This window comes from Erinaceus europaeus, chromosome 8 (genome assembly GCF_950295315.1).
Source record: "Erinaceus europaeus chromosome 8, mEriEur2.1, whole genome shotgun sequence".
In the NCBI taxonomy this organism is placed as follows: Eukaryota; Metazoa; Chordata; class Mammalia; order Eulipotyphla; family Erinaceidae; genus Erinaceus; species Erinaceus europaeus.
Window position 1 is genome coordinate 56952795 of NC_080169.1, and position 63400 is coordinate 57016194.

The 63400-nt window shown below is 39.0% G+C and overlaps 1 protein-coding gene and 1 pseudogene across 4 annotated transcripts; one reads left to right on the top strand and one right to left on the bottom strand.

Moving 5' to 3' along the window:
• Positions 1-372: 372 nt before the first annotated feature.
• Positions 373-43599, bottom strand: STEAP2 (STEAP2 metalloreductase). 4 transcript variants are annotated; one of them, XM_060196264.1, is made up of 6 exons: positions 43469-43570; positions 35383-35498; positions 16185-16709; positions 15035-15562; positions 4499-4663; positions 373-1915 (listed from the first exon to the last, which is right to left on the bottom strand). In XM_060196264.1, exons 3-6 carry the CDS (start codon positions 16674-16676, stop codon positions 1631-1633), a joined length of 1470 nt encoding a protein of 489 aa, XP_060052247.1. In that variant the 5' UTR covers positions 16677-16709; positions 35383-35498; positions 43469-43570; the 3' UTR covers positions 373-1630. The 4 variants fall into 4 exon arrangements, with proteins under 4 accessions (XP_060052247.1, XP_060052248.1, XP_060052246.1 ...); XM_060196265.1 differs by lacking the exon at positions 35383-35498 and adding an exon at positions 43175-43228 and having other exon boundaries at positions 43469-43519; XM_060196263.1 differs by lacking the exon at positions 35383-35498 and having other exon boundaries at positions 43469-43599.
• Positions 30536-30634, top strand: LOC132540025 (U6 spliceosomal RNA; annotated as a pseudogene).
• Positions 43600-63400: the final 19801 nt, after the last annotated feature.

Genomic DNA, 63400 nt, shown 5'->3' on the forward strand with positions numbered 1-63400 from the left:
TGTTGGCTTAGAGATACCTTACAACTGGGGCTGGGTGGTGGCACATCTGGTTGAGTACACGTTATTATGCACAAGGACCCAGGTTCAAGCCCCCAACCCTCACCTACACGGGGAAAGCTTCATAAATGTCCAGCAGGGCTGCAGGTGTCTTTCTGCCTCTCTCCCTTTCTACCTCCCCCTTCCTCTCAATTTCTGGCTGTCTCTATCCAATAAATAAAGATAATAAATATTTTATAAAAGAAATATACTTTTAAAAAGAGATAGCTTATGATTAAAACTAATTTCTGGAATATGACTGTCTAACTTTAATGCTGGCTCTTAAAACTAATGAATTATTGGTCCTGGCAAAATAATTTTTTTAAATACTGAATTGTATTTCTTTTTTTAATATTTATTCCCTTTTGTTACCCCTGTTGTTTTATTGTTGTTGTTGTCGTTGGATAGGACAGCGAGAAATGGAGAAAGGAAGGGAAGACAGAGAGAGAGAGAGAGAGAAAGATAGACACCTGCAGACCTGCTTCATGGCTTGTGAAATGACTCCCCTGCAGGTGGGGAGCCAGAGGCTCAAACTGGGATCCTTATGCCGGTCCTTGCGCTTTGCGCCACTTTGCTTAACCCACTGCGCTACCGCCCGACTCCCAAAATAATTTTTTTATCCTTCAGTTTTCCCATACAGAAGTTAAGGATAACAACTACCTTCTCTGTCACTGGTTGAGATTGAATGAGATAGCATTGAATGAGATAGCCCAAGTAAAGTGCTTAGAACAATGCCTTGGATGTTATAGCATAGACAATGTTGACTAGTTAAAGTACAACAAAAAGATCAACTGACAAATAACTCTTTGGGTATAAAATTAACACTTTCCTCCTACTGGAAACAATAATATCCTCAGGGTTCTATATTAGGAAAACCAGTTTTGGACACCAAATTATTACTGTCTTTTCCCTGATCGGTGTGCCAACTGAACTGCAAGTAGATCACTTTATTAATATCTGCTTGCTCTATAATAAGATAAAAATTAAAAATATGCATTTAAAATATAATTTCATGTTCAAATTGTGTGTTTATCCATATAGTCAATCAAGTAACTTCATATAATTAATTTCATCCTTCAAATCCTATCTATGAAAGAAATATAGGAATATTATCCTATAGACCTACCTACATAGTAATGTGTCACTTCTCAAAAATGATTCATGAACATACATTTCTATATCTTATGCTGAATAACAATTAAAACCTTACTTAAGTTTTAGAGGAAAATCTTATTTATTCAGTAAAATATATTAAAACAAAATGCTGTGGGTTAATAATTCTTTAACATTATATTAACTATAGATCATTTTGTCTAATTATGGAATCCAGTTTGTTAAAATAACAGTAATGTTATGGTTATACAAAACAAAATACTCAATACAACAAAAAGTTAACCACAACAATTCATTTTGACAAAATGTAACATTTGTAAAAATTAATTTGAAAACATGTACCACTCATTTGTTTGAGATGTCACTGAGTAAGTTTCAACCCACAACAATTTGACAGTGCACTTACAATTGAACATAGAAGGCGTCATAAAATAATGGCGTGAATAGAACGTTTTATGGAATCAGTGAGCACCATTTATCATCACATTACTGTAACCCTCTCTGGTGAGAGATGAGGAACTGCTCTCATACCTTCTTCTAGAAATTGGCTTTTTTCCCAACCTTTCTTAATTCTCCTTAGTTTTCGACTTATACATGGAAGGAGCAAAATGATCTTTCCTAGAATCACAACTGAGGGTAAAACAAGAGCAAGAACAAAGTTTGGTGGTGTATAAAACCGGTAGTACTCTTCTTCAAAGGCTCGTTTCCACCCATAAATTAAAACATGAAAAGTACTGATGAGCAGAGCAACATAGCCAAGTGTAGACTTGGGGGAAGGGAAGAAGAAAAAAATGAAAGACACACATTATTCAAACTCATAAATTAACCTATAAATTCATAAAAATGCCATTTTTGTATTTTTATAAAACTATTATAAATTATTTTTAATGGAAATTTTTTCTTTACAGAGAAATTATAAGACTTGGTTACAAAAACTATTTTAAATTATAAACTATTGAACTATTATTTGTTATTTACTCCATTAAACATTTAAATATTCATATATTACATACTTATATATACTTTATACAGATAACATATTGAAAATAGTTCAGTATTCTGATTATATCATTCATAAAGAACAGAATAGTTATTCATGCTATTAAATATGGAGGCATGACAATAATATAGAATACTTTATTGTATGGATATGCTGTAATTCATTTAATCATTCCTTTTCATTGATGATTTACTATGATTCCAACTGTCCTCAACTATAAATATTATCACTTAAAGTCCTTTTCTATATTTTAGTTTATTTCCTCAGAATTATCAACACTAAGGAAAAGCTAAAATTTAGCTTTTCGATTACGATGTTGGTAGAAGCTGATAATTTTCTTTATAAAGGTTATCTGTGTATCACATTGTATTTCAGTCCATACATAAATGCTTATATATATAACATGTTATATATACATGCATACATATATATACACATGCATAAATACACACATATAATTATATTACATATATCAGTTGAAGGTAAGTATGAAAAATCATATAGAATTAATTTATAATATAAATATAATTTTAAAATTTCAAGATTAATATGGCTTTGTTGTCTATATTAAATTAAATTATAAAAAGTAATTTATTTATTACCAGAACACTACTCAGTTCTGGCTTCTAGAGGTACTGAGGATGGAACCTAGGACTTTGGAGCCTTAGGCATGAGAGTTTCTTTGCATAGCCTTTATGCTATCTAGCCTGTTTCTCTAGGCAACTTTGTAAATTAAAATCTTAAAGCGTCAGCATTCTGGGTTCCCTAAATTATATTCAATTGCTCATTTCAAGAAAGTCTGTTACATAAAACATAATAGTATGTTAATATAATGACGTAATGTCTAACTTCACTGGAAAAGGATAAACTCTTTAACAGAAAATTGCTCCATTTACAACTACTCATCTAAATTTATAATGATAGTTTACACCCGTCTAGCACTTTTTATCAGAGGACCTTCTATTTCTTTACAGGTGTGATTAAATGAGAAGTTAAGAAAGTACTAAGTTTTTCTTTCCTTTGAAGAGGAAATATGAATTTAAATAAAGGATATATTCTTAATTTGAAAGGTTTAAATGACTTTTTAAAAAGCTCAAATAGGCAACCCTCCCAATTTAAAATCTCAATAAATAACAATTTAATAACACAACATAACTGTATTATCAATTATTTGGATCTAATGGATTTTGTGATAATATAGCTATGGTCTAAATTTGAGTTATATATTTTAACAATATGCAGATTTATTATTTAGATATTATTGGAGGTGAATATTTAACTTACTAAACAAGTGATTAAAAAAAAAACCTTATAGACAGACAGACAGACACACACATATATATATACATATAATAAAAAATATATTGAAGGCTGGGGGAAATCACTTAATGGTTATGTAAAAATGTTTGTGACTGAGGCTCTGAGCTTCCAGGTTCAATCCCTTGCACCATCAGAGGTCAGAGCTGAGCATTTATCTGGCAAAGAAACACACACACACACACACACACACACACACACACACACATACATTTATATTTCATAGATTGGTTGTCATAACCAGCTTATCTAGTTTGTCAATGCAAGTGTTTGTGTATGTGACCTCTTTGCTTCAACTCAATATGATTATTCTAGACTTAAAATATAAGAGGATGATGTGGAACAGCTGTAAGAACAAATCTTAGAAATCAACATTTCAGGGGCTGAGTGATGTTGCACCAGAATAAGTGCACATAGTAAGAAATAAACATTTCCCCAACAAAGTGATAAAGAACACATATATATTCTTTATTCATCGAAATAATTGACTTTTAGAATTAAACGTGATCTAAATTCACTCATCCACACTACCATTTTATTTTTACTTATTTATTTATTTATTTAAATTTATTTATTTCCTTTTGCTGCCCTTGTTGTTTTATTGTTGTTGTTGGATAGGACAGAGAGAAATGGAGAGAGGAGGGGAAGACAGAAAGGGGGAGAGAAAGATAGACACCTACAGACCTGTTTCACCACCTGTGAAGCGACTTCCCTGCGGGAAGCACTTTGCACCACAGGTGCTTAACTCGTTGTACTACTGCCCGACTCCCTACCATTTTATTTTTTAAAAAGTAACCTTTCTTCTTAAAATAGTGGAGATTGATTGCTATAAAGCTAACTTGCAGAATCTTTAATTTACTAAACCTGAGCAGTCTTACACTGGCTTCAAGTTATATGTTTTCAAAAGCAGATGGATAAATGCAGCCCCTGAGTCTTAGACATTATTTTTTAAGGACAATATTATGAATATAACCATAATTAACAATTAAATTCTGAACCACCCAGTACTTCAACAAACAAAATCCCACATACCTGAATAAAACTAAATTCCCTCCAGTTCAAAGCATTGCTCACAGAAGGGATGGAAGTTACTGCCAGGAGTGAAAGTAAGCCAAGGCTCATTATGCCAAAGGAAATGTACATTTCAATTCTCCAAACTTCTTCCTCATTCCAAGAGTTTTCAATATTTGCATGAACCTAGGAAGAAAGCAAATGTGAATTTCCATTTAAAAAAATTTACTTTAAGGGGCCAGGTGGTGGTGTACCTGGTTGAGTGCACATATTACAGTGCCCAAGGACCCGGGTTCGAGCCCCTGGTCCCCACCTACAGGGGGAAAGCTTTGCGAGTGGTGTAGGTGTCTCTCAGTCTCCCTCCCTCTCTACCTCCCTTCCTGATCTCAATTTCTGGCTGTCTCTATACAATAAATAAAGATTAAAAAAAATCTTTAAAAAAATTTACTGTATTAGTGATTTTATAATGAGCAACAAGATTGTGAGATAAGAGGTGTACAATTCCAAACAATTCCCACCATCAGAGTTCTGTATTCCATCCCCTCGACTGGATGGTTCCCTATTCTTTATCACCCTGGGAGTACAGAGCAAAGATCTTTTATGGGGTGCTGAAGGTGGGAGGTCTGACTTCTGTAATTGTTTCCCCACTGGACATGAATATTGGCAGCTTGATTCATACTCCCAGCCTGTTTCTATGTTTCCCTAATGGGATAGGGGTCTTGGGAGGTGGGGTTCCAGGATACATTGGTGAGATCATCTGCCCAGGGAATTCAGGCTGGTGTCATGGTAGAATCTGCAATCTGGTGGCTGAAAAGCATTAAGATTTAAAGCAGTACAAAAATTTTTAATAATCAGGAACCTAAAAGTAAGAGTGTAGCAAATGAGATTTGGGGTCTTCATGTTGAAAGAAGGCAGTGCTGGGTCAACATACTCTGCCATTCTAGAGAGACTGATTCTGAAATGAGTGCAGCTTGGAATGTTCCTAGCTATGACCACGGAATGTAAGTTCAGACCATCAGGGATGCAGAGGTTACACAGGCTCATGTGCTAAATACGAATAGACACCGATCAATGGGATTTATAGTTAGTGGTATTTATATACTTTTCCTATATTTTGGGAGCTACTCTCTGCTCTGATCTAGCTTTCTGGTCCTATTCCCAACTCTGATACAATCCTCCCAGACAATATTTTTAGCCCACCTGCACATAAGCTGTCCAGCCCAGGCAAAAATGAGTAAAGTCACGGGCCCACTGGAATTCCCCCTCCCCCTTTTTAGTAGAACATTAAGAGATTTTGTACAAAGTTTACTGCTGACATAAAAACACATCATATCAGGACATAACGTAAGTTGTATTAATTAAGTTTAAGAAAATGATATGGAGAATAATAGGATGGAAGTGTTCCAAGAGGAAAGAAAGGGGGAGATAAGCAAAAAGAAGACTAAATTCTGTTCTAGACACGGGCGACAGCATACTGGTTATACAAAAAAACTGTTATGCCTGAGGTACCAAAGGGCCCAGGTTCAATCCCTAGCACCACTATAAACCAGTATGAAGCTGTTCTCTGGTTTCATTCATTCACTCCCCCCCCCCATTATGTGTGAACAGAGAAATTATATATCATAACACATCACTATTACAGGGGTTCTGGAATCCCAAAGCCCTAAAATGCAGGTTGGTTCTAGGGTAAGAGAAAAGTTCTATTTAGTTTTGAGGTAGTTTTACAAATTGGTTTAAACTTGGTTGAATATTTGAGTACATCCTGTCTGCATGTCAATTTAGAATCCAGACAGGGAATTCACTTTTTATTTTTTGGCCATCTTCAGGGATTAACCTGAGCTGACTTTCTCAGATAGTAAGGAGACAGGTAGAGAGAGAAAGAAACCACAGCACTGAAACTTCCTTCAATGTGTTGGGGAGGGAGGTGAGGAAGGGAAGGGCTGGCTGTGAACCTGGGTTACACACACAGCAAAGCAGTGCACTATCCAAGTAGACAGGGAATTTCTTCTTTCTTTGAATATATTTGTCCCTCATCTGAAAAATATTTATGTTGATTTCCATTCATCTTATCTCCTATTCCTATCTGAAGCTGTTAGTTCCCTGAGGATAAAGCTCTAGAGAACTTACTTATTCACTTAAACTGCCTCACAAATATATCTTTCCAATTTCCCAATTATACACTCATGTTTTCCCAAATCTCTTTGCACTGACATTGCAGTTATAATCAAGCCAGGCTTGATTAACTCTGAATGTATTATATTCTACATTGGGACTATTTAGTATTGTCTTTTTACATGAAAATAATATAGTTACAATAAAACTAAAGGACTGAACTTCTTGGGCTGAAGGTTTGATTAAAGTCATGATGTATTTTTCTATTTTTCTATGCCAAAATGCATCATGACTTTTCCAACAATTCAATATTCAAAGCCCAAGGACTTGGTCTCCAACATTGGTCATCAAATAGTGAGGTTTCAGATTTGACCCTTTATATCTGAAGGCCAGAAAGATGCTCTGTTTCTTTCTCTTTCTTCCATTCACATGTTTACACCTATTCATGGAAAAGATTACAGTTTAAAACCATCTTAAGTTTGTCCACTTTCAGATAACCAAACATACTTGAAATAAATTGAAAAAAAGGAAAGAAAAGTTACTTCTTAGTGGTCTGGGAGGTGGCACAGTGGATAAAGCACTGGATTCTCAACCATGAGGGCCCGAGTTTGATCCCTGGCAGCACATGTACCAGAGTGATGGTTGGTTCTTTCTCTCCTCCTACCTTTCTCATGAATAATAAATATATTCTTAAAATTAAAAAAAAAAAGCTACTTCTTAGTCATTGCTCCTCTAGAAAAAAACATGCCAACATCCTGAAAAATATTTCAGCGCATATCTGAAGAAAAAATATTTCGAGGACCTACTGGGAGTTGAGTTGTTATGTGGAAAACTGAGAAACGTTACACAATGTACAAACTACTGCATTTTACTGTCCATTGTAAAACATTAATATCCCAATGAAGAAAAAAAAAAGATTGCTCAACAATTTGTTTGGCTTCATATGTTAACTCTCTTTTCAGTCACCAGGTTTCAGATGCCATCAGGATGCTGGCCAGGCTTCCCTGGATTGAAGACCCCACCAATGTGTCCTGGAGCTCAGCTTCCCCAGAGACACACCCTACTAGGGAAAGAGAGAGGCAGACTGGGAGTATGGACCGACCAGTCAACGCCCATGTTCAGCGGGGAAGCAATTACAGAAGCCAGACTTTCTACCTTCTGCAACCCACAGTGACCCTGGGTCCATGTTCCCAGAGGGATGGAGAATGGGAAAGCTATCAGGGGAGGGTGTGGGATATGGAGATTGGGTGGTGGGAATTGTGTGGAGTTGTACCCTTCCTACCCTATGGTTTTGTTAATTAATCCTTATTTAAATAAAAAAAAAGGAAAAATATATTACCTGAATCTCACCAGACCTCACTTCATTCAATCATTCTACAAACCTGCTGTCTTTTCAAAGAAAAGCAGTTTTATTCTTTTGATCTGATTTAATTTGTGATTTGATGATTGTTTACAATTGTATACAATTTCAGATCATAGTTTCACAGCACACCTACTACCAAATTTCTATGCCCTACCTTCCCTTATTCAACATAGTTCTCACAAAGCCTGAGAAACAGTTTGGTTACCTTATTTTTCTTCCCTATTTTGCCAGCTCATATGCTTTAATAATCTATAGTGTCTGAGGTCCCAGGTCCATTCAGTCCCTGGCACCACCATAAGCCAAAGCTGAGCAGTGCTTTGCTGTCTCATTAAAAGAAATAATTAAAATAAATGAATTCAATTCTGTTACACTGTTGGTAAGAACGCAAACTAGTGCAACCCCTGTGGAAAAGCACATAGTCATTTGTTGTTAAAATTCGGTGGCTCCAGCTAGCCGGGCTAGCTTCACGGGCGGGTAACAGAGACTCGAGGACACACAGCTGGGCAGGGAAGCTGTATTTCTTTATTCAGGAACAACGATTTATAAACTAAGACAAACTAATCACCAAACAGACTCTCCTGCCTCCTTCCCCCGCAGCGGCGCCAAGCACTCTCAAACTCTCGGACTCTGGAACTTTGTCGGGGTACCTTGGGGTGGGGACAAGCGGGCCCGTGAAAACTAGCAGCACTGAACCAATTTTCTTGGCAGGGGGAGAGCTAGAACAACCCAATGTAAAGCATACAACAGTCATTAAGTAAAGAAAAATGGAAATGCCTTATGATCCAGTAATACTACTCCTCGGCTTATGTCCAAAGAACACAAAAATATTAATTTAAAAGGATATATGCACCTTTTTTCTCATAGCTTCATTATTCACAATAGATAAGGCATGGGAGTAACTGAAATGTCCACTGACAAACAACTGGATACAGAAGTTATGGGAGTGATCTGGGACATGGCATAGTGAATGGTGTTGGATTCTCAAGCATGAATTTATTCCTTGGTATTGCGCATGTCAGAGTAATACTCTGGTTGTCTCTTACTCTCTCTCTTCTCAGTCATAAATCAATAAATATTTTTTTAAAAGTTATGAAATATGCATTCAGTGGAACACAAATGTGCTTTTGCTTCTACTTCATGCCAGGCACAGTTTTAGGCACTAGGTATAACACATGTGCATAACGTACAAATATCCTTCCTCTCATGAACATATGTTCTATGAAGGCAAATGATAGGAAATACAATAAAAAAGGAAAACAAAGTGTGTTAGAAGGTGATTAATGCTATTAAAAAAAAGAGTGGAGTTAAGTAAGAAGAGCTGAATATTCAGGTACTGAATAGGAAAAGAGTAGCAGAATTTAAAATAGAATCCAAGAGGGCTAGGAATATGGCATAATGTTTATGAAGACTTTCATGCCCAAGGTTCTGAAGTCCTAAGCACAATCATAAGCCAGAGCTGAGCTCTGTATCTCTGTCATTGAAATAAAATATTAAAAAAAAAAAAAAAAGGCATTCAAGGACCAAGCAGGCTGCTTGGTGGCTAGAGCATAAGTCTAGCATGTGTGAGAACAGAGCAGTGCTCTGTTCTCTCTTTCTCTCTCTCTCCTCCCACTCTGTAAAAATATAAATAAAGCTGGCAAAATAGCTCACTTGGATAATGTGCTTGCTTTGCCATGTCTATAACCCAGGTTTGAGGCTGGCCCCAACCTCACTGAAGGAAGACTCAGTGCTGTGATCTCTTTCTCACTCTCTTCCTCTATCTGAAAAATATTAAATAAATAAAATAAAAATGTAAAAATAAGGAAAATGGTATCCAATTGATATGTCATTGAAAAAGTAAGGTTTCTACCCTACTAAAGAAAGATAGAAACAGGCTGGGATGTGGATCAAATTGCCAAAGCCCATGTCCAGTGGAAAAGCAATTACAGAAGCCATAACTCCAACCTTATGCACTCCCCCCCACACACACACACACACAAATGAAGGTCCACAACCCCAGAGGGGAAGCAATGTTAGAGGATAATGACCGTAGTGCTCTGAACTCCAATTCCATCAGACACCAAGACCCACAAAGAGAAGAGGAAAAAAGGAAGGACATTCAAAAGTAGCAATAGGTGTAGGTGTGAGTTTGAAAAGGAGAGAAGGCAGGACCATAGACAAAGTGGGAAAATATATAAAAATATAGATCGTTACAGAAATAATCAATGCATGTCTGTGACCTTGGGAGAACTACTGCAGTTTCCAATGGAGGGAATGGGGACACAGAACTCTGATGGTGGGAATGGTGTGGAATTATACCCGTTATCTCATAATTATGTATTGTAAATCAATATTAAATCACTAATAAAAAAAAGAAAAAAAGAAAAGGTGAGGCTTAAGCAAACCTCTTGAAGGAAGTGAAGATAATGACTTAGTAGCTATCAAAACCTTAGATCTAGTTAGGGAAAATGATAGATACTTTTAGAGCAAAGATGGTTTAAAGAACAAAATATAGTATTTTTTTTCTCTCTCAGGGTTTTTCTGGGGCTTCTATTCCACGTGATTTTACCAATTTTAGCAAACTCTTTTTGTTGTTGTTGTTTTTGTTTGTTTTTAAGATAGAGTGAGAAGCAGAGAAGGAGAAAGTGGAGGTGACCAGGAGAGATACCATAGCACTGCCCCACCATTAATGATTCTTTCCCTTTGCATAGTGCTTATCTGTAGTGGTCAGGGACTTAAACCCAGGTCCTTGTACATGATAATGTGTGTGTTCTACTGGCTGAACTATATCTTGCCCTGCCTAGAGATTTCTGATTTCAAATTTTAACTGTGGAAAGAAACTTAAGTATTGGATAGTACACAGAGATCCTGATGTCTTGGTTCCTTATAAAATACAAATGCTTTACAGATTTGTTTTGGTGCAATGCTCTTGTCTCCCAATGAAATTTCACAAGAAAGAATTTTAGTGGAACTCCTTTATACATGTTGGAGAATTAGTGAGGAAATTCATAGTCTACTCTATTGTCAATTCCTCTCTATGAAAGTCTCCCTGAATTTTTTGTGTTTGTTTGTTTTGGTATCAGAGCACTGTTCAGCTCTTACTTATGGTGGTGCAGGGGATTGAACCTAGGACCTCGCAGTTTCTGGCAGGAGTGTCTGTTTGCATAAACACTATGAAATCTCCCCAGCCCTCCTTAAAATTCTCATGAATGCTAAGAACTAGAACAATGTCACCTGCAAAACGAGTCTCGTTCCTACTTTTTTAAAGTAAAATTCCTGCAAATTTTATAATTTTTACTAGTTTTTAGTTTACTATATATGTTCACTGACACTAATTTTCATGACAATAATAATATTTATGAAAGAAGAAAATAAACAATCCTTTGCTGTTCTTTCATTCTGGAAATAAAGGGACGGCAGCAAATTTTGCCCTACAAGATATAAAATTACCACTTGCAGAAATATATTTACAGAATAATTAGTGAAGAAGTGAGGCCAAAATGGCATAATGGGAGGACCAGTGTTTATCTCTTCTCACAATGACATCAAAGCCACAATACATTAAAAAAATATAGATAGAAAAGAACCTGAAGACAAGATGAACGAGCTTCTACAGCAGAGGACTAAAGATCACTATCAGGTGATGAGGACAAAAATGGATGACCCCTCTCAAGAAAGAAATCCTTCTGCATGGCAGTAGCTGTAAATGGGAAGAGACCCATAGGGTACAGATTATTAATCCAGGAAGAAGGGGGACAGATTGTGCTGAGTACCCCATACCAATTCTATTATGATTTTAGAGTTAAAACATGACAACAGGGTCAAGAAACTGTATGCTGTAAACTGGGTTGGAGTTGTAGCAGTTATTTTGATGATCTCTGTAATCTGGCTGAAAGCAGGGCTGATGGAAACCATACTGGAATTCGGTCTCAACAGTAACACATGTTAGGGACAGACTGCAGGAGGAGAGCTCCATCCCTAGATAGATTTCACAAGTGACAGGCATTTTAATAAAGATTTGCTTATTTTTATCTACTTACTGATTTATTTGAAGGAGAGAGGGAAAGAGCCCGAACACCACTGTGGCTTATATAATGCTGGCAATAAAACTTGGGACTTCATGTGAGAGAGTCCCACTGTGCCATCTCTTGGGTCATGAGAGCAGTTATTAAGAGGGCTAAATCCTGGCAGAAACAAACAAACATAAACAACCTAAAGCTAGTAAACAAAAATCACCTTTATAGCCAACAAACATCTTGCTGATGTCTCCAAACACAGTTAGTAGGACTCTTTGCTTCCTGCCTGGTTCTCTTGCCAGTCCACGGCCTGCCGGATACTATTTCCTACCATCCTGAAGCCAGCATGCTTTTATAATCAAGACTGAGGCACCAGTCTCCTTTCAGACCTAAATCCCTGCCCAGAACAACCTAATGGCTGTGGCACATATGCAATCTTGAAGCCTTGGTTACTACTCAGCTTAGCTAGATTTCAGTAATATCATCATGGTAGTGTATTTGTGATCATAAATCCCTGGTCATTCATTGCCTAAGTCCACTCAAGCACAGACCCCTGACTTTGTTCCTCACAGAACATCAAACATAGTGAGAACAGAGGAAATTACCCTCACTTACGGATCAAGATAAAAACTTGAAACATCCAGGGGCCGAGTGGTAGTGCAGTGAGTTAAACGCACATGGGGGGAAACGCAGGGACGGATGTAAGGATCCTGGTTCCAGCCCCTGGAACCCCACCTGCATCGGTTGTTGCTTCAGGGGTGGTGAAGTAGGTCTGCAGGTGTCTTTCTCTCCCCCTCTCTGTCTTCCCCTCCTCTCTCCATTTCTCTCTGTCCTATCCAGCAACAATGACAATACCAGCAACAAAGGGCAACAAAATGGAAAAAAGATGGCCTCCAGGAGCAGTGGATTTGTAGTGTAGGCACCAAGCTCCAACAATAACCCTACAGGCAAACAAACAAACAAACACACATACACCTTGAAACATCCTAAAGAAGATTTCAAACTAATGGCCCCAATGATGTTCACTGAAAAGAGCAAATAGAAAAAACAAAAGAAAATAACAAAGTCAAAAAAGAAGTCATAACAGAAATCACAGAGATAAAAAAGATATATATATGGTAGTGGGGTTGGGTGGTGGAGAACCTGGGCACATGTTATATATCACATGCAAGGAACCTGGGTGAAGCTTCATGAGCAATGAAGCAGTACTGCAAGTGTCTGTCTCTCTCACTCTCTGTCTCTACCTTCTCAATTTCTCTGTTGCTATCCAAAATAAATAAAAATAAATTTTATAAAAGAAGAATATAGTAGCTAAGATAAAATAAAACATGCAGAACAGAGACCACAAGGAGAAAAAACAAAGCCACGTGCGGAAGTGATGAACTGGAAGACAGGGCAGAGGAACACATTAAAAAAAGAACTAAAAGAAATGAAGATAATGGTGGTCCGAGAGGTGGCACAATGGATAAAGCACTGGACTCTCAAGCATGAGGTCCTAAGTTTGATCCCCGGCAGCACATGTACCAGAGAGATGTCTGGTTCTTTCTCATTCCTCCTATCTTTCTCATTAATAAATAAATAAAATCTAAAAAAAAAATTAAAAAAAGAAATGAAGATAATGTAAGAGAGTGTGGAACAACATTAAGAGAGACAACAGTTGCATTACAGAGGTGCCAGAAGGAGAAAAGAGAAAAAAAAAAAAAAAAGAACTATTATTTGAAGAAATAATAGCCAAGAAGTTCCCCAAATTGAGGAAGGAAATCAGATACAGGAACCTTTGAGAAACCCAAAGTAAACACCCCAAGACAAATAATATTATTAAAATGACAAAGATAAAAGATAATAAGAGACTATTAAAAACTAAAAGTAGAAAGCAGAGTCACGTATGAAGGAACATGAATATGATCTGATTTCTCAACAGAAACTCTAAAGTCCTGAAAGTACTTCTATGAGATTTTCAAAGTGCTGAATAAAAAGGCATTCCAAGGAAGAATACAGAATACTCTATCCATCTATAAAGGTCATCATTTAGATTTGAAGGAGTAACAAAGAGTTTCGGAAATAACAGTTAAAGGAATTCATTATCACTCAATTGACTACACAAGAAATGCTAAAGATAATTATATAAAATGAAAATACAGAATGATCTCACTCATTGGGGGTAAATATAGAAATAAAGAAAAAGAAAACAGAGGAGCCAGGTGGTGGTGCACCTGGTTGAGCACACGTGTTACAATGCACAAGGACCTGGGTTCAAGCCCTCAGTGTCCACACGCCGGGGGAAAGCTTCACAAGTGATGAAGCAGTACTGCAGGTATATTTATATCTATATATCTATGCCTATATCTATATATTTCTCCCCCTTCCTCTCAATTTATGACTGTCTCTATCATATAAAGATAATTTTTAAAAAAAGAAGAAAAGAAAAAGAAAAACAAGGTAATTCAAAGAAAGACAAACTTTTGGACTTGGACTTCAGAACTGACACTACCAAAGAGGGTAAAGCTGTGCGTCTCTATTGGGGGGAGATGGGGAGACTAGATTGCAAGAGTAAATTTGTATTACCTCTGGTAGAGGGATATTGGTACTTTGATGACAGGTTTGCTATTGTGACATTTTTGAAGCAGTGTGAAGTTGTACTAAAATATTTGAAAACATATGTAGTCTTACAAACCAATGTTACCTCAAAAACAAATAGGATGCTTTAAAAAAATGTTTTATTTATTTATTGGATAGAGACAGCCAGAAATCAAGAGGGAAGGAGATGACAGAGGAGAGAGACAGACACCTGCAACACTGCTTCACCACTCGCAAAGCGTTACCCCTGCAGGAGGGGACTGGGGGTTCGAACCTGGATCCTTGTGCACTGTAACATGTGAGCTCAGCCAGGTGCACCACTACCCAGCTCCCAAATAGAATACTTTAAAAAAAGAAACAATTCTTTCCTTCCCTAGACATGACAACATTTCTAATAGGTATACATAATTCGAATTTATATCTTACATTCTAAAAGCTGTACTTAGAAAGCATTTCATACTAATACAGCATAACACTAGCAACAGAAAAAATAGCAAGCATATTACATACCTGCTGATAAGCCATGTTTAGAAACAAGTATCTCTCTGACCTTCTCATTGGTAAACAGAGGCTATAGGCAACATGGACCGAAGCAAAGAAAAAACTTAGTAATCCGAGCTGTTTTCTACACTGTAACCAAGTCTCCAGCCAAGGTGGAAATCTCCTATATTTGGTGCCATAATAAAGCTGATAAGCAGCTGCTAGTAGACCAGCGAGATACACGAGGGATAGCAAAGTAATGGCCACTACGGGCAACGTTTTATTCACAATCTCAATTGGAATCTTGTAAAAGTCACTCTGCTGGTTTCTAGCATATGGATATATCACATCTCTGATGAAGGAATAAAGAAAGAAAAATGTGGCCAGGCTTATGGCTACCACCACTGGGCCTCTCCACAGAGTAAATAGTCGTAAGGGTAAATTTTCAATCTCTCTGGCTGATGATAATGATCCCAAGTCAACAGGAGTGAAATTCAACTGACGGGCAAGTTCAATAACTTGTTGTCGAGCTTGAATATTGTTGCTGCATATATAAACCTGCAGAGAAATACAAAAACTTCATTAGTACTACTGCTTTTAAATAAAATAGTAATTATCACATGCTCCATTTAGTCACTATATTTTTGACAGTCATACCAAACAGTATTTCATAGAAAGATACCTGCAAGGATAAAAGAAGGAGGAGGACAAAGAGGAGGAAAGAAGGAAAAATAAGAGGGAAAGAAAAGACATGTTAATTCTTGCTTTTAATTTTAAGGAAACAAGGAGCAACTCAACACAGTATGACCTGTTACTCATTAATCAATTGTACCTTTTAAGATTTGTTTTTTCCTTAAGAGAGAGACAGGGACTGCCAGAGCATCACTCTGGCACATTCGATGCTGGGGAATAAACATGGTATGTCATTCTTGAGAATTGAATGTTTTATTCACTGTACTACCTTTTCAGTTGCCCTAACCTTTTTTTGAGTTGGTTACATCAGGAAAACTCAAGTTCGCAGCTTTCTATACTATTTTGGGTCTATAAATGTGTCCTTACAAGGTCAGAACGTGAATTTTCAGATATATATCAGAGTGATAATTATTGGAGGGCATCAGAATTTTAGTTTACATTTATGTACAAAATACCAGATAAATAATAAAATTTAAAAAATGTATACCTGCCGACTGGCATCCTTAGGTCCTAACTGAAGTGCCCACGCTGAAACAACATTAAATCCTTTGACAATCAAGGAATCCGGAAATAATGAGGCCAAATATTCAGCATTGGATTCTGGGTATTGGTTTATCTTCATATTATTGCTCACATCAATCAGGATTTTACCCACAAGTAAATGTCTAAGGTCCCACAGGGAAGTATAATGTTCTCTGTGTATAGCAACAAATATTATATTTGTTTTTGTTAGAGCATCTTCATGGTGTGTGACATCCACTACATGAGGAAAAAACTCAGAAGCAAACTTTGGATTTCTACTTCCTATGACAACATGATATCCGCATCTGATAAGTCGAATGGTGAGGGATTTAGCAAAATCCCCACTTCCAATTACACCTACAGTGACTTTCCTTGCATCCTTGATGCCATTTATGCCATTAGGCAAAAAGTTTTCACTGAGGCTCTTGGGGCTTCCCATAATAGAGATTGATTCCATGATCTGGACTCTTCTAGGCTCACCAGAAATGTCCTAGAGGAGAGAGGAGAAAGCACCAATTGTGTATTTATTACCAAATGTGAATACGTTTATTAAATATTATTAAAATAATATTCTGTTTCTAGAAGTAGAGTATCTGTGCAAGCTACATATCATAGAATATATCAAGTCGCAATTTATGTTAAGGATTTTGGAATAAAAAAATTAACTGTCACAAAATTGATGTGTTAAAAGTGAGACTTCTCAAATTCTAATGTGTACATGAGTTACCTGAGAATCTTATAAAAACACAGATACTAAATCAGCAAGTCTGGAATCAGGCCCAAGATTCATATCTTCTAAACAGCTAACAATTCTGCTGGCCCACAGATCCTTCCTTAAGCAGGAAAGTGCTACTGGATACAAAGAGTAGCAGTTTCCCCTAGAACATTTTAAACATAGTTCGAACATGTTCCAGCAATTCTTTTTCTTTATCTTCTTCTGTTTACCAGAGCACTACTCAACTCTGATTTATGGCAGTGTGGAGGATTGAACCTGGACCTCAAGGCCTCAGACAAGAGAATCTATTTGCATAACCATTACGGTATCTCCCTTGCCCTCCAACAATTCTTACCACCTAGCTTCCACCAGATTAGACAGCAATCTGAAACTACACTAGAGGTAGAAAAGGTCTGTGATGTGGAGATGGAGAAAGCTCTCAAGGGAACAGAAGACAGGGGGGAAAAAAAAAAAAGTAAAAAGAACTACTTGAAGCAAAGTTGTCTAGTTACTTGGGATGGAGTCCAGAAACTACTATACACCACATTAATTACTGAGATTATTAAGAGAATAAGATAAACCAACTAGTACAGTGTAAAGTATATCATCTAAGTAATATTTTAGGAAACTACACATCAAAATATAGTAGAGGGCTAATTAAATACTATAGGCTTCCATACCTTACAGTTAGACATTGATAAAATAATGTGCTTACGGTTTTTAAATTATAGGACATACAATGTTTTCTTTTTTGACTGTACAATACTCACCCTGAAAAATCTGTAAAACTCTTTTTACTTGACATTAAGATGAATATAAAAGTCATGCTTGCATTAACTTGTTAAAAATACAAATTGTGTTGCTATGACTCAGTGTTGCTACTGTTGAGCCTGAATGAAAAAAATACTCTTTTGGTTTATCCCTATTGCACAATTCCTTTTATGCTAACAGCAGATGTGGATCAATTCAGAAGATTTAATGAACTTTGCAGGAACAGATGGAATGTTTCAAAAAAGACTCAGTATTTACTGAAGGAAATTTGAAAATAGTGGGGCCAGAAAAACTTTTTTTTTTTTTTTACCTTGGACACAGATTATATTTGATGCCTCCAAATGCAGCTGTATCCAAGGAACTGACTCAGCAGGTAAAGCACAGAACCCACTGGGGCCCTGAGCTCCACCCCCAGTAACATATATGTCAGAGCCATGCTCATTGTCTTCCTCTCTCCCTCTAATTAAATAAGCACATAAATTCTTACAAAAAGAAAGACAGCAATATTGCCTAATCTTCATATAGTACATACTATAATCCATTCAGTTTGAATTTCATGTATTAACTGATTAAAATTCCCACAACCACCCTAAGGAAATAGATGCTATTATCTGTTCTAATGTGCTAATGTTCATTTTGCACGAGGAAACTGAGACATTCAGAAGATAGTTAATTTGCCCAAGGTCAAAAAGAAGTGGCAAAACAAGTACTAAGAGCCAGACAATCAGTCTAAAGCATCTCAGATTTGGATGCATATAAAGAACTTAAGGAACAGCTATTATTTTGGATGTGGGTGGTACAAAGTAAAAGAACTATAAACTTGGTCAGACCATTATTCATCAGTACTACCTAGTAATCTTAATGTCTAATTTAGATCCTAGGAAACTAGAAAATTCACTATTTTAAAATTTATCATACATATTTCATTGCACACCTCTTTTGACAGTATGGGTAGTGTGTCTGTTCCCTTAAAATATTCTCATTCAAAAGGCAGACAGGGGTCAGAGAGCTCAGAGTAGTACAGATCCATCAGTGTCCCCTTAGAGATACTGTTGGCAATCATGGGAATCAGGAATAAAGGAACCAAAAGTATCATGCACAAGGACCTGGGTTCAAGTCCCTACTCCCCACCTACAGGGAGGGACGATTCTTCAGAAGCAGTGAAGCAGGTTTGCAGGTGTCTATCTTTCTCGCTCCCTGTCTCCTCCTCTTTTCTCAATTTCTCTCTGTCCTATCTAATAAAAATAGGAAAGAAGCGGGGACCAGGCAGTAGAGCAGTGGGCTAAGAGCACGTGGTGCGAAGCGGAAGGATGGGCATAAGGATACTGGTTCAGGCCCCCAACTCCTCACCTGTAGGAGGGGAGATGCTTAAGAAGAGGTGAAACAGATCTGCAGCTGTCTTTCTCTCCCCCTCCTCTCTTGATTTTTCTCTGTCCTATCTAACAACAACAACAACACAATAACAATAACAATAACAACAAGACAAGGGCAACAAAGTTGAAAAAATGGCCTCCAGGAGTAATAGATTCATAGTGCAGGTACCAAGCTCCACCGATAACCCTGTAGGCAAAAAAAAAAATAGGAAGAGAGGAAGGAAGGAAGGAAAAAATGGCCACTGGAGAGGTGGATTTGTTGTGCTGGTACCTAGCCCCTGGCAATTAAAAATAATAATAGTAACAAGGAACCAAAGGTAATTAAATCACTACTCGTTTCATTTGACAATTGGGGTGAACTAATCAACTTACTTATTCTGAACTATATATGCTAAGATTGAAAAGGTTACTAAAGTTTATATATCCTCATCTTGAGTTCCACTGAGGATAAATTTCAGAATCTCCCAAAATTTAAGAGTTATAAAGTCTTTACATTTAGGAATCATGACTGTACAATGATTTTTTTTTAAAAGCAATAATAATCAAGGGCTTTTAGATTAAAACTGAAAAGAACAAAGCAGTATTATCTACCTATTTATTTATTCCCTTTTTTAATTTTATTTATTTATTTATTTTAAAGATTTTATTTATTTATGAGAAAGACAGGAGGAGAGAGAAAAAACCAGACATCACTCTGGCACATGTGCTGCCTGGGATCGAACTCATACTTGAGAGTCCAAAGCTTTATCACTGCGCCACCTCCCGGACCACATGCCCTTGTTGTTTTATTGTTGTCGTCGTTGTTGGATAGGACAGAGAGAAATGGAAGAGAAAGGGGGAGAGAAAAACAGACACCTGCAGACCTGCTTCTGTGAAGTGACTCCCCTGCAGGTGGGGAGAACCAGGATCCTTACGCCAGTCCTTGTGCTTTGCGCCAGGTGCGCTTAATCCGCTGCAATACCGCCTAACTCCCAATTATCTATATATTTTTGCCCAACTCCCAATTATCTACCTATTTTATAAAGCAAGCTCAAAACCCATCCAAGGGGGCCAGGTGGTGGCAGCAGGTTAAGCGCACCTGGAGCAAGGGCCAGCGTAGGGATCCCGATTCTAGCCCCTGGTTCCCCACCGGGGGTAGGGGGGGGTCAATTCACAAGTGGTGAAGCAGGTCTGGAGGTGTCTATCTTTCTCTCCCCCTCTCTGTCTCCATTTCCCTCTGTCCTATCCAACAATGACAATAACAATAACAACAACAATAATAATCACAACAACGATAAGGCAACAAAAGGGAAACAATGGCCTCCAGGTGCAGTGTATTCGTAGTGCAGGTACCAAGCCCCAGCAATAACCCTGGAGGTGCAAAAAAAAAAAAAATTCAGTAAGTAAGAATGTAAACAGGTAAAAATACACAGGTAATGGGAAACTAGGGATTCCTTTGGATTCCCCCTGCCCCCCCCCCCCATAGGTACTACGTATGGGCCTAGACCTCTAATAGATCCCTCTTTTCTGGTCACTTCCATCAGGAATGTCATCAGAAGCCCTCTTGTGAGCTTCTTCAGGACCATATCCTCACTATAAACTAGCAATGATAAAGACTGCCCCACTCTCTAAAGAAATGCTGGCTGGGTTATCCTACTCTGCCACTCCAGAAAAACTGGTCCTGAAATGAGTGTAGTGTGTGCACTTAACCAGGTGCACTGCTACCTGTCCCCTTGAAATGAGTGTAGACTAGGATGTTCCCAGCTGTGACCATGGGCTGTGAGTTCAGACTGACAGGAATTCAGGTTATACAGGCCCCTGTGCTAAATATCAGTAATATATGGGCCCGAGGTCAGATGGATAGGATAAAAAGTTCATTGTACTTATGTATTTTCTTTAAGTTTGGGAACCACTCTCTGCCCTAATACCTAGTGATCTTAATGTCTAACTTAGATCCTAGGAAACTAGAAAACTCACTATTTTAAAATTTATCATACATACTTCACTGCGCACCTCTTATGACAGTATGGGCAGTAAGTGTGTCTGTTCCCTTAATATATTCTCATTTTCTAGCCCTATTCTCAACTCTGACACTATATTCCCAGACAATATTTTTAGTCCATTTCCATGTGAGCTATCAAGCTCAAGTAAAATTATTAAATTCGTGTACCCCTACAAACATACCGAAAATAGACTTCCTAATTTCTTTCCATCCAAAAATCCTTTTTAAAAAACATTTTTATTGGCAGTCGGATGGTAGTGCAGTGGGTTAAGCACAGGTGGCACAAAGCTCAAGGACCGGCGTAAGGATCCTGGCTCGAGCCCCCAGCTCCCCACCTGCAGGGGAGTCGCTTCACAGGCGGTGAAGCAGGTCTACAGGTATCTTTCTTTCTCCCTCTCTCTCTTCCCCTCCTTTCTCCAGTTTTCTCTGTCCTATCCAACAATAATGACAATAATTACTGTAACAATAAAACAAGGACAACAAAAGGGAATAAATAAATATTTACAAAAATTTATTATCTTTATTTATTTTTAAATATTTATTCCCTTTTATTGCCCTTGTTTTACTGTAGTTACTATTGTTGTTGTCATTGCTGTTGGATAGGACAGAGAGAAATGGAGAGAGGAGGGGAAGGTAGAGAGGGGGAGAGAAAGAAAGACACCTGCAGACCTGCTTTACCACTTATGAAACAACTCCCTGCAGTGGGGAGCCAGGGGCTCGAACCTGGATCCCTAGTCCGGTCCAGCTGCTAAGCTACCGCCCTACTCCCTATATTTATTTATTTGTTTGTTTGTTTGTTTATTGAGTAGTGCTGGGAGTACTGTGAGAAACAGGTTAAATGTGAGGCTTTTCCCATCGAAAAATGGGAAACTGAGGAAACAAACCTTCCTGTAAGACTCCCTCTTTCGAGGCTGAGCTTGGAAGAGGCACGGACTCAGTTTTTTGCTTCCCTGCCAGTCCCTCCCTGTCTCCAGAAAACCTGCATTTTTCTGCCTCCAGGATCCCAGCATTCCTTAAAACATTAAGCCTGTTGCCCTTGCTCCACCCTGCATTCCTTGATACTATGGCCCATTCTTTTATTATCTACATATCAATCTTCTGTTTTGTCTAACAAATAACTTAAGGCCTCCTCCCTATTCCCCCACCCATTCTGCTCATTTAATATATTCTTTTCCTACCCTCAAGACTGTAGGGTATTATTAATCCTACCAGTTAAACCCCTAGCAACAGTTGCTAAGGAAGTCTCTACCTTTCCCAGCCCCCTTTTTACCTTTCTCTGCCCCCCCTTTCCTAACCATGTATGGTATTGTCAAGCCACTTCCATTTGCAACTGGTGGGCTTCCGGTTTCTGGCCTGGAGGAGCACATGCTTGGACTGGGAGGCTGATGCCAACCAATGTGGTTTGCGCCATGTGGATTAACCAGGTGTGCTACTGCCCAACTCTGGGGCACTTGGATGAATAAAGATTTGAATGGCCTTGTCACAACGAGCTTGGTTCCTGGGTCATCTCTCTTGCACGAGCTAGCCAACAGGATAGAGATACCCAGAGATTGAGAGGAAGGGGGAGACAGATAGGAAGAGAAACAGACACCTGCAGCACTGCTTCACCATTTGTGAAGCTTTCTCCCTGCAAGTGGGTATGGGGGCTTAAACCTGGGTCCTTGTGCATTGTAACATGTACACTCAACCAAGTGCACCACCACCCAGCCCCTCCTAAAATCCTTATTCTCAACTGCTCTGTTCCTACTTTTTGATTCCTACATTTTGTTCTGCTTTATTTCTTATTGACTTTCAGCCACCAAGTTGCAGATGCTACTATGATTCCATCCTGACTTCCCTGGGCAAGTGACCTCACCAAAGTATACTAGAACTCCACCTCCCCAGAGCCCTACCCCACTAGGGAAAGACAGAAACAAGCTGGTGGTATGGATCAACCAGCCAATGCCCATGTCCAGTAGAGATGCAATTACAGAAGCAAGACCTCCCACCTTCTGCACCCCACAAAGAATTTTGGTTCATGCTCCCAGTGGGGAATTTTAGGGGGAAATGACTAGAGGGCTCCGAACTCCAACTCCATCAGGACCCAGAGAGAGAAAAGGAAAAAAGGAAGGATACTCAGAAGTAGCAACAGGTATAGATGTGACTTAGAAAGGAACAAAAGGTAGGACCCTAGAAAAAAATAGAAAAAAAAAATATATATATAAATGTAGATACTTATAGAAATAATAGTCAACCCATGTGTGTGACCTTGGGAAAACTACTGTTTCCAATGGAGAAAATGGGGGCACAGAACTCTGGTGGTGGGAATGATATGGAATTAAATCCTTGTCATCTTATAATTTAGTAAATCAATATTAAATCACTAGTAAAAATACATAGGTGATAAGAATGCCATCTATAGGCCCATCGTTGTATCATGTGATTTTACACATAGCAAGGGTGATTCTGCCTCTTCATGTTTGGGCATTATTTATATTATATTTCCAGTGGCAAGTTCTAACAGAAGTTCATAATAGTATAATCATGGTTACAAAATACAAGTTGCCCTAATAAATAAGACTCTTCTCATTACAGTTTTAAGGAATGTAAAATAACTCATGAGAGAGGAGATACCCTTTGATGGATCTGAGAAATGAATTGTGTGTTGCTGAAATTATTTAATAATAGCATGTGTCTGCATGCTCCTTTACAGTTTATGATGTTTTAAAATATTCATTTATTTGATTCACTTTTAAAAGGTTTTTTTCCACTTTATTGGGGATGGGAGTTACTTGTTTATAATACAGTTGTTGAAACAGATACAGTCTCTCACCTCCCACAATTTATTTCCAATATAGATAGAAAGACCAGAGTCTTGTTCAGTTTTGGCATATGATGGTGCCAAAGATTGAATCTGGGACCTCTGGGAACTTAAGCATGCACATCTGGTATACCACTACTAGTGTACAATGAGATACCTCCTCAGCCTAAACTTTGATTCTCATTTTCTTTGAGATATGTATCATGCCAGGCAGCAATAGATAGCATAATGGTTATGCAAAGAGACTCTCATGCCTGAGACTCCAAAGTCCCAGGTTCAATCCCCTGCACCACCATAAGCCAGACCTGAGCCGTGCTCTGGGTTAAAAAATGTGTGTGTGTGTGTGTGTGTGTGTGTGTGTGTGTGTGTGTGTGTGTACCATGTCCATTTTTAAAAATGTATTAGTTTATTAACACAAGAGAAAGAAGAGAGAGGGAATCAGAGCATCACTCTGGCACATGTGATACCAGGGATTGAGTTCCAGACCTTTTGCTTTTAGGTCCAAAGCTTTAGCTACTGCAACACCTCCTGGGATGGTCATACCCAATTTTTCCCCCCCAATTCCCCCCTTTTTAAAAAATTTGTGATTAATAGTGGTTTACCAGATTATAAGACTGCATGGTTTAGTTCCACACTACACCTACCACCAAGTTCTATGACCCCATCCTCCCATGATTAACTACCATAGTTCTCACAGACTTAGAGACAGTTTGCTTACTTCTGTTCTGGTTTTTGTTTTTGTTTTTGGCAGTTTTCCGTTTCAGTTTCTGTTGGTATGCATGAGACCCCTTCTGTTTCATTTGGTTTAAATCCCTCCTGCTTAACACTATTCTATTTACATAACCACTGCATTCTATTTACATAACCACTGTTAACAAGCACCACCCTCCCTCCAGGGCATTGGTGGTTCAGTGATAGGATTCTCGCCTGCTCCGCCCCCTCCTTGTCACACTCTGATTTTCACCATTCACTTTCCTCTCCACCCTCTCTATGTCACATCCTGTTTCCACCCTACTTGGCAAGTATATATAAAGACAGCATTGTGAGTTTTAGGGTACCTTGAGTTTAGCTTAGCTCGGTTTAGATTGTGCTGCGTCCTGCATGAATAAAGAGATACTGCCTACAGCTCAACCATGAGTCCCTGGTCGTCTGTTACCTGCCCGTGAAGCCAGCCCGGCGAAAACAACAAGTTTCCATGATTCACATATGATTGAAAGCATTTGTACCTCTTTACTTATTTAGCTATATATAATCACTTCTAGTTCCAACCATTTTGTCTCACAGGACACAATATCATCTTTTTTATTGCAGAGTAGTAGTCCATGGAGTATATATCTCAAGCCAGGACAGCTGGGTGACAGCATCAGGTAACAGTGAAAGAGGCCCTGTTGTTGTTCATAACAGCCTTACCCATGCCACCTATGTAGACTAATTGTCTCAGCAGCTGCCCACTCAGCCCACCACACCTCTATAATAATTCTTCTAAACTTTAAACCAGAAAGGAATAAAAGAAAAGTGGAAACTTTAAGTAGTTTTTTAGAACTTAGTCCCCCATAACAGTGGGTCCCAGAGGATGAAGCCACAGAGGAATGCATCATGGGTACAAACTGCCAGAGTCCTTCCTGTTTGTGATACATCTACAACTTCCAACAGCTGTTTTGGCAGTACTCTGTTTTGGCAATATAGCTTTGGCTAAGCACTTGTGATTTAGACTCCATGGTCACTACCCAGATACAGACTGATGGCTCTGGTCTTCATGGACCAGATAGACTGGGAAGATAAAGGAAAGCACCTACAAGGATGGACCAAGATGGCAGGTTGATGAAAACCTCAAATTCAACAGAATTATTTAGACCTCCTGATGAGGACTTCAAAGCTCTGATTCTAAGTATGCTCAGCAAATTGAGAAGCTCTATGGAAAGGACTGAAACAAATTCAGAGAAAAGATTAAGGGGATTATAGAAAAGTTAGTAATAGTCATCAGAGAAATGAAGAGTGCAGTGACTGAGTTCAGAAGGATACACCTGCAGGAAGATAGACCTCAAAGGTCAAACAAAAGAAGAAAGAGAAAGCCACCTTCTATCCACCCCCTCCCCCCCCAAAAAAAAACCAGCAAAAGAAAAAAACACTAAAACAAGGCTGGCAAAATAGTTCATTTGGATAGTGTGCTTCTTTTGTTATGTATAGGATCCAGATTTCAGCCCAGCTCCCACTGCATTGAAGGAAGCTTTGGTGCTGTGGCCAATTTCACATTCTCTCTCTCTCTCTCTCTCACTCTTACACACACACACACACACTTTCTCTCTACCTTTAAAAATACACTAAAATACAATAAAACAAGGGCAACAAAAGGGAATAAATAAATATTTTAAAAAAACTACATGTGCAGTGGTATTCTTGGCAATAAGAGGGGGCAGAAAAAATACACTAAAATAAATGAATAACTCCAGAATTATGGGACAACATTCTCATCATAGGAATGTAGGAAGGAGAATAGAGAGGAAAAGGCCAGGTGATGGTGCACCACATGTTATAATGTGCAAGGGCCCAGTTTTGGGCCCAGGTTTGAGTACCCAGTCTCCAAATGCGGTGGGGGAGGGGGGAGCTTTACAAGTGGTGAAGCAGTGTTGCAGGTGTCTCTCCCTCTTCTTCTCTCTCTCTCTCTCTCTCTCTCTCTCTCTTGCCTCCAATGTTATCACTGGGACTCACTGCATACACTAAGAATCAACTGTTACTAGCAGCTATCTTTTTTCCATTGTTGCTGATGTTGCTGCTGTCATTCTTGTTGGACAGCACAGAGAGAAATTGAGAGAGGAGGGGAAGACAGAGAGGGAGAGAAAAAGATAGATATCTTCAGACTTGTTTCATCATTTGAAAAGTGACCCCTCTGCAGGTAGGAAGCTGGGGCTCGAACCGGGATCCTTGGGCGGGTCCTTGCGCCTGGCACTATGTGCACTTAACTCTCTGTATTACTACCTGGATCCCCCTCTCTCCCTATCATCCCCTTCCCTCTCAATTTCTGGCAGTCTCTATCCAGTGAATAAAGATTAAAAAATTAAAAAGTGAGAATTGAGGAAGGCACAGAAGTCAAAGTTGAAGAAATATTATCTGAGAACTTATTCCAAATTACAGGAGATGCATCCTCCCCACACCACCACCACTACCACCATTATTCAAGATGCTCAAATGGCTCCAAAGACTGAATCCAAACTTAAGTTCTCCGGGGTACATAATAATTAAATGGTGAAGATCAAAGACAAAGAGAGGATTCTGAAGGCTATTAGAAAAAAAAGAAAAAGTCACCTATAAGAGAAATCTCATACTATCTGCTGATTGCTCTACTGAATTCTAAAGAATGGAAGGAAATGGCAGGATACATTCAAAGTTTTGAATGGAAAAGACCTGCATCCAAGAGTACTTTATCCAGTTAGGAGTTGCTAGAGAGATGAAGAGATTTTTTTCAGACAAGCAATAGCTAAAGGAATTCACTGCCACTAAATTAGCCCTGTAAGAAATACTAAAAGGACTTTTATAAAATGAAAGCATGGAATGACTTTTCTCATTGACATTTAACAAAGTCCAGTGAAGACCATGGGCTCAGGAAGAAGAAGTGAGGTTAACAAAGGTGATAGGGAAAGGAAGCTGAAGGAAGGCAGGTGGTCCAATGGACTTAGGAAGAGGGATACTGGCAATTTGGCAGATTGCTGTGGAGTAATGCATTTTGAGGGTGTGAGAAATTCTACTTCTAAAACATTTGTAGGCTTTTTAACCAAGGTTGCCTCAAATAAAATAATATTAATAAACAAATTAAATATAAAAACCATATAGACACATAATTATCAAGCAATACTAACTTTGTATAGTTAAAATATGAATAACAACACTTAGTTTTAGGTAAATCCAAAGAGATAAGCTTATCAGATAAACTTTTAAATACTTCTGATTTTTTAAAAATTAAAGTGAGCAGAGACCTAAGTTCATTAATATTAGAAAATAAAACATGATTACTATGCAATTCTTCAAGAACCCATTTGTCTTCCATGGAATCTGCAGAAACAGTCTGCTTTAAGCCATCAGGGAACTGAGCTAGGTGGTGGTGTACCCTATATAGAATATAGGGTCCAGATTCAAGCAGCAGGTTTCCACCTACATGGGGGGGGGGGGAGCTTCACAAACATGGAGCAGTGCTTCAGGCAGCTCTCTCTTTCTTCCTACTTCTCTGTAAAAACAAAAGTAAACAAGCAAAAAAGAAAAAATGGCTGCCAGAAGTGGTGGAGTTGTGCATGCAACAAGCACCAGTGAAAACCCTGGTGGCAAAAACAAACAGATACCTGAAATGGAATTGGCGTATCGCACCAAAGTCAAAGACTCTGGGGTGGGTGGGTGGGGAGAATACAGGTCCAAGAAGGATTCAGAGGACCTAGTGGGGGTTGTATTGTTATATGGGAAACTGGGGAATGTTATGCTTGTACAAACTATTGTATTTACTGTTGAACGTAAAACATTAATTCCCCAATTAAAAAAAACAGATAAACAGATTAATAAGTAAATAAATTGACATAAGGGAAGAAGGGACAACAATGTATTCATATCTTATAGATTACACACAAACATAATTAAGAGCAAATTATCTCTATGAGCTCTGAGAAACTATCTGGTACAGAGATAATGGGCAAGATCTCACCAATTTATAGTTCGCTGAATCACTTGATTAAGCTTAGCAGAGCTAAAGCTGACACTTGTGATATCCATAAAAATGGGGCTAAATAAACTTCGAAGCAACTCAGATGCCCAATGACAGATGAATGACTAAGATGAATGACTAAGAAAGAATAACTAAGAATACTACTTAGCTGTTAAAAATGAAGCCATCTCCTTTGCCTCATCTTGAATGGAACTTGAAGCATTCATGTTAAGTAAGATAAGCCAACAAGAGAAGAGCAAATACCAGATGGTATCACTTACAGATGGAATATTAGGAACAAGGAAAGAAAAGGAAAACAAGTGAAACTGGGACTAGGTATGGTGTATTACACCAAAGCAAAAGACTGAGAAAGAACCTCAGTTGGGGGTGAGTGTTTTACAGACATTTCTCATGGGGAGAAGAAAAAATTGTACCCATGGAGGAGGACCCAGTGGGGGTTGAATGGAAATATGGAAAACTGAGAAGTGCTACACATGTACTAAATATTACATTTCACTGTTGATTATAAACCATTAATCTCCTAATAAAGAAAAGAAAAATTATACCCATGTGCTAAAAATCATACTGTAAACCATTATCCACACCCCCCCATAAAATGATTTTAAAAACAGGATTAGATGAAGTGAATTATGTCAGTATCTGAAGGTTTATTTAGTTTCTTTTTAAGAATTTCTTAAAAGTACTTTTATTTATTTACTATTAGAGAGAGATAGAGAGGGGAGGGAGAGAGAGAAAGGCACGTATAACCAGCTTCACCACCTGTGAAACTTTCCCCCCTGCATGTGGGGACCACGGGCTTGAATTTGAGTCCTTGTGTAACTTGTGCTCAATCAGGTGTACCACCACCTGGCCCCTGATATATATGTATAATGAAGAGATGAGTCTTGGCATATTAAGTTACCAGGAATCAAACCTGGGGCCTCAGGCAACTTCCCAGCCGTGAAGGTTTATCTACTTACAAGAAAAAATATGGTAAACTAAATATTTTCCATTGCATATTTCTTTTTTTTTCTTTCTTTTCTTCATTTTTTTAAAATTTATTTCTTTATTGGGGAATTAATGTTTTACATTCAACAGTAAATACAATAGTTTGTACATGCATAACATTCCCAGTTTCCCATTTAACAATACAACCCCCACTATGTCATTTAACATCCTTCATGGACCTGTATTCTCCCCACCCACCCACCCCAGAGTCTTTTACTTTGGTGCAATATGCCAATGCCATTGCGTATTTCTACTGACAAGAAATTATACAATTATAATTATAAAGGCAGTTCTACAATGCTATGACCCAGTATGAATTTATCCAGGCTATTGTGTACTTTGTACATAGAAGAGATCGTGATGACATAATACTTAAGAATTCATAATCAGAGTCAGAATGTACTGACAATAAAAAAGCAGAAAGAAAAAAAAGCCCTCACATCAGCATATAAGCAAGAACTAAAATGTGTAATCAAGGGTACAGTTTCTTCATAAAATTAGGAAGTCATACTTTCTAAAACTATATAAATAAAACAGTACTTACAGCAGACTGGGGAAGTGGATAAAATACTGGATTTGTAAGCTTGAAGTTCTGAGTTTGAGCCCCAGCATTTGATGTACTGGAGTGATGTCTCCTCCTCTCATATATTAAAAGAAAACTTTTAAAAAATAGTAAGTACTGGGAGTCGGGCTGTAGCGCAGCGGGTTAAGCGCAGGTGGCGCAAAGCACAAGGACCGGCATAAGGATCCCGGTTCGACCACTGGCTCCCCACCAGCAGGGGAGTCGCTTCACAGGCGGTGAAGCAGGTCTGCAGGTGTCTGTCTTTCTCTCCTCCTCTCTGTCTTCCCCTCCTCTCTCCATTTCTCTCTGTCCTATCCAACAACGACAACAATAATAACTACAACAATAAAACAACAAGGGCAACAAAAGGGAATAAATAAATAAAATAAATATTAAAAAAAATAGTAAGTGCTACAGTGCTCGCTGCAGCAGCACATACTCAAATTGGAACAATACAGAGAAGATTAGCATTGCCCCCACTCAAGGATGACATGCAAATTCATGAAATATGCCATATTAAAAAAAAAAAGTACTACAAAATAAACCCTAATATATGGGACTTCTTCAAACCAGATTACAGTTTCATTCTAGCTTAAAACTATAGGGACCCCAAATTAAGTTTAGTAAATGGTGACCTTATCTTAAAAGTGCTTCATAAGCAGTGAAACAATTCTGAAGGTAACTTTCTCTTTCCTCTCTGTCTCCCCCCAACCTCAATTTCTCTCTGCCCTATCCAATAAAAAAATGGGAAGAAGAAAAAAAAAGGAAAAAAAATAGCTGCCAGGAACAGTGGATTTGTCATGCTGGCACCGAGCTCCAACAATAACCCCTTTCCACTGAAGGTATGTCTTTCCTTCTTTAAGGGATCAAAATGTACTTTAAAACAAAAGAATAGTAATCATAACATTTCAGTTGATAGTCCTCTTACTGATCCCATTCCGCTTTTACTGACATAAAATATATTTTAATATTTATCTTTTTTTAAAAAAATATCTTTATTTATTGATACAGTCAGAAATTGAGAGGAAAGGGGAGGATAGAGAGAGAGACACACACCTGCAGCACTGTTTGACCACTTGCTAAAGCTTACCCCCTGCAGGTGGGGCTGGAGGCTCAAATTCAGGTCCTTGTCCATTGTAACAAGTTCACTCAACAAGCTGTGCCACCACCTGCCCCTCCTCTTCTCTTGTTTTACATATTAAACTACTTTTTTTTTGCCTCCAGGGTTATTGTTGGGGCTCAGTGCCTGCAACCTTTTGTTGCCCTTGTTGTTTATTACTTTTTAATTTTATGTATTTACTACTACTGTTATTATTATTATTAAATGTATGTATGTATGTATGTATTTTTACCAGAGCACTGCTCAGCTCTGGCTTATGGTGGTGCAGAGGGTTGAACCTGGGACTTTGGAGCCTCAGGCATGAAAGTCTCTTTGCATAACTATTATGCTATCTACCCCTGCCCTCACCTCTTCTTTTTAAATTTAACCAGAGCACTGCTAAGGTCTAGCTTACAGTGGGGCAGGAGATTGAACCTGAGACCTCACTGCCTCAAGCATGACAATCTTTCTGTCATCCATTATGCTATCTCCCATACTCGAAAGCCTTTTGTTTCTGAGAACTACTAATTAAGTACACACTAAGAACTTTTTATATCAAAGTGTTCCTTTAGTCTGTCAGAAGAACCTTTCTAGAAAAGAAGAGAATGCACCCTAGAACAAGTTATCTGCAACTGAAATGTTTAATACTCAGATGAAATATCAAATATCCAGACCTAAGTTTTTACAACTGAATGGTGAAATTTAGTGTTTTGACTTTGGGGGTTCATAAAAACAACTCTGTTGGTGATTTAAAAAACAGGTGAAACCCAATTTTTTATTTATATCTAGGGCAGTAAATAATTTGAGGGCAGAATTTACTTTTATTGGATAAAGCCAGCCAGAAATTGAGAGGGGATGGGGGAAACAAAGAGGGAGGGAGACAGAGAGACACCTGCAGCACTGATTCACCAGTCACAAAGCTTTCCCCTTGAAGGTGGGGACTAGGGGCTTGAACTAGAGTCCTTCCACACTGTAACATGTGTGCTCAACCAGGTGCACCACCACTTGGTCCCAAGGCAGAATTTTTTTTTTTAAGATTTTATTCTTTAGATGAAGTGTAGAATACTATTAGAAGCAGTGGCATCTCTCCCTCTTTGTCTCTTTATCTGAAAAAGTTAGCCCTGAGCAATGAGATTGCACATGCATGAACACCCTTAATAGGTTATGAATGAATAAAGGATAGAAAACTCCAGGAAAAAAAAATCTGATATTGGAAGAAAAGTAAGAATGTGATTTCCTAGTGTAACAACAGCATAACTATCAGTGGGGGAACTTGTTAGGAATACAAATTTGGAGGCTTTACCTCATATCTCCTAAATCAGAAATCCTAGGGGTGGAGCCCTACAATTTTTTTTTTGCTGTTAGAACATAAATGTAATTAGCATAAGGCTGATGTCAGCCTGATGAGCATACAACAGACTTAGTACAAACCCACAAGGGATTGTGGGTGTATAGGAAGTTATTTAAACAAGTGTCTGGTGGTGGAAATCGCTCTCTCTGTTCCTGCTGCCCTTCTCCCTGGGACCTGCCTTTCCACTTCCTTCCACCTGAACAACCACCTAGCTTAAGGACTTATTGCTCTCTGCCATCATGAATAGCCAACTTGCCTCTTTGTCTATTGTGCTGTCAGGGTTCTTATGTACCTAAAAAACCTGAAGTGTAATAAACTTCCCGTACCCAGTCAAAGCTGGCAGAATTTTTTTTTAATTACTATATTTTGCTTTTTTCCCCCTTTCTTTTATTTTGATAGGACAAATAGAAATTGAGACAAGGGAGAGAAAGAGACTTGTAACACTGTTTCACTGCTTGTGAAATTTTTCACTGCAGGCGGAGACTGGGGCTTGAACCCTGGTCTTTGTACATAGTCAGATGTGTGTTCAACCAGGTACACAACTGCCTAGCCCTACAATCAGTATTTTAAAGAGTATTGAGGTGATGTAAAGGTGACGTAAAACAACCCTCTTAAAAATAATACAGTCCATCTACTAGTTAACTGTTTGAAAATTAAAATCCACTTAAGGAATATTACTACGTTCTTTCACTATGCTGAAACTCCTGTGTAATCAGTGTGTGTCCTCATTTGAAAATCACTTTCAAAATTTGTGACACAGTAATTTTATTAAAGCTATGTAGATTTATTCTCTGAAATTCTACTTATAAAGAGACTCACAGGTAGAGGAGATAGCACAATGGTTATGCAAGCAGACTCTCATGCCTAAGGCTCTAAAGTCCCAGGTTCAATCCCTCATGCAACCATAAGCCAGAGCTGAGTAGTGCTCTAGTAAAATAAACAAAGAAACAATAAAGGGACTCTGCCACACTGCTAGTGTGAATGCAAACCAGTGCAGCCCCCTTGGAAGACTATCTGGAGAATCCTTAACAAATAAAAATAGAATTACCTTAAGATCTAGCAATACCACTCTTAGATATGTTACCCAACGGACACTCAAACACTGGAAGGGACATATGCACCACTCTGTTCCTAGCTGCCTTATTTACAATAGCCAAAGAGTGGAAGCAGCCTAAATGTCCATCAGCAAATGACTGGCTCAAAAGTTATCAGCTATATACTCCATGAAATACTATTCTGTAATTAAAAAGATGTTTTTTTTATGGAACAAAGTAGATGGAACTAGAGATGATTATGCTTACTGAAATAAGTAAAGAAATGAAAGACAACTACTGGTAGTTTCACTCCTAGGTGAAATTTAGAGACTTGATACACATGGACATGTAAAAACCAAAACAAACAAAACCAGAAGCAAACAAACTATTGCTAATACCTTGCAAGAACTATGATGGTTACTTTTGGGAGGTGCAATAGTGGGGATATAGTACTTTGGTGGTGGGTGCAGTGTGGAACTATACCCCTGTCATCTTACAGTCTTGTAATTCATTATCAGTCACAAATAAACAAAAGAAATTCTATTCATAAACTACAGTAGTTACAAATGATTTAACAAATTACAATCAGATCTGGCTCTCTTATTTGTGCTTAGATGTAATGGGACCAGCCAAATAGTTTGCAGACAAGAAATATAATGCCCCTATAACTAAAGCCATCCCAAACTGCAAGCTATCCAGATTCTTCAAGTACAAAATTTTATGGGCTGGATGGTGGCGCACCTGTTTGAGTGCACATGTTACAATGTGCAAGGACCCAGCTTTGTTCCTCAGTCCCCACCTGCAAGGGGAAAGCAAAAAAAAAAAAAAAAGCTTTCCAGTTAAAATTAGGTTGGTCTAAAAATTCCACTAAAATTTACTTCCCAAGAATTTCAGTTCACAAAATTTTAGAATTACCTTCAATAACAACACTGCCCCCAAATGTCCTTGAGTTATTTCTTCTATGACAAGGAACGAGAAGAATGTTATAGCTATCCTCTCATTCACTCCACACATGGCAACTGCTGCTGTATCAGGGAGAGTCATGTGCCTTGTGCATATTTAGGTTTTCTACATGAGATGGGACTTTTGAGATAAGGATACCTATCTTTAACAGCTAGCAAATGTAAGTTTTTTTTTTTTCTGTGTTGTAGTAACACAATACCATATGTAAAATAAATAATCTCTGAATTCTCTTATTATTTTTGCCTTTACACAAACCCATTTCCCTAAATTAAATGCCACAGCACATAAAAGGTAATAAATGACATCAGCCACTTGGTGGGTGCTATGAATTTTAGGGACTGCAGATGACTTACACCATTTAGAAATCAGTCCATATCCAAAGATGGCAAATGATATTCATTCACCTGTCCCTAGCCATTTACCAATCCAGTACCTTTAATTTTGCTTTTTTTCCCCCCTTTTGTTGCCCTTGTTTTATTGTTGTTGTTACTGATGTCATCGTTGTTGGATAGGGCAAAGAGAAATGGAGAGAGGAGGGGAAGAGAGAGGGGGAGAGAAAAACAGACACCTGCAGACCTGCTTCACTGCCAGTGAAGCAACTCCCCCAGCAGGTGGGGAGCTGGGGGCTTGAACACACCAATCGGTATTTTTTTGAGCCTTAGCTAACAAGAACTGGGAGACTGCTGAGACTCCAAAGACGCAAAGCAAGCACTGGGTTTCCTGGATAACTAATCAACACAATTCAGTCACCAATGCTGACATATACATAGCAACTAAAAACAGAAAAATGTTATAGGGGTTTAGTTTAGATATAAAATTTACCTTATTTATTTATTTATGTTTGCAATGTCTCACAAATGCACAATTACGCTGGGTTTTTTTTCTTCATTTGTAGGGAGAGACCACCGCACTAGTTTCCTCTGGTTCCATAGGACCTCCTATGTGATGCAGGGATTAGAACCAGAGTCACACACATGACAAGGCATGCACCCTACCTGGAGGGCTAGCTAAATAGCCCTAAAATTTACCGATTTTATGTGAAAAAAAAATTAAAGATTTTCAATAAATTTACAGTTAAATAACCATCAGCACAATCCACTGTTAGAAAATTTCCATCAGCAGTAATTATTATTACTCAAATTTTAACAAAATTGACTGAAAGCAAACACTTCTTTGAAAAAAAATAATAATTCGACTTTGCTCAGTGTTCTGAAAGTCACACACCAGCTGACTTTCATGCATAGAACAGAATGTGACCAGAGTTTTGCTGATTCTGCTGGTGCTATGAGAACAAGAGAGAATTCCACTACTTGGGATGGGAAGGCAGAATTTCAATACAGTGGATTCTTCCTATAAGGATCTGGAACCTACTGAGGCAATGGTTTTCATGTCTAAATTGTACAGTGTTATGAGCTAAGGAACTTTTTGATAAAACAGTAATGCCTGCCACCTCTGTAATATATACATATATATATGATATATCATTAGGTGTTTCATTTTATAGGGAAAATTAAAAATAACTAGAAGATTCAGGAGGAGCAAGAAGATAGCTCACAGATAGAGTATACTTTACCACATGAGGGCTCAGGTTCTAGCCCCAATAACTACATAAGAGCACCATGCATGACACCAAAGAAAGTCCCAGTAATGAAGGATTTTCCTGGAAACATACATAATGTTAGAATGTAATTTAGTTGGATTAAATGAAAAAAAAAAAAAAGGATTCAGGATACAACTTGACATTTGTTTAGGAGATAGCAGATGTGGCATGGTTATTCTCAAATATGTTCATTTTTATAATCTTTGTAATAATTAAAAATAATATTAGTAAGAGATTAATAGCTGCCCTTGAATGCAGGAGGCTGAAAAATAAGCAAGACGTGTTTTCCCTTTTTTTCAGGAAGGCAGGAGCAGTGTAAGAAGGCCTACTCCCTCTTTCGCAATTTCCTCTCTTCAATTTCTGGATAGGACAGTGACTTTCCTTAAAACATGTCATCCTACTACACAGCTTACTGTGTTCTGGCTGTTTCATAATTTTCAAAATTCAGAATTTTCTGATGATTGTATCTTTTGGTCACTGGAGCTTCACTGTTCTGAGCTCACTTCCCCCCTCTCCCAGCCCCTCCCCACCCCCCAGATGAGTAACCACAGACTTTCTTCAGTGCAGTCAGTAGGGGCCTGTGGTCAGACCTGAGTCATGCCCCTAACAAAGCAGGGACCATATCCACGTTAGCTATGTTGTTGATCTATGATTGCTGTCTTACAAGGGATTTCTTCCCCCAGTTCTACAGGAATCATAGGTTCTATTGATCTGAGTAAGAGTTTGCAGGTAGACTGGCTTGCTTTAGAACAATAGCAGCTAGCAAAGTATGAATATGGTTGAACAAGTACAGATCTTGTTAAAATGTACATTCTGACTCTAAATCTTGAATGAGACTCTGATTTCTCCCTACACTCCCAGGAGATGGCCGAGGTCCTGGGTCATTGGCACCCTAGGAAGGCCCTAATATCTCTCTACCTTTTCATTCAATGTCCTTCATAGATACTACAATTGAAATGACTCTGGCATTTCTGCAAAATATCGTTAATATGATAACAAGGGGAAAGGACAGACCTAGGCTTCGGAGGTCCACTTACTTTCTGAGTTTCAAGGTTCTCGGTTAAGTGAAAAATAGAAAAGTTGTACCTGACTCCTAAGATTCTGTCCAACATAAAAATTCTTTTGTCTTCAAGTTTACAACTAAGAAATAATGGCAATAGTGGTAAATATAATACCACTCTTAAACTTTATGAGTTTTATCTAAAAGTATAATTTAAGTAGCATCTGGCTCCTTGAACTTTCAAGGTTATAGAGTTTTCTTGAGTGGACATTTGACTGATGCATGTATTTAATATGTGAAGTAATATGTGTGGGGAAAGGCCTACCGTCTGGGAAATCCAGACGATCAGCTCCATGAGAGTCTGAGAGGGTCAACCCTAAGCCCCCTCCTCACAGGAGGGGCTGTAGGTAGGTCCCCACTCGACCCCATGATCTTAAGATGGATGGAGTTTTCCGGACCGGGAACCTTCCTGTATATATTTCCTCGTTCCTTTTGAACAAAGGCCATAAATTACCATATATGGCCAACTGAAACCCATTGCAAATATCCTGGTTTTGCTTAACTGCTTCCTTACCCCCTGTCCTGAGGTGCTCATAATTCACCTTTAGAGAGAAGCCTGCCTATGCATGGTGAGCTCATGACCAGACCTTATACAGTATCTTCCCAGTAAGGAACAAACACCTGATAGGTCAAGTATTGTGTGTGTATTGTGTGTGTATTGTGTGTGGCTTAATGATCACCTTAACCTTTTCCTAACCCTTGAGTAGATCTACCTGCTTATGTCCCCCAAATAAATGAGGTGTCTCCCTAAAGCTTCTCCTGGAGTGGTAATTTATTCCATGCACTCGCCCTCATCAGCAGTGTCCCCAGGACCCCCAGCGTGGCCCATATCCCCCCTCCTTCACAGTTGCTGGCTGATGCGCAGAGGAGAACTGGCCTGCACAATCATGGTTAAAGAATTTATTTACAGAGGCCTGCTAGTTGCACACCTGGCTGAGTGCATATGTTACAATGCTCAAGGACCGAGGTTCAAGGCCTCAGTCCCCACCTGTAGGGCGGAAGCTTCATGAGTGGTGAAGCAGGACTGAGGTGTCTCTGTCGCTCTCCTTCTCTATCTCACCCTTCCGCTCAATTTCTATCAAATAAAGATAATAAAAAAATTAAAAAGACCTATGGTCTTGTCAATATTTCCATTTTATAAATAAAAAATTTAAAAAATAAAATTTTAAAAGAGAGAAAGAATTTAGCTACAGTCAGGTATATAAAGTTGCCTAAGATTTTCAGTTTAGAAAGATTTCCTTGACATTCTCCTGGCTGAATGGCAGCTATCATGCTATATTAGTTGGAAAAAAGAATCTCATTTGTTTCACATACAAACATCTAGGGCATTAATTATTCACTGACAGCAATTCTGAAAATGCTGTCTTCAGAGATCTTGTTGACATTGACAACCTACTGATTTGGATATGTTATAAGGAAAACGCAATTGCAATCTCCTAGGGCCATGAGTTGAAGTAGCTATATTTTTGACTTTGCAAGGCCATATTCAAAACTCTTTCCTTCTCCTCCATCCAGTTTCTTTAAAGCTCAGGACACCTCTAAATACCCATTTCTTTACATGGATAGCTAGCATCCACTGAATTCTAGCTTCTTCTTCTAGCATTTGCCCTTCTTCCGTAGCCAGTCAACAGCGTCAGGTTGAGCCTGATGTAAAGTTTCGAGACCTCCTTTGAATCTGGAGAGGTGGCAGTTGTTGACTATGTGGGTCATAGTCTGTCTGTAGCCGCAGGGGCAGTTCGGGTCGTCTCTGGCTCCCCAGCGATGGAACATAGCGGCGCACCGGCCATGGCCTGTTCGATAGCGATTGAGGAGGGCCCAATCATAACGTGCTAGGTCAAAGCCGGGTTGACGTTTACAGGGGTCTGTGATGAGGTGTTTGTTCTTCTCTGTGACTACAGATTTTGGTCCTCAATACTTATACAAGTCTGCCTCTCTACCCTAACAGCTGCCATCCTTCTCCAATATTCAGTCAAGTGGAAAAACAAACCAGTCAACACACAGCCTCTTGTTTGTTTCTTTCATCTGTTTCTCAAAAAAAATGTTTCCATTCCTTCTCAATCTTTCACTTCTAGCTATCTCCAAGAACCACTTCCTAGCTTTCCAATAATCTCAGTTAAATATTCATACTGATAATTCTAGACAGCAAAAGAAATTAATGACCCCATTAATTTCTCACTCTTCACCGACCTTTTTCTTTACCCATCCTAGAATTCATAGTGAGTAAAATCATTATATACACAGAGCTACAATTCCTGTTAGGGACTTAATGTTTCTGCATCCTGATATGCCCCTCACATCCCCACCACCACCACAGTGGAATCATATTAGTAGATCAAGTCTTTGGTAGATCTGGTCACAATCTTTCATAAATGGGATTAGTGCCTTTATCAAATGATTCCAGAAAATCAGGGAGATGACCCAGCAGTAAACTGCATGCCTTGCATGCATGAGACTCAGAGTTCAAAACCCATCACAGCATAAAAATAAGACAAAACCAGAGGAGGAACTAGGGAGAGGGGTAGAGTATTACATGGAAAATTGAGAAATGTTACACATGTACCAACTACTGTATTGTTACCATGAATCTCCCAATAAAGAAAAAAGAAAAACAAAAACAAAGAGAACACCATAAAATCATAAATGGTGGTGCAAAAACCTGGTTTCTCTCACACACATACTGACCCCAGAGAGAATTCTGTCTCCATCTGCCATGTGATGCCACAGAAAACAAATAGTCTAGGTATAGGAAGTGGGCCCAAACCAGATATTGAATCTGTTGCTACCTTTATTTTGGACTTCCCAGCCACTAGAACTGTGAGAAATAAATGTTGTTTAAACTACCCATATTATAGTGGTACTACAGAAACCTGAACAGACTGGGACAACCCTCTTCTTGTTCTCTGCCACATCCACCAGGCCAAACTCGAGTCTTGGAAGAACATGACTATTCATTTCCACAGTATCTGTATCTCAGTTGGTACAATTTGATGAAGAAAAATCAGACAGAAAAACTCATAAGCTTTACCTTAAATTCATGGTCACCAAGTTCACCAATCCAAGGACAGTTCCCACTTCTGACCTAGAGACAACCAATTTTCTCTTTCCAAGAAGCTGTGCTTATGATCTCCTCAGCAACATTTAAAACAACAGGTTCAAAAATGACTCCCCCTTTTTTTCTATCCATAGCTGTTTCCATGTCAGTAAACTGCACCATTACTGAATAGTTGCTCAGTCAGAAGTCTCCACCCTTCACCCTCAACATAAAATCCAACACTAATTCCAATATTCCTAAATCCCTCTTCTTTGACACCAATTTAATCTATGCCTTCTATCTCTCACCTGAACTCTGAAAACACTTTCTAACACTTTTCAAATCATTCCCCACTCAGTAGCTAAGATCATCTTAAAATATAGATTACACACTGACAAAGGAGTTCAATGGCAGCACTTAGGAACTGCATGTTTGAAACCCTGGGTTCAGTTGAAGACACTACATATGCCTAAGTGGTTCTCTAGTCTGCCCTCCCTCCCCCCAAAGAAATGAATAAATCTATAAAACAATAAGTCATATGGGGCTAGTCAAATAGTCTACTTGGATAGTGTGCTATTTTGCCACATGTGCAACCCAGCTTAGAGCTGAATCCAGCCATTGCCATAACACTGAAGGATGCTTTGGTACTGTTTTTACTCCTTCCTTCATTTCTTCCCCCTCCCCTTCCCCCTCTTCTCCATTTCCTTCTCCTTCTTCTCTTTTACCAGAGCACTGCTCAACTCTAGCTTATGTTGGTGTGGGGGATTGATACTTTTTTTTTTTTTAAGATTTATTTATTTAGGAGCTATAAAAGGACGGAAGGATACAAAAAATCAGAGCACCACTGTGACATATGTGATGCTGGGGATCAAACTCAGGACCTCAGGCTTGAGTGTCCAACATTTTGTCCATCATACTACCACCCAGGCAACCTGTGCTATGGTTACTTTTCCCTTCTCTCTGCCTCTCTGTCTTTCTTTTTCTGCCAAAAAAAAAAAAAAAAAAAAAAGCCAACCTAGAGAGATGAAGTCCCAGTGATGACAATACATATATATGTATGTGTTTGTATATATACACATATATGTCAGATGATGTCTCCTTCCTCCTTAAACTCAATGACTTCCTGTTGCACTTAATACTATAGCCACTTCCTTGGTTTCTAAGCCCCTGAATGAGTTAGGCTTTGCTCATTTCTCTACTGTCATTCTGTATGACTGCTAACCCTATGGTCCAGCCACAGCACCCTTTTCTAGAAGCAGGAAAAACCCAATCACTTTCCCAACTTGGGAAATTTGCAGATGTTGTGTCTCTTCAGTGATTCATTCCACTTTTGTTTTCCTTTCAGTGCTTGTCCAGTTTCCTTTGCAATTGTTTTATGCAATTATTTCTTTACTCATGCTATTTCCCCCCAAACAATAACTTTGTTGAGGGCAGAACCTTGCTGTCTTTGTCCAACACGGCTTCCATAATATTGGCACATAATAAATAATAATGCAGTAAGTAGTCTTTGTTATTGAATGCATAAAAAAAAAATCAGGGACAAATAGATGTAATAGATCTCTAGGTAAGTTCCCCTCTCCCCCAATTTTGTTAGTCAAGATCTGGGCCCAAAGGGGATAAAGGATATGTCAACATTATGGCTATATCAATGTCATGGTTACTGGCTGAGCACAGAATAAATACATCTGATGTCCTATGTCCTTTATTGAAGCTGTGGTCTTTCAAACTTTTGCTGTGTCTTTTGGTTTACCTTTATGCTACTTTTTCAGTACTAAAATATAATTAAGTTCATTCAATACAAGTAGAGCTTCCATGTCATCAGTACAATAAAATTTTGATGAATAAAGCTTATTTCCTTTCTGCACAATTAGCTCAGTTTAACATTTCTGATCCTGCCCTGCCCCCTAACAAATGACTAAGAGAAAGAAACTGCAGCCATTCTATATTAATAGGTTTCTAAATACCCTAGATGGGTACTTTTCTTCTGTAAATAGCTTTTAAACTTTGAAACAACAGAGGGGAAAAGAGCAAAGAAAATAGTCTTAGAGGAAGATAAAGGGAAGAAAAAAAAACCAGAGGAGTCAATACAAAGAAGAGATGTGCCTTTGGGGGAGGGGTGACAATAGCAAATCAAACTTACATGCCTGAGGCACTAGAGGTCCCAGGTTTAATCCCCTGCACCACCAAATAGCCAGCTCTGCGCAGTGCTCTGATTGATTCCTCAACCTCTCATGGAAATAAATTATTTTTGAAAAGAACAAACAAAGGTAGAAAAAGCATGTGAGGGGGGAGGGCACTGTAGAGAGAGGAAAGGTTTTGTAGAGACCTAAAAAACAACGGGCTGGGGTGAGGGTGGGGTGGGGGAGTGTCAACAGGACTCTGATCTCTTCATCAGGGTGGGATGGGGCAAGAGTAGGATTTCTTTCTCCTCATTTCACCTATAGTGGTGAGTGATAATTAACAGTGGCCTGGAATAAGTTTTTCCAGAAAACACTGCCTGAGGAGTAAAAACTGACACCAATTCTTCTCCAAGGGGTGGAAAAAATAATAAAGTGGAAATCTCTCGACGAAAAAAAAAAAAATCTTGATCGCCCTATTCTATTTTAAGAGTGAGATTTTTTAGGGCATAATTTTCAACAAGTTTTGGCAGAACACTGGGTTCAAAGATAATGTAGGGCACTCAAAAAAAAAAAAAAAAGAGGCAAATTACTTCCCAACACATAGAACACATAGTGGCCTGAACACACTTCGGTCACATAACCGGGTAATGAACAAAATTAACTGGTCGAAATACTTAGCTGCTCGCAAAGAAGCAATGCAGGATCTTCTGTGAAATTTGCTGCATGAATCCAGCCTGGTAAGTTAGCTATCTGGGAGGCAAAGGTAACATACTCGTCCTTTCCCCCCTGGGGCACAAACCTACCTGGGATAAGGTGATTCCTGGCCTCCTTTCTGCTGGGCCCAACCTCAGGACTTCCTAGGAGCTCGGGAAAGACCAAGAGGAGTTGGGAGGGGGGCGGACTTGGTGGTTTGCACACGCTTCCCACTCCCCCACCTTAAGGCGCCAAGCGAGCCGCAGCCCCGCCAGCACCGGACAGACGCCCGCAGAGGGCGCGGTAGCCCCGGAGGAAGAAAGCCGCGCTCAGCGCCCGATGCATCCTGACCCTCAACTCCGCCGCCGCCATCTGGTCTACCCGCTAGTCCCCGACCTGCTCACCTCCGCGCCCTCCGCACCCCGCAGCGGCGAGTCCCGCAGCTCTCCAGAAGCCGCGTCTCTCCCAGAGTGCCGGTCCGGGCTCCCGGGCCTAGGGACTGCGCCTCGGACCGGCGGCTGCAGGATGGTTGGCGCGGCGGTCGCGCTCCGGCAGCGTCCCCGCCTCCCCCGGCTGGATCGTAGCCAGCTGGAGGAGGAGGAAGAGGAGGAGGAGGAGGGAAGGAGGCGCTGGGAGGCCGGCCTGGTGGTGACGCGTCGCTGGGGGCTGAGCTCAGAGAGGGCGCCCTTCCCGGAGGAAGCCGGGGGCTAGTTGGGGCACCGCGAGCAGGGGGAAGGCGAAGGGAGAGCTGCAGAGAACGAAGAGCGCCCAGGGGAGCAGAGCTTTGCAGCCCAGAGCCCTCTCTGCCCGACTTGACAGTTCTGAGCCCTTCCTCCACGGCAAACTCGGAGCAGCTGAGTAGCCTCACCTGCGCCCTCTCCGCAGTGCTCCCCTAAGATTCCATTTGAAATAGTCCTAGAAGAATTTAAGCCCATTTTTAAACTTCAATGCTTTTTTTTTTTTTTTTGCAGTAAGGTTACCTTTTTACTCTTAGACTAGTCTCCACCACCCTATTCCCAACCGCCTTAGCCTTCCCCAATCTCAGTTCTGACAAGTCTCCAAGAAATTGTGCCCTTTTTTCCCTGTAAGTGTTCTTTCCCTCATCTCTCATCCATCCAGACCATCTTTTAGCTGGATTTTTGTGCTTGGAGTAAAATGTTTAGAAGTGCCCTTTATGAACTATATTTTAAAACTTGTTCGGGTAGGAGGACCCCCATAGCTAGAGAACTGCAAAATCAGTCTGTTAACTTTGACCTTCACTCTAGCTGGTGCTGTGCAAGCTTTGGTGTTGGGGGAAGAAGGGTTAGATAATTAGCTAGGTAGAATAGTGTTCTAGGGATAGCTGCTTAATTCCAGAGGCCTCAATGACCTCAATGACCTCAATGACCTCAATGAGGATTCAGGGGTATCTCACAGCTTTAAGGAAACCTTTAATCCTGAGACTCTGTAAATGTTCTCCCTGCAGATTAATAAGTAGTCAGATACTCTTTATCTTTTGCATTGAAAAAACAAGAGATCCTTGTTCTCAGATGTAAAATCAACTTACTGAAAACTCTCAAATTTGAGGATTTTTTTTCATATTATTAAACTTACCATTTCAACACATTCAGCTTTAAAAGTATCTCCCAGTGGCTTGTTGGGGTCGGGTCAGGGGGAGTTTGAGAAGGGAGTCTTGAATTGATCACTGAACACTGCCTTTCCCCCTGTGCAGTTAAGACACAGATTAACCTTTGCAAATGCTGTTTTGGAAATACGACCTTTGTTTGTCTTGACACAGACTCCTCCCCACCGCCAAATATTTTTAAGTTGGTTTAGGCACCAACTAAGCTTTTAGTGATGTGTCATGGTGTGGGAGCACACAGTCAGAAAACAATATTTACATTTCAGTAATCGGAATACTTAAGTTCATGTTAGTTTTTATTATTTAACTTCACACTACACTTTCAAATAATGGCTCCACCACCTCCACTCCAATCTGCCTAACCGTAGGTAATGAATGCCCCCTATTAGTAATGTGATGTCATTTACCATAAGAAATCAGTGAGTCTGAATAGCTGTTTTTCATATTAGAACCACCAGATTAAGCAAGTGGTCTTGATTTAAAGCCTTGTTTATCCAAAATTGTCTGAAAAAAAAAATAGTGTTAATGTACCGACACATAATTCCTTTCAGCTTATTTCATGGAAACTCTTATTTTTCTTTTATTTTTCAGTCTGGGACTGTCAGAGTATTTCACAAGATTTTCCAGGTCATGTCATACTCTCTGAGAAGTCACTTTAATTCCCTGCAGTAATAATTGATTCTACTGAAGCACAGAAATAATTCATTAAATGGATCTCTAGTGGCCTTGGGGTGTTAACACAATTTTTTCTTTGATGTTGTTATACAATTCAATAGTTGTATAGTGGTAGTTCCCAAAGTGTATAACATCAAGCACTAGTCCTACCAGATGCTCCCCCAGTAACTCATTCACTACAGAAGTGTTTATTAAGCTCCTGCTTTATTCCCTAACTGGGACAGTAGGAATAATGATATCACCAGGGCCCCAGTCAGGGAACCCTTGGATTCCCCCATATATTCAATGGTCCTAGACCTCTAAAAGATCCCTCTCCTTGTGAATTCATCAGGAATGTCATCACAAGCCCTCTTGTGGGCTTCTTCAGAACCATACCCTAACTATGAACTAGCAGTGGTAAGGACTGCTCCTCTCCTCAAAGGGATGCTGGGTCAGCCTACTCTGCCACTCAGGGAAAACTAGTCCAGAAATGACTGCAGCCTAGAATGCTTCCACCTGTGACCATGGACAGCAAACACAGACTGACAGTGAATCAGAGGTTATACAGACTCCTGTGCTAAATATGAATAGATACAGGCCCTGGGTCAGATGGATGTGGTAAATATATATATGTGGTAAATATATATTTTCTTCAAGTTTGGGAGCTACTCTCTGCCTTGATCCAGCTTTTTAGTCTTATTCTCAAATCTGACACCCATCTTCCCAGACAATATTCTTATTCCACCTGCAGCAAAAATTATGATAGTTCTGGGCCCATAGGAACATAATTAAAATAGACAGCCTAGCTTCTATCCACTCTAAAATCCCTATTCTCGTCTGCTCTATTCCTACTCTGTGATTCCTGTTTTTTAAACATTTTTGTCCTGCTTTGTATCTTATTGCATTTCAGCCACCAAATTGCAGATGCTACTACAATTTCATCCCAAACTCCTTGAGTAGATGACCTCACCAATGTGCCCTGGAACCTCACCTCTCCAAAGCCCTACTCCACTAGAGAAAGAAACAGGCTGGGCGTATGGATCAACCTGCTAATGCTCATGTCCAGCAGAGAAGCAGTTACAAAAGCCAGAACTCCCCCCCTTCTGCATCCCATAAAGAATTTTGGTCCATACGCCCATAGGGGAAAGTGTTAGGGGAAGATGACCAGAAGATGGCTCTGAAGTCCAGTTCCATCAGAACCCAGAGAGAGAAGAGGAAAAAAGGAAGGACATTCAGAAGTAGTAGTAGATGTTGGTATGACTTAGAAAGGAAGAGAAGGCAGGACCATAGAAAAAAAGTGGGCAAATACATGTAAATATAGACAGATAGTTATAGAAATAATAGTCAACCCATATCTGTGGTCTTGGGAGAACTACTGCAGTTTCCAGTGGAGGGAATGAGGACACAGAACTCTGGTGGTGGGAAAGGTGTGCAATTATACCCCTGTTATCTTGTAATTTTGTAAATCAATATTAAATCACCAATAAAAAAAGTTTTAAAAGTTGCTGTGAGTAGTGAAGTTTCACCAATGACAAAAAATATATATTCAAGAAAGAAAAGAAAGAAAGGAAGGAAGAAAACAGAAGATATATTTACCTATCATAGTAGAATTTATTATTTGGTATGGAAGTACAAGTAAAGTTTTCACAAATTTGCTTACACAAGTAAAATAAGTGTAAATCATAGTGTCTGTAACATATTTGAATAAAGTTAAATCTCATTACTTTAGAGATTTACAGTGCATATTCATGAATTAGAAATTCTGAGGGGTGAGGAGGTAGCTTAATGGTTATGCAAAAGACTTTAATGCTTGAGGCATTGAGTTCCCAGATTAAATCCCCAGCACCTCCATAAACCAGATCTGAGTTCTCATTAAAGTAAATAAATGTTAAAAGAAAAAGAAAGAAAGAAAGAAAGAAAGAAAGAAAGAAAGAAAGAAAGAAAGGGGGTGGGGCAGCTGGTACTGCACCTGATTAAGCTCACATTGCCATGAGTAAGAGCCAGGGTTCAAGCCCCCACTCCTCACCTGCAGGTAGGAAGCTTCACTAGAAGCTTCAATTTCTCACTGCCACATCAAATTAAAAAAAAGGGGGGTAGGAATCGGGATGGACATCAGGAGCAGTGGATTCCATGTGCATGAAGCAAACCCCATAGATAACCCTCCTAGCAACAGAAAGAAAGAAAAAAGGGATGAAAGAAATGAAGAAAGGAGAAAGAGAAAGGGTGATTCTGAGAATTCCTACACATTCTCAAATTTATTGTGAACACTAAATCATTGTGAAAAGACGAATGAAATGAATTAGCTAGAAACATTTATGATTTATGAACTGCTGTGTTTGTGAAACTAAAGAACATTATCTTTATTGAAGTACATATAATTTAATAATACATATATTTGTGACAAAGGCAGAGAGAGGGAGGGAGGGAGGGAAAGAAAAGACCACAGCACTGAATCTTCCTTTATTGTGGTGGGTGCCAAATGTTTCTCCAGTGGAATTTTTTTCTTTCTTTCTTTCTTTCTTTTTTTTTCCCTTCTTTTTTTTTAATTTCTTTATTGGGGAATTAATGTTTTACATTCGACAGTAAATACAATAGTTTCTACATGCATAACATTTCCCAGTTTTCCATATAACAAAGCAAGACATTGTTATATGGAAAACTGGGAAATGTTATGCATGTCTTTCTTTCACAGGAGAAAAAGAGATAGCTCACCTGGGAGGGTGCCTGCTTTGACAGGCATGCAACCCAGGTTCCAGCTCCCCAGTACACAATCTGGGAATATTATGTGGGAAGCTTCTGTGCTGGGGTATATGCTTCCTATCTGTTTCCTTTCATCTCTATCTGAAAAACTTGTCCCAGAACAGTAGAGCCCAGAGGATGACAATGAAAAAAAAAAAAAGTCCTTATAAATCTATTAGCAGGGAGTAGTGCTGTAGTGCTGGGTTAAGTGCAGGCCACGTGGCACAAAGCGCAAGGACCACAAGGAAGGGGTAAGGATCCTGGTTGGAGCACTGGGCTCCTCACTTGCAGGGGAGTTACTTCACAGGCAGTGAAGCAGGTCTGCAGGTGTCTATCTTTCTCTCCCCCTTTCTGTCTTCCCCTCCTCTCTCCATTTCTCTCTGTTCTATCCAACAACGACAACAACAATAATAACTGCAACAATAAAATAACAAGGGCAACAAAAAGGAATAAATAAAATAAATATTTAAAAAAGACAAATTTAAAAAACAAATAAATAAATCTATTAGCAGACCAGGGAGATGGCTTAGCTGGGTCAAGTACAAAGACTCTGGGTTGAATACCCAACACTGCATATGCCAGAGCAGTGTTCTGATTCATTCTTTTTTTTTTTTTAAGTAGCTTTTGCTTTATTATTATTATTTAATATTTTATTTATTTAATTTTGAGAGAGACGTGGGGGGGAAACACCAGAACACTGCCCAGCTCTGGTTTATGGTGGCGTAGGGATTGAACCTGGGACTTCGGAGCCTCAGGCATGAGAGTCTCTTTGCATAACCATTATGCTATCTACCCTCTGCCCCTGGTTCATTCTTTAGTATCTGTTTGAAAACAGTTAATTTACCCAATGCAGTGGAATGAAATATAATCAAATATTGAGAACACAAATAAAAATTAAAGAACAAAAAATAGATATTGAGAACGCAGGGGCTATTAAAGATTGAAGAAGTGGGACAAGTCACAAGTTACCGTGTGCAAGGATCCTGGTAAACCCCTGGTCCCCACCTTCAGAGAAGAAACCTCACAAGTGGTAAAGAAATACTGCAGGTTTCTCTCTTTCTCTCTTTATCTCTCCTTTCCCTCTCAATTTCTCTCTGTCCTTTCAAGTAAAAAAATAAAATAAAATAAATTTAAAAGAACAAAGGTTGAAAAATAACTAGAAAATTTATACTTAACTACTCAATATAAAGATTCATTCTTGCATCACATGCTTTGACTCATTATAATTATGTTCCTCTCTTCATTCTGCCTCCCCACTCTTCTTTCTCCTCTTCATCCTCTTTTTCTTCCTTCTTTTCTTTTATTTCCTTTTCTTCTCCTTCACCAGACTGCTGCTCAATTTTGACTAATGCTGGTGCTAGAAACTAAGTTTCAGGCATAAAAGTTTTTTTTTTTTTATGTAAACAGTCATGTTAGCTCCCCAATCACCCATTAAATTCTTTTCATGACATTTCAGACTTCATATTTGCAAGCCTTTAAATGCAATTTTGTAGAAGACAGTTGTGGAAGTTTTTCTCTATGGATGGTCTCCAACAAATGATACTTTATAGTATGCACACACTTACATAGTCTATTTTTACATTAAATATAGGTCGACACCACATAATAGGGTATAATGTCAAAGTGCAATGCTTGTTCTGGGGGGGAAAATAGCTATCAAAAATTTACCTTGAGGGCGCCAGGTGATGACACAGCGGGTTAAGCACACATGGCATGATGCTCAAGGACCAGCCTAAGGATCCCGGTTCGAGGCCCCAGCTCCTCACCTGAAGGGGCGTCGCTTCACAGATGGTGAAGCAAGTCTGCAGGTGTCTATCTTTCCCCCTCTCTGTTTTCCCCTTCTCTTTCCATTTCTCTCTGTCCTATCCAACAACAATAACAATACTACTAACAACAATAATGATTATAGCAATGATAAACAAGGGCAACAAGAGGAAAAAAAGTGGCCTTCAGGAGCAGTAGATTCATGGTGCAGGCACTGAGCCCCAGAGATAAAAAAAAAAAAATTACTTTGAGAACATCATGCTGTGAGGAATCCCAGCCTAGCCACAAAGAGAGACTATATGAAGACAGATTCCTATCTAACCCACCCACTTAAGATATAAATCTTGTGAGTGGAATATATATATATATATATGTTATACCAGAACACTGTTCAGTTCTGGCTGTTAGTTGTGCAGGGGACTGAACCTGCAACCTTGGAGCTTCAAGCATGAGAGTCTCTTTGCATAACCACTTACGCTATCTACTTCCACCTGAAAAATTAATTTTAAATACACAACTCAAGACTTCAGGTTACCATCTGATGGCAAAATCATGAAAGACTCCTAAAAAATCATCAAGCTGACTGGTCCTGAAATGAGTACGGCCTAGAATGTTTCCAGCTATGACCATGGACTGCATGGTCAGACTGACAGAGATGCAGAGGTTATACAGGGTCCTGTGCTAAATACGAATAGACATGGGCCCTGAATCAGATCAATAGGGTTTACAGTTAACTATATTTATATACTTCCCCATATTTGGGATCTGCTCTCTGCCCTGATCCAGCTTTCTAATTCTATTCTTAATTCTGACACCATCTTTCCAGACAATACTCTTAGCCCACCTGCATGTTAGCTATCAAACTCTAGCAAAATTACTAATGTTGTGGTCTGGGAGATGGAGCATTGGTTAAGGCATTGCACTCTCAAGCATGAGGTCCGAAGTTCAGACCCCAGTAGCACATGTACCATAGTGATGTCTGGTTCCTTCTCGCCTTTCTCATTCATAAATAATTTTTAAAAATTTAAAAAATATTAAAAGTCATGAGCCCTTTGGAATATACCTAAAATAGACTTCCCAGCTTTTCCCCATATGAAGACCCTTAGTTCCATCTGCTCTATGCTTACCTTTAGGTTCCTGATTATTAAACAATTTGTCTTGCTTTAAAATATCTTACTACTTTTCAGCCATCAATTTGCAGATGTTACCTTGATGCCATCCTGACTTCCCTGGGCAGAAGACCTCACCAATATGTCCTGGAACCTTACCTGCCTAGAGCCCTCACTAGGAAAAGATAGAAACAGGCTGGACTTGCCAATGCCAGCCTGTCCAGAGGAGAAGCAATTGCAGAAACCAAACCTTCCACCTTCTGCACCCCATAAAGAATTTTGGTCCATACTTCCAGAGGGCTAAAGAATAGGGAACCTTCCGATGGAGAAAATAGGATACAAAACCCTGGTGGTGAGACTTGTATGGAATTGTACCTCTCATCCTACAATATTGTTTATCATTATTAATTCACTGTTTTAAAAAAAAAAAAAAAAGAAAGAAAATCACCAAGATAAGGCCGGTAAACCCATAGAAATATAAAAGATAGTAAATTGACCATGGTCACAACTGGGATCATCCTAGGTTGCACTCATTTCAAGACCAGTTTTCCTCAAATATCAGAGTAGGATGACACACCCTCCTCCCTTCAGAGAGTAGGGCAGTCCCTACCATCACTACTTTATAGTGAGGGCAAGCTCTTGGAGAGGCCCACAAGAAGGCATATGATGACGTTTCTGATGGAAGTGACCAGTGATAGTGGAGAGAGGGATCTATTTATTAGAGGTCTAGGCCTATCATATCTGTGTGGGAATCCAAGAATTCCCTAACTAGGGTCCCAGATGATGTGGGGGGGGAACTGGTTTGACTAAAAATACTATTATTAAGTGAGATCGCCTCTTGCCCTTATTCAGCTTTGTAGTTTTTTCTTTATCTGGTGAGTTTAGATTCTCCCAGTTTTTAAAGACTTGAGTGTCATTTATTGTATCCAAACTGGTATTAGGTTTATGGATAGATAAAAAGGAAATATACAAGATAGAGAGGAAATACACATAGGATGTTGTGGGGTCCAGGTTAACCTTTAATTTACTGCATTGTTTGATAATTTTAATACAGGTTGTCATAGAGACAATAATTGTCCTTTAGTATATCTTTTGGACAATTGTATACCATGTTTCTTTTAAAGATTATCAAGGGGTGACAGTAATGCTGATGCTATTAAAAACATTAAAAGATATATCTTACTTTTGTGTGTTGTTAGTTGAGTAGATAGAACAATTAAGGGAAGTGAAATAGGAGGTATGAGAGGAGGGTGTCTAGGTCTAAGTAGTAAATATTTGATTAGACAAGTTATGGTGCCTTCTTTAGGCTATTTATTTATTTACTTACCAGAGCACTGCTTAGCTCTGTCTTCCGGTGGTGTGGGAGATTGAACCTGGGACTTTGGAGCCTCAGGTATGAGAGTCTGTTTGCATAACCATTATGCTATCTACCCATGCCTTCTTTAGGTCTTTAGGTCTTTCTACATGATTGCCGAGCATATTAGGTCAAAGTCTAATCAGTGCAATTTTACTTTAAGGTATGCAATTACCCCTGACTTAAAGATATGTGTATGTATGTACCCAGCCCCCTTGGTCCGACCAGCATATGTTTAGGGTCTGTAATTTTGGTAAAGGGTATGCGATTTGAAATGGATCTAGGTCCTATGTGTTAGAAAAGATATCACCATATTATTGGAGTTGGAAGGCTGCCATCTCAGACTTGGTGTCTCTGGATACAATCTGAAGCAAAAAGGCAGTGGTAGCATAATGTGGCATGGTGGCACTGGTTGCACTGACTCAGTTGATAGCAGAAGCAGTAAAGGATCAAGAAGAGAGAGTTAAAGAAATACAAACAAAATCTCAGAGATTCTGGGATTGAGAGAAATACAGATTTTCAAAGAGAGTTGAGGTTCATTGTCATGTTAGAACTGAAGAAGGCAATAGATAATTCTTAGTATAACCAAGTTACTTGGGACCTTGATTTTCTTTGAAAATTGCAACAGTTAGGATTTACCTTTCTACACTTGACTTCACCATGAATTCTGTCATTTTATGCTATTTACTAGTAACTATATCTTAGATACTGAGAGTACTGGGTGTTTCTGGTCTATCTGCTCTACGATTGTAGGTATGGGGAAATACTAAGTATTAAAAATAAAAATAGTATTTTATTTTTAGAAATGCTATAAAAATTTAAGCCCAGTGTCATAAGTCAATCAGTTTACAAATTTGAAATATTAAATGCTTAGACTAAAGGAATATATACTCAGAACTGAAATCTACGCAGTTCAAGAATTTGAAACAGGGGGCTGGGTGGTAGCACAGTGGGTTAAGTGTAAGTGGCACAAAGCTGAGGACCTGAATAAGAATCCCTGTTCAAGCCCTGGGCTCCCCACCTGCAGGAGGGTTGCTTCACAAGCGGTGAAGGAGGTCTGCAGGTATCTATTTGTCTCTTCTTCATCTCTGTCCTATCCAACAACATCAGCAACAAAATGGGGGAAATGGCCTCCAGGAGCAGTGGATTTATAGTGCTGAGCCCCAGCAATAACCCTGGAGGAAAAAGAAAAAGAATCTGAAGCATTCAATCTTTATTCCCCTGACATAGTGACTAAATAGTGATTTATAAGACTCTAAGTTAGTAGAAGTATAGTTCAGCATTGTTCTTACCTACAAAAATTAAACTGTTCTTTTAAGCTGTCAATTTTGGACAAATTTTTACATGTTATGGATTACCAATACAAGGACAAAAATGCCCCCACCCCTTTCTTCTTTTGACAATATCTGTTCTATCTCTCATATGAACTGCTAAAAAATAAAAAGGCACAGGCATAAACTTTTTAAAAATATTTTATTTATTTTATTAATGAGAAAGAAAGGAGGAGAAAGAGAAAGAGCCAGAGATCACTCCTGGTACATGTGCTGCCGGGGATTGAACTCAAGACCTCATGCTTGAGAGTTGAGTTCCTTAACCACTGCACCACCTCCTGGATCACAGGCATAAAATTTTTTTTTCTGGTAGACTTATTCTTTGTCTCACTTTTTAAAAGAGATTATAAAGACACATATTTCATATCATTTCATCATCTATTTGATATTTAACTTGAGGTATAGCTTCCAGGAACAACTGACTCAATCATACCTATCATTTCAAATCAAGCTTTTAATGCCTGGAAAAAGAAATCAGCTTTGAGAAATAAAACCCAACTATTGTTTATACAAACATGAATTTTTGGCCCTCATAACTGGTAAGGGATCAGAAGGATTAAAAATGGAAGAGATATTAAACAGGAGTCTATTTTAATCTGTGTTTTACCACTTTATTTTATTTATTTATTATTTTTTTTATTAAAGAAAGGATTAATTAACAAAACCATAGGGTAGGAGGGGTACAACTCCACAGAATTCCCGCCACCCAATCTCCATGTTTTACCACTTTAATATATATATATATATATATATATATATATATATATATATATATATATTTACTTATTTAACTCACTTTTTAGACACAATGAATTAAAATGGAAAGGTCCTTTAAAATGTACTTTTTTAAAAAGCCATTTTTCTGTGGGTTTATAAATGGAACAGATTTACTAGGTTCTTAAAAGCCTTAGTAGTAAGGACCAGGTGGTGGTGTACCTGGTTAAGCACACACATTACAGTGTACAAGGACCTAGATTCAAGCCCCTGGTCCCCAACTGAAGGGGGAAAACTTTATGAGTGGTGAAACAGGGCTGCAGGTGTTATTCTGTCTTTTCCTTTCTCTATCTCCCCCTCCACTCTCAATTTCTCTCTGTCTCTAATAAATAAAATACTTAAAAAAAAAAGACTCAAAAAAAAGTCTCAGTAACAAAATAAGCAAAGAAGGAAAAGACTAGCCAGACATTCAGCATGAACCATGAGTCATTAAATGTTTACCAACATTCAGCTTCCATGAGGCAGGAGGTAAGGAAGAAGCAAGACCAAACGACAAGCAACAATCAAAAGGCACCTATTTCTGACAGACTGTTCCTTAAATAACTTCCAGTACTCACAACTCCTTGAGAGTTTACATCCTATACTTTAAGTCGTCATATCCTGATGAAGTCAGCTTTATGCTCATTATGTATACATAGCACAGCCTTCCTTTTGTTTACTTTCAAGAAAATCCAACTATCTGAAAAGACACTGTCATTTATAAACAAACAAGCAAGCAAGCAAACAATAACAACAAAACCCAGACAAACTGGAGCCTCAGGCATGTGACTTGTTCCTTTAACTTAAGACTGAGCTTTGTCCCTGGCTCCTGAATGAACATTTTAATAAAGAGGGGAAATATAATGATTAAAAAAAAACCCTGCATAATAATAAAAAGTGTTTTTCCCAGAAGTATTGAGAAACATGCTGTATAGGCTTTTCTTAATCTCTCTACTCTTTTTCTGTTTATTAAATTTGAGTGATCAAGTAGTTTTTTCCTGCAATTTGTGAAATGTCACAGTGGCTAGAATGTTGGACTTAAAAACATGAGGTCCTAAGTTTGATTCCAGATATTTCATTTCATGTGGCAGAGTGATACTCTGGTTCTAGTCCTCTCTCTCTCTCCCTTTCCCTTTCCCTCTCCCTCTCCCTCTCCCTCTCTCTCTCTCTCTGCCGTTAATAAATCTTTTAGAAAAGTATTTTTCCAGGTGGTGGTAGATAGCATAATGGTTGTGCAAAGAGACTCTCATGCCTGAGACTCCAAAGTCTGAAGTTCAATCCCCCCACACCACCATAAATCAAAGTTGAGCAGTGCTCTGGTAAGAAACAAACAAATAAATAAAGAAGAAAGTATTTTTGCACTCGACAACTAACCAATAATTTTATCATTTAAAGAATCCACTTAAGGGACTGGGTGATAGTGTATTTGGTTGAGAGAAGACATTACTGTGCTCAAGGAGCTAGGTTCAAGCCCCAGGTGCAAGCCCCCGTTCTACACCTGTAGGGTGGGAAGCTTCATGAGTGGTGAAGTAGGTCTGTAGGTGTCTCTGTTTCTCTCCATCTCTTCCCTCTCAACTTCTCTGTCTCTAATCAAAATAAAGTTAAAAATATTTTTAAAAATAATAAAAATGGCCACTTAAAAAATAACTCATTTAAGTGGTCCGGGAGGTGGTGCAGTGGATAAAGTACTGGACTCTCAAGCGTGAGGTCGTGAGTTCAAGCCCTGGCAGCACATGTACCAGAGTGATGTCTGGTTCTTTCTCATCAATAAATAAATAAAATCTTTAAAAAAAATAATAAAAATAACTCATTTAAAATTTGAGTATTTGCAGTGCATCTTTGTCCAGGACAAAGATAAGAGAGATAGACCATTGGTTTATAAATGCTAAGAGCAGGGCAGAGGGTAAATAGCATAATGATTATGCAAAGAGATTCTCATACCTGAGGCTCCAAAGTTCCATATTCAATCCCTGAATCACCATAAACCAGAGCTGAGCAGTGCTCTGTTTAAAAAAAAAAAAATTGCTGAGAGCAGAAGAAAGTTGAATAGGGCAGGCCTGTATTTAGCTTCCTCAACAATAACAGTAAACTTATCACCAAAATGTAGACTAGTCCGCACACAGATAAGCCTGTAAGCCACACAGACAATTTTTCAAAATGAGAAGGTTGACATCCAGAAGGTATGTCAAAAAATAATAATAATAAGCAGCAAACAAAAGAGACCTCTAAAGTATAAAACTTTAAATCTGGGGAGTCGGATGGTAGTGCAGCGGGTTAAGCGCAGGTGGTGCAAAGCGCAAGGACCAGCGTCAGGATCCTGGTTCAAGCCCCAGGCTCCCCACCTGCAAGTCACTTCACAGGTGGTGAAGCAGGTCTGCAGATGCCTATCTTTCTCTCCCCCTCTCTGTCTTCCCCTCCTCTCTCTATTTCTCTCTGTCCTATCCAACAATGATGACAACAATAATAACTACAACAACAATAAAAAAAAAAAAACTTTAATCTGGGGGTAAGGCTGCAGGTTGTGCTTAATTCTTGGCATACCAATCCTATTACAATTCTGTATTTACTACACTATAATGAAAAGCAAGGAAGTCTGGGCTGTTAATCAGGAGGGATTACTCCTGCAAACTTGTTGAGAGCAGCAATTTTTAAATTTTATCCTTCAACTAAGAATTCTGTCCCTTACTCTTTTTGCCTTTGGGCACCCCAGTGATGTAAATAATGTTCCTATTGATATTATCCCACAGGTATCTTATACAATCTTCCTTGTGTCTCTTCTTTTTTACTTTGCAGAGCTTCTTTGCTATCAATGATGATGATATTTTCCTTTACACTGTTTTTACTTTATTTATTTACTTAAAATTTTATTAGTGATTTAATTACTTAAATTTTATTAGTGATTTAATATTGATTTACAAAATTATAAGATAACAGGAGTACAACTCCACACCATTCCCAGAGTTCTGTATCTCCATTTCTTCCATTGTAAATCATAGATATTAGTTAACTATTATTTCTACAACCATCTGCTTAGATGTGTTTATATTTCCTCATTTTTTCCCCCATGGTCCCATTTTGTACGTTTTTTCAAGTCACGCCTACACCTATTACTACACTCAAATGTCTTCTTTTTCCTCTCTCCGGGTTCTGATGAAACTGGACATCTGAGCCCTCTGGTCATTTTCCCCTATTATTTCCCCCTCAGTGGGAGTTTGGACAAAAAATTTTTAGAGGGTATAGATGGTGGGAGTTCTGGCTTCTGTAATTGCTTCTCCACTGAGCATGGGCATTAGCAGGTCGATCCATACCCCCAACCTGTTTCTAAATTTCAACAGTGGGCTAGGGCTCTGGAGAGGTGAAGTTCCAGGACACATTGGTGAGGCCTTCTGCCCAGGGAAGTCAGGATGGAATCATGATAACAACTGAAACTTGGTAGCCGAAAGTAAGATATAAAGTGGGGAAAAAATGATTAATGAACAGGATCAAAAAGTAGGAGTAGAGAAGATGAGATTATGGATCTGAGAGTGGAGTAAAGTGTGGAAATCTGTTTTAGGTGTGTTTCTAGGGAGCTATCATAGTTTTTGCTTGAGTTTGATAACTAACATGGAATTGGACAAAATTATTGTCTGAGAAGATGATGTCAGAGCTGAGACTAGGGCTAAAAATTGGATTAGGGCAGAGTAGCTCCCAAACTTGAAGAAAACCTATAAATAAAATTAACTGTTTACCCCATCCACCTGACCCAAGATATATATATATATATATATATATATATATTCATATTTAGCACAGGAGCCTGTGTAACCTCAGAGTCCCTGATGGTCTGAGCTTGCAGTTCATGGTCACAGCTGGGAACAATCTAGGTTGCTCTCATTTCAGGATCAGTCTTCCTCGAGTGGCAGAGTAGCATCTATACTGTTCCTATCAATGATTTTTCCACTGCTGTTTTCCTGTTGGTGAATCCCTCTGAATTTGAACAAGAGTTCTTTGCCCAATATCAAAGAAAGTCACACTCTGCTACAAGAATTTTCTTTAACAATATTGTTATTATATATATATTTATCATTTGGAATCGAGGTGGGGGGAGAGGGACAGGCAGGCACCTGCAGCACTGGTTCACTGCATATGAAACTTCCCCTCTACAGATGGGGACCAGAGGCTTGAACCAAGGTCCTTGCCACTGTAATGTGTGCACTCAAAACCAAGTGCTCCACCACCTAGCACCACAAGAGTTTTCACATGAAGGGAAAAAGTTTTATTACTGTTTGAACCTGTAATTTAATTTTTTTTGCCTCCAGGGTTATTGCTAAGGCTCAGTGCCTGCACCATGAATCCACTGCTCCTGGAGGCCCCCCCCCCCGCCTTTTGTTGCCCTTGTTGTTGTAGCCTTGTTGTGGTTATTATTGTTGTTGATGCCGTTTGCTGTTGGATAGTACAGAGAGAAATAGAAAGAGGAGGGGAAGACAGAGAGGGGGAGAGAAAGATAGACACCTGCAGACCTGCTTCACCACCTGTGAAGCGACTTCCCTGCAAGTGAGGAGCTGCGGTCTCCAGCCCAGATCATTACGGCGGTCCTTGAGCTTTGCCCAATATCAAAGAAAGTCATACTTTCTTTGCGCTTAACCTACTATGCCACCACTCAACCCCCTTAAAATATTTTTTAAAAGTTATCCTGGTAACACATATAAAGTCTTTGTTCTGTAGGCAGACACAATTTTCAATCTGTTATTAAAATCTGATAACAGGGGACCTTGGTGTTTCAACTGGTACAGTGCATATGTTGCCATGCATGAAGACCTGCATTCAAATTCCTAGCCCCTATCTGCAGAGGGTAAGCTTCATAAGGTGATGGTGAAATGAAAAATCCACAGGCAAAAGAATGAAGGAGAGAAAACTGCTGCAAGTGGTGGACTCTCACTGTCGCATTCCAGTATCCTGAGTGGAAACCTTGGTGAACTCTGTAGCCAACCTGCTCTCACCTTTTGATATTGTCAGCACCTTGGTGGACTCTGTAACCAATCAGGACCTTGGTGGACTCTGTAATCTATCAGCTTGTGCTGCAGCCAGCTTGAAAAAAGATAAAATACTGGGTGCTGAGGTAAAAAGTGCGACGGACTGCTACAGTGGAAGAGCAGCAGGAAGGATCAGGGAACTCTGAAGGAGACCAGCTGGTGGGTCAGGAGTCGGCGCAAGGGAGAACAGAATACACCACACTCTGTTGGAGGGTGAATCTGAGCTCTATTTTTATTCAGCAGTCGGCACAAGGGAGAACAGAATACACCACACTCTGTTGGAGGGTGAATCTGAGCTCTATTTTTATTCAGCCAGTGAGAGTTTATATATCTTTCAGTCTTACATACACAATATCTGGAACAGAAAGTAAAGCTCATTTCTTGATTAGGTGGCATTGCGGTTTTACACAGAAATGTCGTACTTCATGGGGTGATATATTTCTGAGTAATAGGCTTAGCAGATATTATTTTATGTAGAGTTTTAACATATTTCCTAAGAGGAGGTGAGTAAGTATTATTAAGAATTTTTCCTAAAACTTTATGTATTTGATGACCCATAACTTCGTCCACCTGATTTCCTGTTCATCTGTATCTAATCTGGGAACAGGGGCTGTTCATCCCTGATTACACGGCATCATTACCATGTACAAATGAAAACAATAATCAGAGTTTCCAATTTAGATCTGCTCAGGATGCCAAGACCCACTCCCAGAATTCTTCTTCCTTGAAGAGAGTTTTCTGGGGTGCTGACCCTGTCAGACCCATTGTTCTGGAGTTGAGTGGGGCGTGGCAAAAAAGTTGTTCTGGCCTGGTAGGAATTGACCTGAAACCTGTTAGCAACAAATAAAACAGAATTCTCTGCTCTCCATGAGATTTACTCTAAACCTTTTTGTGAGTTTAACACTTGTTTCATAAGTTGCCAAATCAGAGTTTTAAAATGTACATGATAGTACTATCTGATCTGCTAGAGGATCTGCCCCAGCTTAGTCATAGTGACTCCATGGATGACATGAAAAAATTATAGAATGTGTTTTCTGGCTAAGAAAGTAAAAGAATGTAAGAACATGAGAGAAACAGAATGCAACTGAATGAAAAAAAATTGTAAATGAGTGAATACAATAAATAAAGCTGGTAATAGAAAATCTGTAGTAAGTGAGTTAAGAATTCTAGAAATAAATTAAGTATAAATTATTTAGTATAGATATTTGAAAATTTGAATATGTATACTAATTAAGTTCTAATGTTGGGTTTCTGATATAGATAGCCCTAGGGTGAAGTGGAGGGTACTTTGAAATTTGTAAATTTTGGTTAATTCAGTCTTGTTTTAGTTAAATCTAAATTTGGAAAATAAAAGAACAAGAACTCACATCCCCATCCTGTGCTTGTTGACCTTGCCCATTTGATATAATAAAGAATGTGAGAGGCCTTTTTCTTTTTTTTTAGGTTGGATTTTAAGGAGTCAGTTTATAAAGGTGGAAAATCTTTTTTTAAATATTTATTTATTTATTTATTTAATCTTTTGTTGCTCTTGTTGTTTTATTGTTGTAGTTATTATTGTTGTTGTTATTGATGCAATTGTTGGATAAAACAGAGAGAAATGGAGACAGGAGGGGAAGACAGAGAGGGGGAGAGAAAGAAACCTGCAGACCTGCTTCACACCTGTGAAGTGACTCCCCTGTGGTGAGGATCTGGGGTCTTGAACCAGAATCCTTACTCCGATCCTTGCGATCCTTGCGCTTTACCTGCTGTGCTACTGCCTAACTCACAAAGGTAGAAAATGTGAACCTCCCCCCACTTGCCCCAAATCCAGTTCCTAGCCAGATGTTCCAGATGTTCCCTACAGTTGACTATATAAACTGACTGATCTTTGACCTCCAGTTGTGAGTTTAAACTGCAATACTTTCCCTTGCATGCCAAGGTATTTCATTGTTATTTTTATTTGTATTTCTCTGATTACCAGTGACATTGAGCACTTTCTGATATGTTTGTCGATTGGTCCCTGCTCCATTTTTTAAAAATTTCTTTATTGGGGGATTAATGTTTTACAGTCAATAGTAAATACAATAGTTTGTACATGCATAACATTCTCAGTTTTCCACATAACAATACAACCCTCAATAGGTCCTCTGTCATCCTTTACTAGGACCTGTACTCTCCCCCACACCCACCCCAGAGTCTTTTATTTTGGTGCAATATACCAACTCCAGTTCAGGTTCTACTTGTGTTTTCTTTTCTAATCCTGCTCCATTTTTTTTTTTTCCTCCAGGGTTATTGCTGGGCTCGGTGCCTGCACCATGAATCCACCGCTCCTGGAGGCCATTTTTCCCCCTTTTCGTTGCCCTAGTTGTTGCAGCCTCGTTGCAGTTATTATTGCCATTGTTGACGTTGCTTTGTTGTTGGATAGGACAGAGAGAAATGGAGAGAGGAGGGGAAGACAGAGAGAGAGGGGAGAGAAAGATAGACACCTGCAGACCTGCTTCACCAACCGTAAAGTGACTCCCCTGCAGGTGGGGAGCCGGGGGCTCGAACCGGGATCCTTATGCCGGTCCCTGTGCTTTGCGCCACGTGCGCTTAACCCACTGCGCCACCACCCGACTCCCCCTGCTCCATTTTTTAATGGATTTTGTTTTTCTTCTGAGTTTAATGAGCTCTTCATGTTTTAAAAAAATGTATGTCTACACCTGAGGAAGATGGGTCCTGATATTGGGGCAGCTTGGAATGTTCCTACTCATGACCACAGAATGTGAGCTCATATCTACAGGGATGAAGAGGTCACATAGGCTCCTAAGCTGAATATGGGCCACAGATCACATCAAATAGATGGGGTTTACAGTCAACAATATTTATACTCATTTCCCATATTTGTGAGCTACTCTCTTCCCTGATCCAGCTTTCTGGTCCTTTTTCCAGCCATGACAACATCTCTTCAGACAATAACTTGGATCCACCTGCATTTCAGATTTCAGCCTCGGGGTGGGGGTGGGGGGAAACAGTATAACCACAGGCCCTTCAGACTATAACTAAAATGTGCCTGCTAGCTATCTACAAAACAGAGATCTCCCCCAACTCTTCATCTGCACTATTCCAGCCTTTAGGTTCATGTTTAGTCAACAATTTGTTTGGCTTTATATGTTAACTCTTTTTTCAGCCACCAGGTTCCAGTTGCTAGCATGATACCAACCAGACTTCCCTGGACAGACAGGCCCATCAATGTGTCCTGGAGCTCTGATTCCCCAGAACCCCACCCCACTAGGGGAAGAGAGAGGCAGGCTGGGAGTATGAATCGACCTGTCAATGCCCATGTTCAGCGGGGAAGCAATTACAGAAGCCAGACCTTCCACCTTCTGCATCCCACAATGACTTGGGTCCATACTCCCAGAGGGTTAAAGAATAGGAAAGCTATCAGGGAAGGGGATGGGATACAGAGTTCTGGTGTTGGGAATTTCATGGAGTTGTACCCCTCTTATCCTATGGTTTTGCTAGTGTTTCCTTTTTAAAAATAAAATAAAAAATTATACTTCTAAAATGTGTATATATATATATATATATATATGTTGAGATGTATGTCTTTCTGCTCTGGTGATTATGCTATCTCTCTTGCCCTGCTAGATGACTTAATACTAGGTAGTATATTAATTTGACTTATGACAATAATAATTCATGAGGGAAACACCATACAATGATTTCAATAGATTTAAGAAAAGCATTCTGAGTATATCTGTACATGAAAAAATACCTTAGTAAACAGAGAATAAAGGAAACTGTCTTAATCTGCTATTAGGTCTTCTCAGAAATCCCATACTGAACATCATAGTTCCTAAAGAATAGGATAAGATGCTCTTTATCAAACTCACTGTTTAACATTCTACCTAAGGTTCCAACTCATATAATAAGGAAATAAATGGAATAATGATTGAAAAGGAAGAAGCAAATTTTCCATTATTTATAGATGAATGACTTTATATGAGTAATCCAAGAATCTACAGACCAACTGTGATA

Excerpts from the sequence above, each read along its gene's own strand:
- STEAP2 (XM_060196263.1), bottom strand. The coding sequence starts at position 16,676 with ATGGAATCAATCTCTATTATGGGAAGCCCCAAGAGCCTCAGTGAAAAC. Across the intron at positions 4,664-15,034 it reads TAAACATGGCTTATCAGCAG|GTTCATGCAAATATTGAAAA; the intron begins GTATGTAATATG and ends CTTTCTTCCTAG. Across the intron at positions 1,916-4,498 it reads GGGAATTTAGTTTTATTCAG|TCTACACTTGGCTATGTTGC; the intron begins GTATGTGGGATT and ends CCTTCCCCCAAG.